General features: G+C 39.3%; 4 protein-coding genes across 8 annotated transcripts in view; 3 read left to right on the top strand and 1 right to left on the bottom strand.

The window, feature by feature from the left end:
- The window catches only part of SCR (GRAS family transcription factor), a 3,683-nt gene extending 1,441 nt beyond the window's left edge, over window positions 1-2,242 (top strand). Inside the window, exons 1-2 of the mRNA XM_089149655.1 lie at window positions 1-1,287; window positions 1,461-2,242. The exon at window positions 1-1,287 is cut by the window's left edge and continues 1,441 nt beyond it. Of these exons, the coding sequence (XP_089005781.1) occupies window positions 1-1,287; window positions 1,461-1,923 (1,750 nt within the window). The 3' untranslated portion in view covers window positions 1,924-2,242. The remainder of the gene's footprint in view (window positions 1,288-1,460) is intronic.
- Window positions 2,243-11,633: 9,391 nt separating this feature from the next.
- On the top strand, window positions 11,634-22,285 carry LOC149021419 (TRAM, LAG1 and CLN8 (TLC) lipid-sensing domain containing protein). 5 transcript variants are annotated; one of them, XM_089149653.1, is made up of 9 exons: window positions 11,634-12,003; window positions 12,124-12,309; window positions 12,390-12,478; window positions 12,576-12,705; window positions 20,159-20,233; window positions 20,519-20,640; window positions 20,724-20,799; window positions 21,311-21,370; window positions 21,730-22,285. In XM_089149653.1, the coding sequence occupies exons 2-9, from the start codon at window positions 12,193-12,195 to the stop codon at window positions 21,865-21,867; spliced, it is 807 nt and encodes a 268-aa protein (XP_089005779.1). In that variant the 5' UTR covers window positions 11,634-12,003; window positions 12,124-12,192; the 3' UTR covers window positions 21,868-22,285. The 5 variants fall into 5 exon arrangements, with proteins under 5 accessions (XP_089005779.1, XP_089005780.1, XP_089005778.1 ...); XM_089149654.1 differs by having other exon boundaries at window positions 11,634-12,007; XM_089149652.1 differs by having other exon boundaries at window positions 11,634-12,007; window positions 12,174-12,309; window positions 21,730-22,284.
- Window positions 22,286-31,558: 9,273 nt separating this feature from the next.
- Window positions 31,559-55,962, top strand: GAUT7 (galacturonosyltransferase 7). Its single transcript, XM_089149648.1, has 10 exons — window positions 31,559-31,911; window positions 32,463-32,494; window positions 32,605-32,658; window positions 32,811-32,867; window positions 37,490-37,571; window positions 37,669-37,724; window positions 37,947-38,284; window positions 53,219-53,576; window positions 53,847-54,392; window positions 55,022-55,962. The coding sequence occupies exons 1-10, from the start codon at window positions 31,779-31,781 to the stop codon at window positions 55,301-55,303; spliced, it is 1,938 nt and encodes a 645-aa protein (XP_089005774.1). The 5' UTR covers window positions 31,559-31,778; the 3' UTR covers window positions 55,304-55,962.
- Window positions 55,963-67,211: 11,249 nt separating this feature from the next.
- LOC149021417 (L-ascorbate oxidase homolog) lies at window positions 67,212-68,949 on the bottom strand. The gene is made up of 2 exons (XM_089147117.1): window positions 68,702-68,949; window positions 67,212-68,622 (listed from the first exon to the last, which is right to left on the bottom strand). Exons 1-2 carry the CDS (start codon window positions 68,947-68,949, stop codon window positions 67,212-67,214), a joined length of 1,659 nt encoding a protein of 552 aa, XP_089003243.1.
- Between the last annotated feature and the right edge of the window lie 2,520 nt (window positions 68,950-71,469).

Here is a 71,469-nt window from a genome sequence, read left to right as displayed (position 1 = left end):
AATTCAAAACGTCAGAGAGATCATCTATCCTTGCAACCCAAACCTGGCTTCTCTCCTTGAACACAGGCTTCGCTCTTTGACGGAGCCAGCAGTTTCAGACCATCAAGTCTTCGATAGGAGAAGGAAAGAGGCGGCGTTTTGGCAGCGGCAGCAGCAGCAACAACAACAAATTCAGAATCATGTGCAAGGAGGCTCTTCTGGGCTTAGACTCTACATCGAAAACGTTCCATCTTATCCCGTATCAGATTCTTCTCCACAAGCTCAGCATGCTATGGTGGCAGCAAGTCATTTCTCCAACTGGGGAGAAGACCCATCTTCATCGTCATTGCAACGAATTGATCAAGGCGTTCATCACCAATCCACCTCCACAATTATTCCTTCTGTTGCCCCTCCACTACTGACGTTGAATCAATCTTTGCCGCCGCCGCCGCAGCAGCAGCAACAACAACAACAACAAGGCTCTCAGCGTGCTTTACCGGCTGCAGCAGTTACAACCACGACGACTACAACGACAACATCAACGGCAGAAGCAACAGCACCGGTAGTCACCTGCAGCAACAGAGAGAAGAAAGAGGAGGAGATCCAACGACGACACCAGCAGAAACGAGACGAGGAAGGGCTTCACCTCCTCACCTTGCTTCTGCAATGTGCTGAAGCTGTATCTGGAGATGACTTGGATCGTGCGAACAATATGTTGCTGGAGATATCTGAGCTATCAACGCCGTTCGGAACGTCGGCGCAGCGGGTGGCGGCTTACTTCTCGGAGGCGATGTCAGCCAGGCTTGTGAGCTCTTGTCTGGGAATTTACGCACCATTGCCGTTAAGTTATGCACCGATGTTCAGCCAGAAGATAGTGTCGGCGTTCCAGGTGTTCAACGGCATCAGCCCTTTCGTTAAATTCTCACATTTCACGGCGAACCAGGTTATACAAGAAGCGTTTGAAAGGGAGGCTAGGGTTCATATCATTGACCTCGACATCATGCAAGGCCTTCAATGGCCTGGTCTCTTCCACATCTTGGCTTCCAGGCCCGGCGGTCCTCCATTTGTACGCCTCACCGGGCTCGGAACTTCCATGGAGGCTCTCAAAGCCACGGGAAAGCGACTGTCGGACTTCGCTGAAACCTTAGGTCTTCCTTTCGAGTTCTTTCCCGTGGCAGAGAAGGCTGGGAATTTGGACCCAGAAAAGCTGAACGTGAGCAAGAGGGAAGCCGTCGCCGTTCACTGGTTGCATCACTCCCTCTACGACGTCACTGGTTCAGACGCCAACACCCTGTGGCTTCTGCAGAGGTAATTAATTTGGTGTTAAAACTTAAAAGAGTGTAATTTGTGTGTTTTTTTTATTCAACTCCGTAGTTTTTTATCTTCTTAACAAATTGGAAGGAAAAAATCATTATTGGGTAGTCATTGCAATCTTATGTACTGAATTTATTCGATTCGAATGAATGATCATAATCACCCAGGTTAGCTCCCAAGGTAGTAACAATGGTGGAGCAAGATTTGAGGCACGAGGGATCATTCTTGGGGAGATTTGTAGAGGCAATACATTACTACTCAGCGCTTTTTGACTCACTTGGAGCTAGCTATGGAGAGGACAGTGAAGAAAGGCATATTGTGGAGCAGCAGCTGTTGTCAAGGGAAATTCGAAACGTATTAGCTGTTGGAGGACCAGCTAGAAGTGGGGAAGTGAAGTTTCATAACTGGAGGGATAAGATGAAGCAAACAGGTTTCAGGGAAGTATCATTAGCAGGGAATGCAGCTACCCAAGCCACACTGTTGCTTGGAATGTTTCCCTGCGATGGCTACACTCTCATTGAAGACAATGGTACTCTCAAGCTTGGGTGGAAGGATCTCTGCTTGCTTACAGCTTCTGCTTGGAGACCCATTCATCATCATCCTCACTCTCTCCTCACCCACCACCGCTAATGGCCGGGCCAGTCACTGCAACTCCTTTTTGTGTGGTTGTGAGGTTTGATTTTGCTAGTCTCCCTCCCTGTCAATGAACATGATTTTGTTGTACTTGTAACCTTTAGCAACTCAGACTTTCTATGAAGAAGTTGGGTTTGCCTTTGCAAGCATAAACTGATAAACCCAACCAGCCAAGGCAATCCAATCCATGTAATACTGTAGGAGGACGAATGGGAATAAAGAAAAAGGCTCCTTTTTTACCTAACTAATGTCTCTTCTGTGAGCTTTCCTGTTCACTTTTACTCTCTTCCTCTTCATAATCATTTAATTATATACTTGCTCTTCTGTTAATAAAACTAGCAATCTTTGAAGTTCTGAGCTGTCTATATATAGGGTGAGTTTGGTCATTTGGGCACCCTCTGTTGTCCCATCTCAAGTAAAGCTGTAATCCTTTCCAGAACGAATCCCTTTTCAGATTGTAGAAGAGAGACAAGAGACCTTCTTTTTAGCTGCCTAGATCAAATTTTGCAAAAGAGACAGTGAAAGGTCGAACTCAGTCTCTGCTCAGATCCAGAGATTATTTTTTCCTTTGGATTTGTTCTGCTTTGGTTCTTGGTTCTTGTTCCAATGTGGACTTTTCTGAGACTTTTTACCCCCTTTGCGGAACCCAAGAGAGGATTGACTTGACCTTAGTTAAATTAAATTTAAAATACTACTAACATTTGTTGTTCAGTTCACAACGGTCTACTTTGTATAGCTTTCTTTACTGGGTTATAGCAGCAGCTACGTTGTAGGCTCTGCAACCATCGAAGACAAAGTAGCTGCGGATAGATCGAAGCCAATTAGATAATTGTAAAAATGCACAAAAGGTTCTGACCGCAGGTTCAATCGAAAGTTGTCCTCTGGACATAGATCAAGTGGTTGGTTTTAAAATTACTAAAGTGAGTAAAAGAGAAATAATTTTGAAAAACCCAATTTTGACCAAACCTAATTTCGTGTGAATCGAGAGCCATCCTTTATTTCTCTAGTTTTCTTCTCCATGTCCGAGCAAATTTTCGCTAGAAGCCTTACACTTAACTAGGAAGACTTGTTTCTTCCATGCCTATACGCCTGCAAAACTAGGTTTTCACTGAAATGCTTATACAAGTCGACCCAGAAGCAAGATAGAAGATAACATTGTGATAATGCTTATCCCATTGGATAGGTTCCCGGTCAAGGAAGAATTTGGATTGACTTTATTGAGTTTAAGATGAACTCGACTAAAGGAGTCCAAGTAGGAATCTCGCTAGATAAAGTTTGAGTTCAGATAAACTCGAACACTTAAAGATTAAAGAATTCTATAAAATGACGAGCATGCAAAAGAAGGAGGTACATTCAGAAGAGATAGAACTCTTACTGTTTTCTTATTTGTTGCATTTCTGCAAACTCTCATTAGAGAACTCGTGTAACTTGATCGTCGGAGGTGCAACTTGACCACCCCATTCGAGCACATTATTGCAGGTATACTCGATTGATTGGATGAACAGGATTATGTAGCAAAAGGTATCAAGGGCAGTGGATCCATAATTTGTTTGTTGAAGTTGTGAAAGATGAGATTCTTATATAGGATATCATGGGCATCAAAGATGCCTTGTGAATTTGCCACAAATGTACTACTACTCCAAGAAGTTTGGATATTTGAATCTTCCAACTAATCATATGGAGCATCTGATACCTGCAATGAAACAAATTCAAAGGAGTTTGGATTCCAAATTACTATCATTACATATTGACTTTAAAAAATTTTTTACTTTAAGATTCGATTTGATAACAATTACGTCAACCATAGTTCTTAGAGAAAAAAGTAATCGATTGAGTTTAGGTTCTCCATGGGATTATTTCTACACTAGAATGTTGCATGATTACGTTCTAACTGGTGTTGTTTGTGTTGCTCAGCATGGGGGACAAGGTTGAATCTCAATCGTTGAAAATTGAAATGAACATGTGAAAAATAATGGTAATAAGTACAATACAATATCATATTGGATATTATCGACGGCGAAGAAGCCTTGAATCAGTATTTGAACTTCTACAAGAAGTTCAGATATTTGAAATCCTCCATCTAATCATGTGGAGCATCCGATATCTGCAATGAAGCAAAATTTCCAAGAGGAATTTGGACTCTCGGAGAGCCTTGAAGGCACTATTTGTAAAATCTCCTAAAATCATTACCTGACAACCCATCGTTTCAGGTCCATTAACCCGAAGTGCAAGTAGAAGGTAACTTTGGACCATCCAAGTTCAAACCAGAAGTTCGGGAATTGAACCTATGGACTTGGATGAATTAGAAGAAGGGCCCGACCACCCTATTTGGTTTCAAGAGGAGATAGAAATTCAGTTTGAAAGGCATAAAAATGAGATTTTGCATGCACGAAAACCAATGCTATATGACTCCAATTCCAAGGTAAAGTATACCAATGATTCATAAAAGTTTAGAGGAACTTGCCCTTCTAAACCCTATTTCTTCATATAGCTATTCGAAAATGGTTTTCGTATGTGAAAGATATAGGGTTTTCAGACATTAATTAAACCCTATTTTGTTGCTTTCTAACCTCATAAACGAATTGTTTATGTTTCATGAAGATTGAGAGCTTGGAGTTTGGAGGAATCCTAGTACGTGAGTGGTGCCGAAATGCGGATTACAGAGATAATCATGTGTTGAGGTAAGAAGACCTAGAAACCCCTATTTTCAACCATTCTTTCATAGTATTTATAGTGGTTGTTTGCAATAATGGGGAAATGATGGAAGTTGAAATGAATTGAATGCTTATTCTTGTCCCCCATTGTATTTTTCAATCTTTTTGAGTGTTGATTGGTTTCATTTCACCCATTTGAGACCGATCGACCTTCTCTGAGAGGCCCGCAAGCTACTCTTTGAGAACCAAACTGAGCCTTTTTATATGGGACTAGTTTGAATGTTTGGAAAGTGTTTTTGGAAATTACTACTATTCCATTGAAATCCCTAAAATCTTCCAAATCATTTGGTTTCTAAACAAGCTCGAAATTAAGCATTTTGGTCACAGCTAGTGGGGGGGCGGTCCACCAGGGGTGATCAACAGCCCTGGTGGGCTTGACTTGCGGCTCCTATCTGGGAGAGCAAGTTGGGTTCGATTGATGTTTAGTTTGATTCCCAACTTAAACCTAATTTAGTCTTTATATTTCTTGGGTGTTTGTAGTTTATTTACATTCTTGAATTTGCGGATTTATTGGACATTTGATTTAAATTACAATTCTTGTTATTACAAATCTCGTATATCTTTTTATGAATCGCGCGAGAGTTTGCACGAATAAAATGTAATTTAATGTCTATGTTTATATTACTATTTAATTCATTCAAATGATGATTGTGAATATGATGTAATTGGAAATTTGGTTGTAAAGTACTACCTACATACATGTATATACCAAGCTAGAGTTGTTGATTCACCTATTACTCCAAGTGCCTATGCATCCACTTAGACTCATCAGGTGCATGGTCAGTAGGATTCTAGATGTATTGGCTAGTAAACCCTGATGAGTGCAACTACCCTTTCGATAGGGGTATTGAAGCCGAGTGACCTGTGATGATAGTGGTTACTGGTTAGGTCTTGTGAGCATCACAATCATGCAGTGGTCGGATTGCATATGTTAGGGTTGGGCTCATTGGGTGTCTAAAAGACGGCTTGAGTGCCATGATAAGACATGAGAGGTATTTGCCCCTATATATGTTGATGACCATAAGGTCAAGAAATGGTAGTCCAAAAGACGGCTTGAGTGCCATGAGGAATAACATTCCTAGGTGGAGACGGAGACAGGACCAAAAGGGCACTAGGCATGAGGGAAGGTATCCGAATCACATGAAGCATGAGATGTAGTTGACCTTACATTTGGGTTTGACTTATCCTAACACGCACTAGTTCTCAGATCAAATGGTGTTGGTGAGAGATTGATAACCTAATCCCCAGCCACAATGTGATGTGACCTAAACCCATTTATGTGGGTCCCCAAAAGTCTACTTGAGTGTCGTGAGGGAGAGTGACAAGACTGCCATGAGGAGGCTGGTATTGTAACTTAATGCATGTCTACTATAGAGACTGCATTTTTTAGAGTCTAGGAACATACTTGCATATTCATTTATTATCTCATTATATATATTGCATATTAATGTGTGTGATGGATGCGCGATGTATGATTATGTTGACAGATTTTGTTGCATGTTATGAGGACCCCATATATAGAGACTTTTTCGCTGACAAAGTCATACAAGGGACCGTTGGGAGAAGACATCGAGATACATGGGGAGTCGTGTCCCTACTCGGACTGCGCTTATGGAATCCAGCCATTCTGAGGCTTTGGAAATATCATTTGAGAAAGTAGTTGCCTTAGTCACGATTAGTTACATTCTTTATTTATTTGTTAAGCAATGGTGCTACTTAAACTCTTAGACTTTGGCAGCAATGCTTAGACTTTTGTTGTAGTAATTCTTTCCTCATTTTAACCCTGATTATGATTTTGATTAACTTTGATTATTATCATGAAGATGAATGTAATAACTTTAAAATTTGTTATCTTTTATTCTATTGCTCTTGGATTATGCTATATATAATGTATTATGTGGTTATGAATTGGTGGTCATGAACCTAGATCTTGTACACAATGTATCACTCCCACGGGTATTCGGGTATGTTTGGAATCGGACTAGGTGGGGTGTGACACTATTCATTTAATGAATTGTAGCTTGGGTTAGATGGATCTCCTTCTTCACTTCTTCTTCTTCTCTCTCTCTCTCTCTCTCTCTCTCTCTCTCTCTCTCTCTCTCTCACGCAGTCTCTCTCTCTCTCTCTCTCTCTCTCTCTCTCTCTCTCTCTCTCTCTCTCTCTCTCTCTCTCTCTCTCTCTCTCTCCCCCCACCCACCGGGTGAGGGGATGGGTGCGGCGCTGTTCTTGGCCTTAGGCTTGGCTTCTTCTTGGAGTCCTTGCCTTTTCGAGACTGACGGCTTCTCTTTCCTGCGACGGGCAGCCTTCACAGCCCCGCCGCTGCAAGCGGCCGCGCGAGCCGGATCTCCCGAGGTCCGACCAGCCTTGTGTTCTGTAAGGGCTGGTTCGGTGTCCTACTCAACGGCTGTATGTTGGTTATTCTTCCTTCGAAAGAAAGTCGGTCTTCGTGGGCGGGGTTTTTGGGTTGGAGCGTGAGCGGGTCGATCTTTCGATCTAGAGACTATACTAAAAGAGTTTGGTGGATCTCGTTGCTTCTTAGCTTCGTTTTTTTTCCCCTTCTTTTTCATGAGAGTGAGTGGGTGATGGAGTTGATTGGTTTTGTGAGTTGGACATTATTAGTTGGCGGAGTTGATTGGTTTGACCAACCGAGACTCTTTTCATTTAATTGAATTCAATCTCCACATGTTTATTTAAAAGTGACACTCAATGCAATTCCAATGCTAGGCAACACAAGTAGCACTAGCTAGAACACAACATTCTAGCAGAATCTGTTCTTCGTGTCTTCTTCTTCTTCTTCTTTTTTTCTAATGCGGGGGTGTGGAGCTCTTGAGATGGTGGGTGATTAGCCTAGATATATTCTAATTATTCAAATGGACTAAAGTATGGATCTATAGTATCCAAGTGATTGATATTGATATGACAATGATGGTATCAAAAAGTGAATTTTCTTTTGGCAAGGAGGAAAGCTACATCATGAGGATGTGAGCATGTGTTTTCTTCTCTCCTTCTCTTTCATCAAGATGTCATTATCCTCATGTTTAATCCAGATCCTCTCCATTCGGGCAGGTCATCCCCCCACCCCCTAGGTTGGGCTGACACATGGGTTGCTTGTGGTACATGGACAGCCCAACCCAGAGGGTGGGGGGGGGGGGGGGGGGGAATGGCTTGCTTGGGTGCAAACGATCTAGACTCCCTCACATTTGCAGCCTTAGATTTTTGGATGTTGCTAGTTTGTGAAAGTTGTAAACAGTTCTAGCAACATAGTTTCCATCAATCTCGAATCTACTCTTCTTATTTTAAAGAAAAAAAACATTTTGGTGAAAACATAAATCTATTGAAATTTATAACCTCTAGGAATTTACAATCTAAATTATCTATTAATAAAAAGCAATATAAAAAGGAGAATCGAGGTGTGCATAAGCTAGCCAGTGTTAGACGAATAAATGCAAATTTAGTTGGGGGCCTCTTTTGTAAGTTTGGGGAATAAGAAGGGATAAATGTTAATTTTAGTTAATTATCCCCTAAAATTTACCCAAGGAATGGACACCATTCCTCATACTTTTTATCTTCCTATCATAGACCTACTTAAAGCTCAGATACTGAAACTGTGAGGTTGGACTATCAATTTGCCCATTTTTGTCTCCTAGAGAATATTGTTGTCCGAGTTGAGCCTGATTGTTGAAACGTCTTTCAGAAGCACCTGATGACTCAACTTTGTCAAACCTAGTCAAAGTGAATCCGTTATTTAAAAAAAAAAAAAAAAAGTCAGAACAATAAAATATAAAAATAATAAAAATAAAAGATAATTAAGTACATAAAACTAATTGAAAATTAAGTTTTCACAAAAATAGAAAAATAGAGAGTTTCTTAAATAAAGTTGAGTGGCAGTTGGCAGTTCATTGAAAATTAAGTGTTTTTTTTATTTCTTTCTTTAAGATTGATACCCATTATGCTATAGGCCCATAGTCCACCTTGGGATGGAGAAGTTTGTTATTTCGAAGGGATCTACTCATATAAGATATGATTTGGATTTTGAAAAAAAGAAATAGAACTTTCAAATGGGATGATAAATGGATTCTATCTAAAGATTTTGAAACCAACGGGGTTGGCCCAAGTGGTAAGCAGCTTGGTTCGCTTAAGCAAGATTCTGGTATCAAATCCTTGTGGATGCAAAAAATCCCCGTTGGGACACTCACCCACTACAGCCTTTAATTGGAGAGCTTCCAAATCAGTAATTTTCTATCAAGGCGATGTATCATTTTCTCAAAAATCCTTTTGATTCTTCTTGCAAGAGATGTGGTTATGACATGTATCATTTTCTCAAAAATCCTTTTGATTCTTCTTGCAAGAAATGTGGTTATGACATGGAACCACTGGATCAATTATTTTTTAATTGCCTTTTTCAAGGACTATTTGGTTTGGTAATTCACTAGTTTTTGTTTATTTTACAGATCCTTTAACTATTACTCAGTGGCAAAGGAAGCAGGGTCTCATATTCAAGAGGTATTCCTTTGTTTCGTTTCTGATTTGGTATATTTGGAAATCAAGAAACAATCTTGTTTTTGAAAATTTACAGAGGAATTCTGAGGTGATCAGAATGGCTAGTAAAGCTTCTGAAGAGTTTTCGGTTGTCAATATTATTAAGAAACAAAAAGCAGGCCTCCTCAGATCTTTTTCCTCCTCCACATGGTAGTTCTTTATGGTATCATCTTCCTCATAATTGGCTTAAGGTTAGTTGCGATGCTTCTTAACTTTTAGACTACGAAAAAAGAGAGAAGAGGTATTGGCATTATCATAAGGAACGAACGAACGATACTAGAGCTCTCATTACTGCATACTCGTGGGTTTCATTATAATTCAATTATTGTAGTTGAAGCTGGTGCAATACGTGCATAGGGACTCAACATGTTATTGTTGAATTTCATTAAAATGAGGTAGTTCAACACATTAATTTTTCTACTTGTCTTGAATTTGCATCTGAGCCAATTTTCTTAGACATTTTTCACCTCAATAGTGCATTTGATTCACTTGTGTGATCAATTATATTCCAAGGAACTCCAACTATTTGGCAGATTGATTGTCTAGATTTGCCCTTTCGGTCAAGCTTCTGAAGTTTGGCATTTGTCAAATCCTTGGCTTCTGAGTTATTGCAATGCAGGTGCCATTGTTTGTAATAGCTCTGTTTTTATCAAAAGAGGAAAAAAAAAAGTTGATAACTACTATGTTGACATAAGTCTTGGGCTCTTTAATATTTTTGGTTTTGTAATTAAATAGAGAACTCCAACCCACTTTTTTTCTTAATGATGATGAAAGCATGCTATAACTGAATTTGGGTTTGAATCTCAGTGCAAGTAATTGATTTGATCATTTCAATTCAAAGTGAGAGATGTGATTCATGGGTGACAGAGAAGATGAATTTAGAAAAATGTCGTTGGGTTGTTGGGCTTTTAATGATGGGTGGGCCAATAACAACATGTAGTCTCTATAGACATAAATTCTCCTTTCTATCAAAAGGAAAAAAAATATTCCTCCCCACTTATTAGTTCTTCAATCATAGACTTTAGAGTCCAGCCCAACATATAATGATCAAAATCTTGGTTACATCCCCTTTGGTAAAGTAAAAAATGTATCAAATACCAAGGATATGGTTAGGTATGTTAGCACTTTATATATCTATTTTTCTAAATTCATAATTGGAAATACTAGGGTTTGGGCTCAGTTTTCAATTGTGGGAATGGATTAGGGTTAGGATTTGTGAGCTTTAGTAGGTCTGGATTGGGTTGAGGCTTTTGGTCGAATCCATCGTTGATTTTTGCCTTGACTTTTCTTCTATTGAATTTTTTCTTGAATTTTTATTTTATTTACTAATTATAATGATATTTTTTGAATATTTAGGGCCAAATTGGGTCAATCAAAGTCAATTGGTGAAATACAGTTTGATTAGGTCTAGTAATGCGAGGTTGGGTTAGGTTGAGTCCAATCGTGTCCTAAGTTGAGGTTCTTAAACCTTAGGTCAAGGTTAGAATGGACATAAGCTAGACTAAACAAGTTTGGATCCTTAGCGTAGGAGGAGCATCATGCATGCTCTCTTCACAATTTTTAACCACACAATTAAGAGAGGCTTGATCCACTTTATCAGTGTTCAGAGGTGAATTTCCTTCTCAAATAGATGGTGAAATGGCATGAAAAGAGCATAATCAAGTTGGGTTAGAGTTCATATAAACCATACTCAACCTGTCCATTGCACATCCAACCCATGTTGCCAAACATCAAGTTCTTTAGCTCTTCTTTTATCCATCATTCTTGCTCTATCTCTTAGTATGCGTTTGGTAACGTTTCCGTTATGAGAGACCAGTTCTTACGCAAAATCATTTTTTAAAGTTTATGTACAAAAATAGCGTCCTTTGCTTGGACATGGGTGTTTGATAAACTCGTTTTGAAAATATTTATAGAACACTATTAGAATAAGTTGGTGTTTGTTAAACTCATTCTAAGGTTTCTATTAGGACCAATTTTATTACTTCATTTTCTGTTCTTTAGTAAAAACATCTTTTTGATGTTCTGCAGAAGACATTTTTCAGACAATTTTTCTGATCGGTCCGTTCTTAAATAACAGAAGAATGCCAAAAACATTTTTTAAGAACATTACGTGCCATTTTCTTCTTTTCTTTTTTTTAGCTCTCTCTCATTTTCTTAAGTTGACTAATGCTAAACTCAATTATCTAGCAAATGTGGCCTTGTCATTATGATGTGTGTGTTCTTAAGTTGACTAATACCAAAGTTGATTATCGAACAAATATGGCCTTGTGATTCTCATGTGTGATGATAAATTAGCCAAAACCAGTCCATGTTAGCGTGTAATTGGCGCTATTTTGAATGAAAGTTTTCTCAATAAAATAAAGAAAAACCATAAATTGCTAGCACATGTATTTATTTTTGTAATAAATAAATTAGCCAACGAAACCTCATGCATAACGCTTCTAACAAGCCGAGATTCATAACCGTTTCAACGTCAGTGGTAGTCGTGAGGTCTTGGGTTTTGACCTTGAGGCTTTCGTCTCAGTCTCTCTCAGCTGTAAATGAACGAAAATGGAAGGAAATCCAATTTTTTTTTTTTTTACTCCTAGATTCTCTCATTCCAGCAGTCTTGCTTGACCAATCAAACCCTTTTTCTTTTTTTCTTATTTCTTATACCCTTTTTCGTTGTATAATTGAGTTTGAGCCACTGCTTAACATCGAAGCCAACTCATAAACTAGAGAACAACCCAGCTGTGCCGGACACGGCGGTGAATTCTGGTTCTGTTCGCGCTGAAGACGAAATCCGCCATAGTTGATTTCTACCAATCAATTCAATCATTAAAGCGTGAGTGAGTGAGTTCTTTACATGTGGAATGCATCTTTCCCTTTCAATTTCAAGTTATTTTTGCCATTCAAATCTTTCAAGGAGGCAAAGAAGCTTTTCAAACTCTGAATTGTGTTGCAGACTTTGATATGGTCCTTCTTGGTTTCTCATCGGTTTGATTCTTTACACAGAGCTGTTCTTGAAGAGAGGATGTTGGGGGGTTTTCAGTTCTCTGACGTTTTAAATACTTCCCCTGGTTACGTTACTCAAAACAAATATGTTCATTGGATAGTGTCTGTTCTTGCTGGCATCGTCATGTGCAGGATTGTAAGTTGATTTTTTACTGACATCCACATTTTCATTGGAATCTGTAAAACCAATGAACTGTTCACTTTTTGTTCTTGAAGGTTTATGAAGTCATGGGACTGTTTAGTTTGTCATTCTTTAAGGGGTATACAAAACTGAGCAAACCACTGAAGATTGAATGGAAAAACCGGTAATCTTTCTCTTTATGTTTGATCCAGGTTTATGGTGACTTTACTAATTTCAACAGTTAATGTCCTGTTTAACGCTTGATCCTCTTTCTATTGCAGTGGTTTCTCCACGTTCCATGCAATTGTTGTTATGTTTGCTTCTGTCTATCTCCTTCTATCGGATGACTTTACTTCTCAAGATGTGTCTATTATATATAGGAGGTCCACCCTATCTGATACCGTTCTGGGGGTAAGTTGCTATGAACACTGAACTGTGAAGTTCCCAAATGGTGAAAAATCCAAGTCTGGTTCAATTCATTTATGTTTCATTGTGGGTTTCATGTCTATATGTCCTGATGCACCTTTTAGTGTTTTACTTGACAATAATGAATGCCCTCTTCAGATTAAATTTTGCTGTGGGTTTTTTTTGGCTGCAATTGCTACTTCTTGCTTGAGATGAATCACTCAAATTATAGATTCGTTTTGTCTAGAGGAGTCTACTCTAGTATTGATTTGCCATATGGTGGATGTATTTTACTGCTGAATTGAATGCCTCATTTGATTCTGTTTCTCACCTGTTTCATAAAATAGGGATTACATGAAGTCCGGCCTTGAGTTGGCCTAAAACCCGCCAAGACTTGCCAGAAAATGCCACATTTCGGCAAAATTTTGGTGGACATTTTGCTCTGACTGAAAGGCCAGAATGAAACGAGATTAGATTTTCAACCTTGCCAATTGCTTAGGTACGCCATATTACTAAACTTAGCCAGAGGATAAAACAGAACAGAAGAATGGTATCGGCAGTATGACTTTATGTCTCCTTGGCACTTTTAGGACTTGGACATTACTACAGTGCTTCACTAACTGGAGTTATGCTTTGCCAACATGAAGCCAGGCTTTGCTTGGCCTATTGGGAATATTCAAATTCATATTTTTGTTAACTCCATGTAATGCTTGTGTTCCATTACTGAGTGGAAGGAATGCTTCCCTTGACTGCTTGCTAATGGACAGTGCCTAGATTCGGTTTTGACTTTGTAATGGCTTAGAGAATAGAAAGTTGGAAAGCCATCCGGATAAGCACATTTTATGCTAAGGAGAGATTCTAATGGCTTGCCAACTAGAGCAGTCAAAGAAGACACCCAAAACTGGAATGACAGACAAACCCAGTAGGTGGCAACCGGGTTAGAGCGGGACTGTTAAAGCTGCATCTGAGGCTTTTCTGCTGCATAAGAAAAATGGAATTCGATCGTCCTGGATTCTCTCTACTATCTGACTTTAGGTTGCGGAAGTTGCACCATCCTGCAAACTCAAAATTTAGTAGTTGAAAACATATAATTCAAGTAAAATAACTAAAATATGCTTTAGGAATGAATAATATGAACGTAGATAAATTTCATAATCATCAAATCTCATTCATGATTCATTGTGAAGATATGGAAGTAATTTTGCAAAAAGTCACAAACTGAGATTTTTCTAAGGAAGTTTCCCTCTTTGAAGTAGAAACTAGCAAAATGATTCTTAAACTCAAAACATGGTTAAAATTTCATCAAAATTGCAATATACAATCAAGGCCTGCATTCATAAAGGGTTTGACCGGAAATATGAAGCATGGTCAAAATATGTCATAATTGCAAAAATTCAATGGAATAATTGCAATTTTTCAATATCATAGGCTGTTCCATTTTGTCAGCCTGCAAAACTGAATATTATGGTTGATCTCATGAAACTTTATTGCAACTTTGTACTATGCCTTCAATTTCAATCTGGTCTTCATCTGGCTGTTGGATCTAAAGAATCTCTTAGTTACCACTGTTTCTTTTTACTTCCTATCATTTCTGTATGTTTTCTCTTACTATCCCTCCACTTGTTAATCTTAAATTTTTAGCACTTATTCATCCCGAAACTTCATTTGCCAGTATAATCAACCCTTCTAATGGTTTATTCACTGCTATTAATTATGTTAAATTATATCCTTTTGTTCTTGTTGGTTCACTGCAAGCCTGATTTTTCTGTGGGAGAGTTAGTGTTGTTTCTCGAGGCCTAGACCCACTACCTCACTTTAGGAGAGTATCAGATAGCACAACTCAACCTGTCAGTTTCTAACATAATTCTCGTAACAAGTTTCAGGAAGTTTCAGTTCAAGTGATAGTGTTGAATATTTTCTTACCAATTTAGTAACTTTATATCCTTCTTAGTCTGATCTTTCAATATACTGAGAATCTTTCCTATAGTAATTGCACATATGAACTGATTTTACGATATAACAGACACCACTATCAACACTAACACCTGTGAACAATCCCTTCCTGCTGGAGCATAAATGACATCTATACCCAGATCAGAACTGCCTTGGAGAATCACATTGTTATAATGCTTTAGTAAACAAGTCTCCATTTTGATCTCCAGAACTGACAGATGGAGTAGAAACCAATTTCTTCATCAGTATTTCCCGAACGAAATGAAAACTCACTTCAATATGTCTGATCCTTTCATAAATGATGGATTACTAGCACTATGAATGCTATCTGGTAGTGCAACTTATTGATTGTGGGTTTGAAACTCAGAAACAGCCTCTCCTGCAAAGCAGAGAGAAGGCTGTATACATCTACCTGTCCAGACCCTGTAGTAGCTGGAGCCCCATGCACAACACTCTTTTCATTTCATATACATGCTAACCACAAACTCTTGAACCAAAGGATTTATGCCACACCAATTCAGCTCCAATATGAACCATAGTTTTGTTTGATTTTGTGTTGTAGAGGCAGTTTAAGAACTAGCATATTGACTAGTTGCCTTGTTGATGTAAGCAGCCCCCCCCCCCCCCCCCAAAAAAAAAAAAAAAGCCAACCCAACCAAAAAACTGAAAACCTGGATCCAGACCCAATTGGCACATCAAAGAGCTGGCTGAATTCTGTCCAGGGGCATTTTTGGTCATTTTACCCCTTCTTTAGAGCAGATTTGGATTGGAGTCCTTTAGAGTTAGTTATAGAGTTTTTCGATGTCAAAGTAGTTGAGTTTGTTGGGTAAGCCAATTAGAGTTTTAGTTGGTTTTCCAACTTAGCGTCCTAGTTTAATCATCCTTCAATGTAAGGCTATAAAAAAGAGCCACCTCCTTATGTAGCAATTAGACTGGATTAATATAATTTGAGCACTGGAGGAATTGGAGTCTTGGGTTCTAAGAGGGATCCCCACGGCTGAGGCTGTTCTATCTTCTTCTTCAACTTCTCCTACTTGTGACAGCCTTGTGATAGAACCTTACACCAGCTAGAGTGTACCAGTCCACTCCTCCATCAAGTAAGTTAATCCCCAGTCCCTTCCTCAACCCCATTCCCTCCCCTAACCCTTGCGCAACAATCTCCACCCCTCTCTTTCCCTTGTGGCAGTGGCAAACCCCCGCCTCCCTCTCCTTTTCTCCCACCCGCAAGCCTTCCCCAACTCAGTCCCCTCCTCTCTCCCTCTTCTTGATCTTGCGGAAGCTTAGGAAGAAATAAAAAGAAAAGAAAGAAAGATAGAAAAGAAAAGAAATAGAAGAAATAGAGAAAGAAAAGAAAGAGATCAAGAAAGACGAGAAAGATTCAAGAACCATCCAAGAAATTTAAAGACAGTCCCTATTCTTACCTCTGTCAACCCCAAAACCACTCCAAGCCTAACGGCAAGTTTGCAAGATCTTTTTCCCCCCTTGGGTTGGTTCCTTGGACACTTTCGTCATTGATAATGGCATCTTGCTGTTTAAATTTGCTTCAGCCTCCTGTAGAGTCAAAGCCATTGAAGATTCTCCTTGGTTTGTTGGGAAATCCCCAATCTTCATAAAACCCTTGGAGCCCTCCATGCCTCTCCGAAGGGACGACTATAGATCGCTTCCCCTATGGATCAATCTCCCTGGTCTTCCACTGGAGTTTTGAAATTGCGAATGTCTCAGTCGTATCGGCACTGCGTTAGGCCATCTCCCTCCGCTTTGATATGAAGACCTCCAAGCTTGAGCGTCTGTCCTATGCCCATATATGTGTGGATGTGTCTGCATCAAAGCCTCTCCCTCCTTGTATCTCTATAGCTGTTGATTTGGGTTCGCACCTCAATCAACTAATTGTGTATGATTGGGTACCTTCTAGATGCTCAAACTGCCTCACATTAGGTCACGACAGCTCCGAATGCTCTAATCTGCAAGTTCCTTCTGCCGGTCTCCGTCGTTTGCTCTACTGCCACTGATGCCTCATGTTCCTGATGCTCACCCGCAACTCTTGCAAGCTGGTCCTGCTATCCATGCTCCGACGACCACATTGCAAGCGGTGTTGTCTTCGCCTCCATTGATCGAATTAATGACTCCTGCTCCTCCAAAGATTCCTGGATCGTTGATTGACCAGCTGAACCTTATCTTTGTCGATGGTGCGTTGCCCCTTTACTGCCGCCGACCACCTCTTGCTCCACTACTGTCGAGGCCTCTGAGAGTTTGAGGTGGCTGTCGCCTCCTCCATCGTTGGATTCAAGATCACGCTAACCCTACTGCTGCTCTCGATCTTGACGATGCCACTACCGTTACTACTTCTCAGATCTCCTTCTCGTCTGCTCCAATTAGAAATTACTCTCACGTTAAGCCCTCTGATCCTCCAGCCCCTCCTCCTTTATCCTCTGCTTCCCAAATCATCGCCGGCACCTAGATTCCGATTCCTTCCTCTTCTGCTGAGGGCTCACCGCCGGTAGTTTGCACTTACCGGAGGTGTTGATCCAGGAAAACGACGAGTCAATCTGAGTTTTCCCTGTACTCTGCTCCCCTAGTTGCAGAAACCTCTAAGGCTACCTGCCGTTTTTCTACTGTTGCAATCCCTACTACCACTGTCGATGCTTGGGGACCAGCTCCTTCCACAGACTCGAGGGACCTGCTCCCTTCGTCGGGAACCTCCATGTGCCGTCGCTACTCTCCCTTACTCTGCAACTTGCTTCTTTCCTCTTCCATGAATCCCTTACCCCTGAAATCTCTGAATCTCCTCTTGCGCTTGCTGTTCCTCCTATTTCGGTGATTGATTTAGGTTCTTTATCCGACTCCCCAAATACCCCTCTGCTCTCCTCCCACGATCATTTCTCCCTCCCCATTTTACCCCCCCCTAGAATCCCCTTAATGAACCCCTTGGCCCAAGGGCCTAAGCTCTCCAAGCTCCACCCTAAATTGCCCAAGTGCTCCTTATTAGGCCCCTTGCCCCATGGGCCCATGCCCTTCAATCTAAACCCCGCCCTTGGCCCATTCCCTAACGAGCCCAATTCGGATCCTCCTCTCTCCCCCCCCCTACGCATAATCGTTCTGAGTGTAGAAGGAGTAATCGCTCTGTTAAGGGGCACAACCCATTTGGCAACAACTTCTTGGTTGACTTCAAGTCCACAAAGAAAAAGAAGAACAAGAAAAAATCCTTAAAATAGTCTCCTTGGCCACTATTCGGCCCATCTTCTTTAGGTCTTGCCCATGTTGCATTGTCAGTGCTTTTTAATCTTGCTTTATTTCTGCCATGTTGTAAGCGTATTTCTGTCTTTTAATACAATTTCTTATTCATCCAAACAAACAAAAAAACACCCTTTCCCTTATTCCATAAGCTGAATTGTTAGCTTCCCCAAATTAACCAACCCATCTAGGGTTTTGTTAACCTAAACTTTCCCCATGTCCTTCCCTAAAACCTAACTTCTGCAATCCCATCCCATCTTGGGTATTGTTTGGGTAAATAGAACCCTACCCCTCCCAAAATCTATTCCATCTTGGTGATTGTTAAAACCCTGAAGCTTCTTAATCCCATCACCATGACCTATTTTTCTCAGTTTCATTTCCTCATGAGTTATCAAAGTTTGAAAGAAACTTCCCAGGGATTGTTTATTTGATAACTGGTTCAATTTGAGAGAATCCTGAAAACTGACCCAGAACCTGGGTAAATCACTTGTATTGTAATTTCTGGTTTTTTTTCCCTCTAACCCCCCCCCCCTCTTAAGTAATGTCTACTAATAGCTACTGACTGAAATAGGTGAGTGAGCTGATTAGTCTCTCATAATCGAATCTCTCTAAACTTCTCTCTTCTTTCTTTAGCTGCATTTTCTTGTTCCTTGTCCAAATTGATTGAAGTCTTTCTTCTGACTTTCTCTATGCTCGATTCCAACACTAGACTGAGCTATTTTAGTTTTCTTTTTACTTCTTATATTGTATAACAAGAATAACTCCAACTGGTATCTAGTCTTACCCAGAAAATGAAACATGCAGTAACCTGTATTAGATGTCCAATCATCATGAACACAGCCTACTCTGCATCTGAAAAACCAACAATATTTATGTGACCATAATGGCAATAATTAGCCCTTTTCCTGGAGCAACCCTATAATGCCTGAAGATATAGCATGCTGCATCCTGATGAGCCTACTTAGGCTCCATAAATAGACTACATAGTTTAAGGACTCCTGATAGCTTGCTGAGATCTCACGAGATGTCCCGCTTTTTTTCAAATAATGATACAAGACAAGTAGACAGAGGGCAACATTACCATTTGTTTCCTAAAATTTTTCACACGACAAATGGTTGTTTTGAGATATTTTTAAAAATTAAGAGGAGCTCAACAAAAAGGAAGATAGGTGGCATCCACAGCCTGAGAATGAACTGATATATGCAAATTACATACATTGCTTATATGCTTACCATTAGGAGCCAAATGAATGAAGGTTCTGAAAACTCCATGGCTAGCTGTTCCACGGGGGTTGTTGCATTCTTAATGATTCTTGAGTTCCATAGAGAAATTGTGCAGCCTCGTGTACTTGATACACCCTTTTTATTATGAAATGATGAACTGAGAAATCTTTGTGACACCCAATCGGATCCATCCAGGAAACATGGAATTTAGTTTATACCTAAAAGACAAGTGTTATTTCAAGACATCCCTAAATAAGGTTGTGCTAGACTGCTAGCATGATCCACAGGAGGATGGAAATCTCATCCTTCTGCGATTTTAAGCAACACATGACAAGCATGAGTTGAAATAAGCCGACTAGTAGGCTTTTCAGACTATTACCTTAAGGAATCTCTCAAGGTACCCATTTAATATTTCATTCAGTTACTACTGGGTCATTGTGTAACTATCATCCCAAATGTCTCTTAAATTCTCCAGTGACATTAATGCCCCTGAAAGAGTGATTCAGCTAACAATCTTGTCACATATTGCATCCGTTAATTTTAGAGTTTTCTATAAAACATTTATGGCCCCTGCCCATCAACTTAGTAAGATGCACAAAGCCAAATGGTCCTCATTATTTATATTTAGTTTAGCCCTTCAACATGCACAGCCATGTATTAAAAAGAATCTGTGAGTTATTTTGTGATTTATTGCCAGTATGTGTTTTCAGTTAGTCATGTATGCAATGCATTGATAAACATACCTTGATGATGGCCCTATATTTTTTTCAAAAACACTTCATTAATGAAGTATTTTGTTATAAAATAAAACTTTTGATATTTTATTGATTAGTGGGTAAAGATGTCATGCATTACCAAAAAGAACTTTGATTTATTTTGGGACGTGCATCAGCTCACTTAGGCATGACATTGTATTAGCCTGTATACATAATGAACTGACTATTTATTCTTTTCATTCGTCATATTGCAAATATACTGATTATGGCTGTTTTTATTTTCTAAATCTATTCTGCTTATGCATTTGGTTGGCTGCTGTCCATTCTTTATGCAGATTTCAATTGGTTATTTTCTCTTGGACTTGGGAATGATCCTGTGGTGTTTTCCAGCTTTAGGAGGCCTGGAATATGTAAGTGTTTGAATGGTATGGAGCATTTATGAAATTCTTAATTGCTTTGGTTATGTTCTAAAACATCACTAGAAAATTGAGGTGTTGAGCTAAACCATTTTAAGTGTTGGACTGAGTTAGAAGTGGGAAGATAGTCTTATGAATTGTTTCTCATGTTAATCAGGTGGTTGTTATTTGCAGTTGAGCTGTCCATATGGAGAAACAGCTGCTTAAATATGAATCATTAGTGGCTCCTTGTTCAATTGTCTTACCCTTACTTATGGTGATGTAAAATTTCACTATCAGGTTTTCCATCATGGGCTTTCCTTGTTCCCGATATTCCTTTCACTTGTTAGTGGACAAGGGCAATTTTACATACTACTGGTTTTATTCACTGAGAGCACGACTCCTTTTGTTAACTTAAGATGGTAATAGCATCGTGAAATTTCCTTGGTTTCTTGTTCTTAGCTACCAACATTGGTTTATCCACTGAACTGAATAATATGTGCAGGTATTTGGATGTCTCAGGGCAGAAAAATTCTAACTTGTACTTCTGCAATGGCATTGTATTGTTCCTTGGATGGCTGGTGCAGTCTCAGGCTTGAGCTCTTCATGTTACCTGGTTTTGAATAACTTTTGTGTATACTGTATATGTACATGATGAATCTATGAACACTTGCACAGCCTTAAAAACATTGGTGCACCTATGTGAGCAAAAGATTTGGTCCAGTGCACATGCTTATATGTTACTTGAAGTTACTTTTTATTACTCTTTACTTCTGTGCATGCTTTTTGGTGCATCCTTCAAAATGTAGTGCTTATAACCTTTGGATAGGTTTATTTAGATGTTAGACATTTGAACCATTATGGTCTACAATATTAGGATGTTTTCACCACAATGGGTGATGTCTTCTCTGATTGTTCTAATGAGAATCTCTTAGGAAGCCAAGGTGGCAAATTTGGACTATATTTACAAATAATCCTTCCTTTCTTGGACCATCGTAAATGTTTGAAATCATGAGAATTAATTAGTTCTTGTACTTCTTGTGATGTTTTCTCTTATTATCTGACTTAGAATGGGATGTTCTATGCCTTCAGGTTGCAAGGATACTTCTTTTCATCTATTTCTTCGGTCACATGTACCTCCATTTTGACCAGGTGCATATCTTGGTTTGTAACTCCATGCTATCAATGTGGCTCATTAAGAATCAGCGAGTAACAATTTTTACAACGATTAGAATTGCATCACTGATCTATTACTTAAAGTAGTTCTTGATGATTGGCATACTTTGTCAATTACAACAAGCATCCTCCCTGTGTTTAAGGTTAGAGGGGACTCCAATTGAGTATCTATCCTCCACCCAGGGTGTTGGGGGAAGAGGGTGATAAAAGAAACAGAACCTAAGATTAACTCATCTTACTTGCTCTGGTTCTTTTTTATTTTATTTTTTATTATTATTTTTATTTCATACATTACTCATTTTCATTTTATTAACTATCCGTTGTACTCCTTTCAGGTCAAGAAAATTTTTCCGTTGGGCTTCTACACCGTGCTTTTGGTGACTCCGGCTTTGTCTGTGATGAACATCTATTGGTTTTGGAAAATTTTCAAAGGCTTGATGAAAACTCTTTCTAAAGCAAGACACAGTCACTGACCGACTTTGTAGGCAAGTTGGTTTGGTGAACAGATTGCCCCTGCAGGAATCTCTACTCCCTCTCCTCCCCTCCCTGCCCTAACTGCAGCACAATTTTTTTGGAAATTACTTGTGAATTGCAAGTTTTTACCTTTTATGTAGATTTAACTCTTGGGACTTCATTGTTTCTCGATGTCTATAGTATTATAGGTACCCAAGTTGTTCCTGACCTAAGCTTTCACCCGGATTGTTTGCTGTGATTATACCTTCAATGCTTTCATAGTTGTATCATAAAACAAATAGTCAAGCATTAATGGGTACGTCTTATATTGCATTTTCCCTCTCTTGTAGGAGGGTGAAGTAGTGATTGAATTGTTAGTGTCGGTTGTTCACTTGTTTACAATATTATCAAGGTAGTTCCTGAAGATGTAGCCGAGTATGAGAACCTCCAGATTTGGATTGACTGATCTGTTACTTAGTAGTTCATATGGTCAAAAATTGCCCAATACAGAGGGATGTGGGACCTGAGTCATGTACTTGAATGTTGTTATGAGTCTTACATCTCCCTTTTTTTCCCAACACCAAATTTGGTTAGCAAGGTCATAGACCCAATCAAGTCAATGCAATCCCAAAACAGAGGACAAAAGATGGGGCATCTTCATCACCTATAATACCTACACAGGGTGGAGCAAGGAATAATCGGAGTGATGATAGATTATTAGGATCTTGCTTAGTGTTTCTTTGAAGTAGTAGTAAACGAGTGACCACGGGGATAACCCCTCTTACCCTCACCCCCCCCCCCCCATCAATAAATTTGTGCCTCTGTCCCTTTGGGATACTTTGCAAGCTATTCCTACTGATGAGGAAATTATTGTTGCAATTAAATCTCACAAAACCAATCGTGTCCCTAGTGCAGATGGTTTTAATATTTGGTTTTACCTTGCCTGCTGGGACACTATCCTATTGGATCTTATTAATGCCATCCAAAGTTTCTTCCTTAACCCCAACCAGCTCACTCAAATTAACCAAACATTCCTTTGCCTCATCCCCAGTGCATCTTCCATGTTGTATTTTAGGCCCATCTCCCTCTGCAACCTGCTTTACAAATTCATTGCTAATCCCTTTGCCAATCATCTCAAACTCATCTTGCCCAACCTTGTCAACCCTAACCAATCTACCTTCATTGTTGGTCAAAGCATATTGGATAATATCCTCCTTTGCTCTGAGATTATCAAAAGTTTTTTATTGAAAGAATAATTCTCTCTTTGCTCTTCTTAAGATTGACTTTTATAAAGCTTTCGACTCTCTTCGTTGGGGCTTTCTTTGAGACCTTCTATGACTCATGCATTTTCCCCAATCTTCATTTATCGAATCATGTCCTATATCTCTTCCCCATCCTTCTCTGTCCTCATCAATGGCTCCCCTACTGGCTTCTTCTTTGCTAAGGCTAGCATTCGGGTTGTCCTTTGTCCCGTTATCTCTTTTCCCTTGCTTTGGAGATCCTATCTCGTAGTATCCAATCTAAAGCTGATCTCCCCTTGGTGTAAGTCCTCTAATATCACCCACCTCGCCTTTGTTGATAATCTCATAATCTTTTGTAAAGTGACCTTCTCATCCATCTCCTCAATTATGTCCTCCCTTCAACTTTTTGAAGCTCTCTTTGGCCTCCGAATTAATCTCCTCAAATCTAAGGTCTTTCTCTTTGGTTCCTCTGATTCACTTTCCTCTTCTCTCCTCTAAATCTATGGATTCTCTTTTGGTTCCCTCCTTGTCAAATACCCTGGTCTTCTCCTTATCTCCGGTGGGATTTGTGCCCAGCATTTTACCCCCATGCTTGACCTCATCCTGAAAAAGTTGCAACTTTGGGAAAGCAAATTCTTTCTTACACAGGCAGGCTTGAACTGACCAAATCAGCCCTTCAAGCCTCATAGTCCTCCCTAAATCTACTATCCATTCCATTGAAGCCCTCTTCAGTAGCTTTCTTTGGAAAGGTCAGGAACCTCATCTGTCACGACCCCAGTTGTCACAGGCTTGGTGGGCCCCTCATTATGGACATTTAACTAGGGCACGTGACAGTTCATTCCTTAAAATAAACCTGTTTTTAACTACTAAAACCAGACTAAACATTCTTTAGAACAAACAAACAACCTGTCTGATAATTTGACTCATACACATATGTACACAGTCTAAAGTCCTGTTATACTTACATTTGACCTTACAACAGTGTTTAGTAAAGTACATACAATCTCAAAGAAATATATACATTCACAGTTCATTCAAACTAACATTAGTTGCAACAAAAAGAAAATGTTCCCATCTTCAACTTTAAAGGTACTGTCAAGTAGCAGCACCCTTGCCCTTATCGCGTGTCTGAGGACCTGTCAACATTTTCAATAATGAGCTTTGCGGCCCAGTAAGCAATATAGACAACCATGTAAGTAAGTCAGGCAGTTCATCATGCATCAATAATCATATAACATCATACATTCCAATTTTTTTCCTTTCGTTTTCCTTTTCCATTATCCTTTTCCTGCTCATTTTTCCTTTTCTTTTCTTTTTCCTTTTTCCTTTTTCTTTTACTTGCATTTCAGTTATCTGACATTATAGTCTTATGCCTAGGCAAATCCAGAGGATGCACATATCTCTTCACCACCGAAGTGGCTTCAGTCTCTTCACCACCGAAGTGGCTTCAGTCTCTTCACCACCGAAGTGGCTTCGTCTCTTCACCACCGAAGTGGCTTCTGTCTCTTCACCACCGAAGTGGCTTCTGTCTCTTCACCACCGAAGTGGCTTCTGTCTCTTCACCACCGAAGTGGCTTCTAGGCACAAGGCCTTGTACACCTCGTGGATTGCCATCAGCATAGACTCAATCTTTTCACTTTTCAGTCTTGCTTCATGCCTTCCCATTTGGGTACATAAGCACCAGGATTTCTGAGAGCCATTACATTTTATTCCTTTTTCTTTTACTCTTTTCATCTGCAATTCCAGTATTGCATTACCATACTCGCCAATTTCAATATGCATTTTTCATTTCAATCATCATTCAGTCTCATATGAGTAAAGCTGGACACAATTCCATACAATTCAATTATTTAAACATGAGAGCATGATAATTTACATTTAACATGCATAATCATTCTTTCAAATGCATAATTAACAGTTCAAGAATGCTATCAACATTCCATTTCAAGCGAGTTCAATCAAGTCATTGAGTCGTCATCCAATCCATGCATTTTCGCACAATACACATAAACATATATCATGCACTTTCCATAAATTGCATCAATGAATACATAAAATAGCTTTTATGTTATCATGTGCATGCTACATATCTATTAAAGGAAACACCCACTTATCATACATAGGTTGGTCAATATTACTTACAGTCCTGGTTCCATGTGTGTGTGATTTGACCCCGATTCCGATAAAACCGCTTTCCCTCCCGGTATTCCGAACACATTACGGCTATTTCGAAAGCGTAGGAACCAACGGTAGATTTTCCCCTTTTATTTTATTTTATTTTCTCTCTCCTACTTTCTCTCTCCTCCCCACGGTTTTCCTCTCTTCTTTCTTGTCTTCCTCTTCTCTCCCCACTCCTTCTCTCTCCTCTAGGCTTTCTCCTCTTTCCTTTTCTCTCCCTCTCTCTCTCTCCCACGTTCTCCCCTGTTCCTCAACTTCACCTCACACACAACTCACCTCTCCCAACTCTCTCTCCTCTCTTTAATTGCTTCTTCTCTCTCTCTTAATATTTCTTCTTCTTCTATTTGTCTTCTCTCCCCACGTTCCACTTCTTCTCTCACCTGCTACACTCTTCTCTTCTTAACCTTGCTCACACTCGATTTCTCAAATTCCCAACCCTCCTCTTTTCTTCTGCAACTTCTCTTTCTCTTTCTATTCTACGGTCTTCCTCTTCTCTCTCTTCTCCTCTCCACTTCTCCCCACTCCTTCTCTCTCCTCTTCTATTCTCTTGCTTTTCTACTTCTTCTCTTCTGTGTTTTTTTTTTTCCATTACGCAGCAATAATCCCTCTTCCCAATTTCTTAAGTCGGTCCTCTTCATGAGTCGGTCCTCTTGAGTCGGTTGGGTAAATAATATAATATATATAATAAATATAATATATATATAATACATATATAAATATTAAATGGCTAATGGGCTTTATTATGGGCTTGTGGGCCCGCTGTAATATCTTATGCAGGGCCCACTTTCGGTGCTAATATTCATACCTCTAGGTCCGGAAATTTACGCCGATCATTTCCTCGCTTTCGGTTCGGTCTAATTCCACTTGTTGTGGGACCCACAAACGATGTCTGACCTCGACCCAATATCAATTGGATCTAGCCTCATTTAAACTATCATTTAACTATACTCAAATCATTTAATTAAACCGTCAAATCAATTATCGAATCCGTTAATAATCTTAAAGACTGACACATTCACACACAATAATAACATAATAATATAAAAAGACACGGGGCATCACATCATCGATTCCTCCATCACATCAATTGGTCCAAAGTGTGTAGACCTAAATCGGAAGGTGGCCTTGGCATCCGCAGAATCAATGACTTCAATTTAGCTAGCCTCCTCAAACTCATTTGGAGAATCTCCTCGAAAGAAAACTCCATTTGGGCAATTGGGTCTATTCTTATCTCATCAAGAATAACTCCTTCTGGACTGCCCCTCTCCCCTCTAATCCCTCCTGGACTTGGCTTAAACTCGTCTACCTTAGAGCTCTTGCCCTCTTTGCCATCTAGTTCAAAATTGCGGATGGCTCAAACATTTCCTTCTGGCTTGACCCTTAGCATCCCCTAGGAATCCTTTTCCATAATGTTGGGGCTAGGGTTGTTTACTGTTCAGGAATCCACAGCTCTGCCCCCTCTCCTACTTTCTTGATCCCAATGGTTGGCTCCCTCCATCCTCCTTTTCCCTTGAACTTGCCCATTTTTTGTCCCTGCTCCCCCCCCCTAACTCCATCTTCCCTTGTCCGAGACATTTTCTGGCTTTCCTTAAATAAATCTCCCTTCTTCATCGCCTTTGCTTGGAATTTCCTTCCTAGCCCCTCTTCCCCGATCCCCTGGTCCAAAATAGTTTGGTTCCCTAGCCATATCCCTTGCCATACCTTTACTATTTGGAGAGCTCTCTCCTCTCGCCTCCCAACTCAAGACTTCCTCTATTTCTCCAATCTATACCTGCCCCCCGCCCCCTTGTATCTTTGGTCGTACGAAAGAAACCATACCCCACCTATTCTTTGCTTGCCCCTTTACTGCCTTATTTGGCTTCTACCCTCTCTTCTATCTGGCTTAGATCTAGACGCCCTCAATGTGAAATCTCCTAAGATCCTAACCCGAAAATCCATATCGTAGGTCCAAGAACCCAGAGTGCGGGTAGAAGGCAACTGTGGGCCATCCAGGTAGAGACCATTGGATTGAAATTCGAACCAATGGAAGTGAATGGAGATGATGCTGAGTTGGGAGTTCTGTCAAAGTTTGGAAGGAGATCTAGCTTGGACGTCGACTGATTTGGTAGATGGATCAAGTATCCATTGATGACAGGTGAGGAAGGTCCCAAAAATCAAGTAAGACCTTTTTGGAGTGTAAAATATGAGCTAGAGCAGAGCTATGGGTTTTTTGGGCCTTGATTTTGCTTTATTTGTTCTATTAAGTTTATACTCTTTATGCTTAAGTCATGAAGGATTAATGTTATCTTTTGAGATATTTGAAGATATTTGAAACCCCTCATTTTAAGGGGGGAAAACCTTAAAATGTAGTGTAGCACCTAACCCTGAACAAGAGATTAGTGTAAAATGACTGTGATATCCTCATTAAAGGCACTTTTATAATTGTTTCCATTATTATTACTATCAAAATTGGGAGATTTTTATAAAGGGGACAACTATTTTATATGTATCGAGCTTTGCCCTTGGGCCTAACCCAAGAATATTCGACCATAAAGCATTGGTCTCTATCAACTGTACCACTTGGGATTACTAGCCGTGCCATCTTTCAACGTATCCCTCATAAGGATGCAATGGTACATTTCTAAATCATATACCTTCCAACTCTAAATGTACCCATGGAAAAGTTTTGATATTTCATCCTTCCAAGCTAACAAGGGCATTCGCTAATCTCACTCTGCCCCTTTTTTTTTTTTTGGGCTAAATCATAATAGCATGAATATATATATATATATATATATATATATATATATATATATATATATATATATATATATATATATATATATATATATATATATATACATACTACTATAATAAAAGCATGTACTCTATTTTTTTCGCAAAACTTTTTCTGTCATGTTCTGTCCTTAGAATTTTTCTAAATACCAATAATGTTGTACTATTTGTTATTGCTTTAGTTATTTTTATAAGGATAATTTGGACATTGTGTTATGAATTATTATGAATTTATCGTTAATGTATTCCCGATTTCTCTCTTGACTTCTTTGAATCTCTCTCAAACTCTATCGCTTTATCCCTCTCCTTCTCGAACTCTTTCTGAATCTCTCTTTAAATCACCAGATCTCTTTTAACACCTCTCACAATCTCATTGTCTCTCGCTCTCTATATCCTCTCCCTCTCGAACTCGCTCGGAATCCTCTCGTTCGCTATCTCTCTGAACTCGCTCGGAAACAGAACTCTCTCTGAATCTCTCACTAAATCAGCAGTCGCTCGATCTCTCTGAATCTCTCGCTTGATCTCTCTCGAACCTCTCAATCCCCTCAATCTCTCTCAAAGTCTCTCGGTCTCTCTATCTCTCTATCTCTCGATCTCTCGATCTCTCGCTCCGTCAAGGCTGGTTTGTAGTTTCCTGTTGGAAGAATCGGTCGTTACTTGAAGAAAGGTCGTTACTCTCAGCGTGTTGGAACCGGTGCGCCAGTGTATTTGGCGGTTGTGCTCGAATATCTCGCAGCTGAGGTACTTTTTTTTTGGCATTAACAATGCTGCTTCCCTCACAAAACCAATAAATCAAGAACCCTATTGTGTTCTGCGTGAGGTTTGAAAGTTGCATTATTAGCTAGAGATTTAACTACCAAGGCTTGGTTCAGCTTTGGTTCAACTTCTCTTCTTCTCTTTTCTTTCCCAAGAGTTAACTTCTATTGTTCAACTTGCTATTCAAGAATATTTTCAACAATGGTAAGTGAATTATTTCCAATCCCAATTCTTCTTCTAATAATGATCTAACTATTCTTCTAATTCCCTTTCCTAAAACCCCACCATAGCAGCCCAATTCCAGGTCTGCATTAGGCAGCATTGTAGACTGGTACCAAAACATGTTTCACAGGGAAAAATTGAATATTGAGTTGCTATGAAATCACTACGCTCAATCTTGTATTATTAATCTACAGTTCACAATAAAAACTGATCTTTCATGATGTTTGAGAACCATATAATTCTGTGCAAGTCCAGCCATTTGTTAGTAGTAATATTGACCTATAACCAAAAATTTTTTTTAAAAAAAAAAGGGAAGAAGAAAAGTGTACTTCCATTACAACAAATTCACTTTTTAAGAATCAATACTTCAATAAGTAGATGCAATATAAATTTGCCATACAAGTGTCACATTGCGAACTTGGTCTCGAAAAAGAAACGAGTAGTTTCATAAAACAAAACAATTGTAAGATAGGGGGCAACAAATCGTTCAATATCGAGATAAAAGCGAGAAAAGGTTAGTGGATTTAAGGATACCTTGTGGGATCTCCATGGGCAACTAACCAAGGCTCCACCACAATTGCACCAAAGGTGTCAACGATATGTCGATGAATATCGAAATCTGGACATCGAAATCGCCACCACGTTTACTCAAAAGAAACTTACCACATTCCGCTAGATTGACCACAGTTGTAGCGACGATGGAGACTATTTTGGCCATTGATGGAAGAATGTGGATAATCAAGACCAGAGGACCTCGCAAAAGCCTTGATCTTAGCCCTAGATTCGAGTTTGGAATCGGAATTGGACGCAAGACAAGGCATATCTCGGGGGAGTAAGATACGGACGGAAAGGGAAGTGAAAGGATCAATGTGAATGTCTTTGGTGGCAACACCGTTGTTGTTGTTTATCTTCAGGCAATGGTCACTTTATATATCTATAATTTGTTCTGCATGTGATCTGGACTTTGTTGTTTCTACCCAAGAAAAGAAAAAACTCTGCAATTTTCTTTTAAACTGAAGCTTTGTCTTTATAATCTTTCCTTTACAGTAGTTACACCATGCCTGTACTTGAAAGCAACTTTTGTTTTTTTTGTTTGTGAGTTCTCTGATTAACAGACATCCCCTGACAATCTTAAGGGTTTATCTCCCCGTGTTTTTTTGTATGTGATTATTCAATTGTAACTTCTCTATGGGAGATTTATTTTTTGTTCTACTTCTGCTGCTTGGCAGAAGGGTAGAAGTAGCATTTTCAGAATTTAGGCAACGCATCCCTAGGGTTTGGTTGGTCCCGATAGGGCTGAAATTGGAATGGAAGGTCGATGAGGTGATGTGATGCGGGAATATTGGGCCGGTCTTCAAGATTTTAGGTTAGTTTTCAAGCGACCTAGGACTCCTAGAATTCTACACCTAGGGTTTTGGTTGAAATTTAACAAGACAACAGCTATCATATCATACTACTATGATAAAAGCATTTACTATTCTGTTTTCGCAAATCTTTTTCTGACCTTTCCTTCCTTTTCTTGTTTTCAAATACCAATAATTTGGTACTATCTTTTTTTGTTTATTTACTTACTTTTACAAGGATAATTTTGACATTTTAGTCATGAATCATTATCAATTTATCATTAATTTTAATCCCGCTTGATCTCTCACAATCTCCTCTCACGACATATCTCAATTTCTCTCTCAACCTCTCTCAATCTGTCTCTCTCTCAATCTCCCTCGATCTGTCTCTCATGGTTGTGAGTATAATCCTCTGTTGTGGAAGGCCTTCACGCACATCTGTGAAACCCTAATTTGGAGCAGAAAAAAAGTTAAAGATTTGGGATTTTTGCTGATTCGAAAATGCTAGTTGAAGAGTGGACAAGCAATGGTGGTTCTATGGGCTGCTCTGTGTTGGTTCCTTGTGGGAATGGTGCTACCCTTAATGGACATACATTGGGGGTCTGAAAGGAATAATACTGATGGCAGCATCGGGGAGTACTTGGAGTGTTCGACAGATGGCTTACGTACTTACAAGCGGCGCAAACACTTAAGGCCGACTGGAGGTACTGAACCATTGAATAATGGAAGAGTTTCTGTTGATGCAGGAAGTCAAACGAACCAGGTTTGTTCCTGTCCATGATGTGCCTTAAGTGTTTGGCTTTATATTTCCTTTAACTATGATGCATACCATTCTCCCTAGAAAATTATTACTTCTTCTCTTGTGTTTGTCTTTATTTTATATTGCATATCGAGATATCTCATAAAATAATTTCAAAGATCTCACTCTCTCCTTCATATATGGTCACGTGCATTTGCACGTGTGTAAATTTGCTAGTATATATATATATATATATATATATATATATATATTTTTTTGGGTAAGATAGCATGAATATATTAAAGAAAGGAGTTTAGGTGAGGCACTGAGGTCACCCTGCCCCTGATCAACTGGCAAAAGTCCAAACGGTCGGATTGAATTATTAGGTTGTTAGGATTACCACCTCAGCACACGAAAAAAGAAAGAAAAAAAAAAAAAAAAAAAAAAAAAAAAAAATGAAAAATGGAAAAAAGAGAAGAAAGGGAAAAAGGCCGATACAGAAACAAAAAGCGCCTGGAGCGTATACATCCTGAATTGCTAAAGAGATCCGGGGAGAGAAGGTGGTTATCGTTTTCGTCGTGATGCTCTCTGATCGAGATGGTTGATTAGGTAAATTAAGTATTCTGTTTTTCCAGGGGGAGGAGAGAAAGGAAGAGCAGAACACAAAGGAAGTGGAAATGAAGGGTGGTTCACTTCCTGCGAAGAGGGCTTGGAGAGGTCTTGGAGTGGCAGTGCTTGGCCTCGTTATCCTTTCTATGCTCGTTCCTCTCGTCTTCCTGCTCGGCCTCCACAACAGCTTTAACTCCACTGGTATTTCTTTCTCTTTCTCTCAAGCTTACACTCACGCTTAGATCTGCTTTCTTCTGCATCTGATTCCTGCTTTTTTCTCTTACTGTATTCTCTCTCGTTTTCTCCAAGTAGGGCTTTTCATCCTTTGATTCCTCACTTTCCGTTAGCAATGCGATCTTCTCTGGATGGAGAAATGCAGATCTGTGATTTGCCTGATCGCTGGAGAACATAGTCTTCTTGAGTTTCTGTTTATAGCATTTGAATTCTCGTTCCTTTTGTAGTCTTCTGCCTTTAAAGCACTTGTCCTGCTACTCCCTGAAACATACGTGTTTTACACTTGAGGCAGTGTCTGTCCCATAGTGTCTTAGCGATTTAACGTTCTTCACTCTTTCCCATTGTCCCCAAGTACCCTTACCCTGGTGATTTCTTTCCGTTATTCCTGGAATCTAGAGATATATAGAATTAATGCGCTTGTCACCTGTAGGGCACTGCATATATATTTAGCTGTTTCTCTCTTCTATTGTTTTCAAGTGTGTCAACGAGATCTGTGACATTGTTTTCAACTTCTGCAGGATATGTTAACGAAGATAGACGACCGGTATCAGTGAGTGTCACATGTCATGTTATTTGATGAGCTTATTAATTTGCTAGAAGTTTACGCATTTCGATTATCATGTTCATTCATTTATCTTTCTTCTTTTGTCTATCTGGAAGGCCTTTGGAAGACATAATCAGTTGGACCCCAGTTACACTGAGAATCAATCTGAGGTAGCAAGTCTCACTTTGAATAGTGGAGAGTTTTTATAACGTATGTTTTTGGTTAATTTACTTGGACCACGAGATAGTTCTTCCACAGGAGAGTCTCACAATGTGTGTTATATTTTGAACCGTCAAGAGTTATACGTTTTTTCTCACTGCAGGCAAATCAATCAGAACATATGAATGATATCATAAGAAGATTGGAGCCCCTTACAAAGGTTCCTTCATACTCTTTTTATGATTCCTTTGCAATTATATATTCTTTTTTTGTGAAAAACTGTTTTACTTCAATGACACTTATAATTTGATGTCTAGGTAATGCTCCTTCATTTATTTTTCTTTCAATTTCTCAAAATGTTTAGGACAGCATGAGTTTCATCTTGTTTGCTTTATATGTAGTGCCAATGAACATTGAGCCCCCAGTCTCTCTCTAAATAAACATTCAAGACTTCATGATGCATTATTACTAAGTACCAACTAGAAGAATAAATAAGGTTCTTCGGTTTAGAAGCCTACCTTTTTATTGCATTGTGTAGTTGCTCAGAAATGCACTTATAAAAATGCAAGTTGTGTACTTTTGAGTGAGTAAAATAAGTGGGTTTTGGTTCTCGTGGAGGTGTGCATGTGTGGAAATGTTGAAAAATTTGGAAATGAAGAAGTAACTATAGAAGTGACAGAATTTAAGAACGGAGCTTCAGAAATCAATATAACTACAAAAACAGCCTCACTTTTTCTGCTACTTAGATAGTACATTGCTTTCATAATAAGTACCAAAAACTGATGCAGTTTGGCTGCCTTGAAACAGCCTCAGATCTACCAGCACCATTAGGGGTAGCTTAGGTGTTGGGATCCTCTCTACGCCAGCTCCTTAAAATGGTGGGCGTATGTTAGGTAAAAGTTGGTTTTGGTTCTTGTGGAGGTGCGCATATGTGGGGATGTTGAAAATTCTGGAAATGAGGAAGTAAATATAGAAATGACAGACTTTAAGAATGATTTTAGAAACCAATATAATAAGTACCAAAAACAGCTTCAGGGTTACTTTTTCTGCAACTTAGTGCATCACTTTTCATAATTACCAAAGACTGATGCAGTTTGGCTGCCCAAAAACAGCCTCAGATCTCTAAGCCTGCACCGCTAGGTGTAGCTTAGGTGTGGGGAACCTCTCTGCAGCAGCTTCATAAAATGGTGGGCATACGGTTGGTTTATTTTTAATTAGCATATTATTATTATTATTATTATTTGTTTTATATAATTATTTGAAGTTCTAATTCCAATAGGAACGCTGAAGGTACCGTTCATCATAGCATCTGTGACCAGTAATCTAGTCTTAATTGAGTTATATTAATTCCCGATCTCTCCTTGTTTTAATATCTTCAAGTTCTTCTAAGCTGCTAAGTTGATCTCTATTGAAGAAGCCTCAATTTTACTGAAAATCTTCAAGTTGAATGGTCAATCAGTGCATTCCATTGACTATTCTTCAACAACAGTAAGTTCTGATCTGAATTTCTGCATTTCTTCTTCTAACCTTCTAAATTCCCTAAACCATGATTTCCCCTGTTTTATTTTCGTTTTCCCTATGTCCTTGCCACTGAAACATATCTTTTGTCCAAATTAACTGTTAGAGTCCATTGGAAATCCATCCTATAGCATATACATATCATTAGCTTAATTCAATCAAGAGTCAAAATCAACTTACTATTGGAGGTGTAAGGTGTTACCCACTGTTTTTTGAATTTCCAGACTCCCTGAGAAACCCAAAATTGAAACTTAGTTTTACACCAATTTAACCATCAGGATTGTCTCAAACTCTGGTCATCATCCCCATATACCATTACCTAAGCTCCCTGAAATTACTGATGTAGTCTTAAGTGAGTGAGAGCCAGTTAACCAAGATCTTTAAGTGAACCAACTCAAATGGGTCCACAGAAGAGTTTCTTGATATTTTGGATAGGGTGTCTCTGGGGTAAAATTGGGAAATCTTAAAAGGGTCCCTGGGATAATGGCTATGGGATTTGGATGATGTGATAATGAAGGCCTAAAGAGGTTGTGTGTCAAGTTAGGGATCAGATGGATCTTTGTAGAAAAATTTGTCGCAAAGATGTGGGTAGTAGTTTTAGATCGGGAGATCCCATGGCTAAATATGATAGAACTTCTTTTTGTGAGGGGGGATGTGATGATAGGGTGATGATACCTTAATTTAGTGATGTTTTAATGGGTAAATTGGGCTAGATCTAAGTTCTTCTTTTCAGCGTTTTAAGGAGTACAAAAATTCAAGAACCTGGCTGCTTCTAGGGTTAGGGATGTTAGAATATGCTGAAACTTGGAGGGAATGTAGGTAATGATATAGGGATGTGATCCGCCATGATTGGTTTGGTCTGGACAGCTCTATTGGAAGGTATTGGGTATCTTGTTCTTAGTGTTCTAGGATGTCTGGAAATCCAAGAAATGAAAAAATGGTAAAAAAGAATAAGAAAAAAGAAGGGTATTGTGAGATGTTTTGGCTGTGTACGATTGTAGGCTGAAGGTATTGTTCTGCTATCCTAGCGGTAGCTGCTTTCTCTTCCTATTTTGCTGTTTCCTTTTCTTTTATAAATCATATTGAACCATTCCTATTTTGACCACTATTTTGTAGTTGAGCCTTCAAAATTCTTAAACTCTGCTGCTTCAGTTGTAATAGAGCAGTGCAGGTCTTATGCTTTTGAACAAAACATGGTTCTTATATCCTTTGTATACGTACTCGAGAGTCAAATAAGAGAAATACTTTATATGTTGAATGTGGAAGTAGGGAAAATATCATATTGCAACCCTAATTAATTCAGCATCACATATTGGTTGAAGCTTGATAACTAAAACTGTGGCCATCGTTAACAATTACCAACATTATACGATGTATAGCTGGATGATGTAAATTAAGTCCTCGACCACTGAATGACGGCCCAAGGGGTCTAGCTCCCTACTGCCCTACGAGCAACCCTAGGAAATTTGTCCACATATAGGGATATTCTGGTAATTTTGCCCATTTTCGTTGTGACTAGGTCTGGGTCCCATTGAGTCCATTTTGTTGTCTGGACCCTAGGTCTATTTTTATTTTCTTATTTGGATCATTATTTTATGTTCCCAAAGTCCTTGTCTAATTGTAATCCCTAGTTGTGTTGGGAATTGGGATCCCCTAATTTGAGTTCACTTTGATTCTCCTTTTTATTAGGACTCCATATCTACTTTTAGAATTTAGGTTGTAGTCCTCTTGAGTAAGTTATGGAGGTTTCTTGTGCAAGCTAAGGTCTTAATCAATTAGTAATTAAAGTTAGAATTGGTTAGCCAATTAGAGTTCTGATTGGTTTTCCAACCTAAAAGTCCTTTTTATATTTTCTTATTCGAGGCTATGAATAAAGCCTCTTTTCTCTGTAATCGTTATTGAATTGAATAAAATTTCTGAATTTGGAGGAATCAAAGTCATTGCTTCCTTAGGAGTGCCGCGAGGAATTAATAGTTCATCTTCTTCAAATTCAGCATTCTTTTTCAAGTGCAGCAGCCGTTAACCATCTCTTAGTAGATGAACATCATCCCCAATCTCATCTGTAGCCTTCCCTTTTCTTCCCCCATCCATCGCACCTTGCTTTTTTATTTTCTTGAATTTTTGGACTTTTCTAGAGACCCAAATTTTAAGGTGGTCAGATCTAAACCAATCTAATCGTTGGATCTTTCCCAAACATTGGGAACCTCACCCCCCAGCCTAGTGATCTCAGCTTCCAATTTGACCCTATTCTGACCTTCCGATTTCAAGATACAATTATTTTCTTAAATTTTCTTACCTCCCAAGACCCTAAAAACAAGAAACTTAAGATCTTTCAATTTTGCCATCCAAACCCCACCAAACTTGGGGAATCATATCCCTATATTATTACTTACATTCCTTCCAAGTTTCAACCCATTTTGACATATATAGACCCAAGCTTCTGCCTCAATGAATTTATCCATACCTCCCATGGGATAGGTTTTGTATATTTGAGATCCATAAAAACATTAATTTAACCTTTCCCCTAGGAAATATTTACGTCACATCCCATATCACAAAAGAATTGCATATCCCCTGAATTCCCAAAACCCTAGATACCCTAATTCCTCACAAACCCTAAAAACCATTAGGGATAAAATTTAACCATGGCCAACCCATTCCCTTCAACTGTAGGGTTTTAATTGACTGCTGATTCTACTGAAGAGGATCTTGTAGTGAGCCTAAATCTAGGGCAACCTCCCTACGCATTAAACCCTAGAATTTGGTTCACATCAGCAGACTTGTCTTTCAGCAACACCAACATAAATGAAACCCATTTTTGATGCTGCTGTTAGTGTGATTGCTGTACAATTAATTTCCTGTCCCCCCAATGCCCTTTTGTCTCTGAAGTTTGCTTTTCCTGGTGGGAGCATGACTATTTGCTAATCATAGCTGATGTAGGCTTCTGGCTCTTTAACTAGTTATGATTTGTTGCATTCCTCTGTTGTTTTGGTTGGCTGCTGTCTGATGATGTGAATAGGGCCCACCGCTTTGTGTGACGATAAAAAGTTCATGATGCCAGCTTGAAGGCTTGTTTGAGTCTTTAAGAGCATCTACTTTGTGAAAAAACCGCCAAAGTTAGGACGGTTTCCAATCCATCCCTCCTAGGACCCTCCGACATTTGGACCTTTTCTGAGTTTATGACCCTTTGTTTTTGGGGGTGGGGGGGGGGGTGTGTGGGTGGGTGTGTGAAGTGGGATATGTGAATCTATGCATCTTGGTGGAACTAGAATGTTCAATTTGTTTTCTCCCTCTTTTTCGGTGATTTAGTTTTTCCTATATCAGGACATTGAAAAGCGCATCAAGGAAACTAAGGATGACATGAATAGCAGGGGTTCTGCACAAGTCACTGCACTTCGAAAGAATGGTGGGCTTGCAAATATTTTCTTAAAACATTTCCTGATAATTTTATTATCTTTTAGCTTGCTAAAAAATCCCATCTTTTACTGTTACATTTATATCAGACACAGGTTTGCCTGCGTCTCCAGAGATTGTGCTGAAACAACGTCCTGCTGCAAAAGTAAGCGTACTCTGAATGCTTTGGCTTTTCAAAACAACAAAGAATCTCCCCTCCCCCCAAAAAAAAAAGAAAAAAAAAAAAAGAAAAAGAAAAGAAAAGAAAGAAAAGAAAGAAAAAGAGCACTTTGCCAAAGGACATTATTTTGCAGAATAAATTGAGTCCTTGTGTGGTGCCTCTATGGTGGTTAACTTACAGAACTACTCCTCTAAAACAATTTGACAGAATGGGAAGGTTGATGGTTCAGCTGTAGTCCGTGAGTATGTGAAAGGGGTTATAGCTGCTGAAAGCGAGCGTGCAAAAGGGGTTATAACGGCTGAAACCGATAAATCATGTCAGCGTGAATTTGGAAGCTACTGCATTTGGTGTGAGGAGCATAAGCAAGAAATGAACGATTCTGTTGTGAAGAAAATGAAGGACCTGCTTTTTGTTGCAAGAGCTTACTTTCCTAGTGTTGCAAAACTTCCAGCTCATGACAAGCTATCACGTCAGCTGAAGGAAAACATTCAAGAGTTTGAGCATATTCTTAGTGAGTCCACTACAGATGCAGATCTTCCGCCGCAGTAAGTGACAAATGATTTACATGATTGCCTTATTTTGCCTTGAAGAAGCCCTCTCCCCCCCCCCCCCTTCTGTTTTTGCATAATTAGTTATTATGTGCTTACTGCTTATAATCCTCTTTTGAATGGTCATGTAGATGCATAAACATGCTGTGTGCACACACTAACGAATCAAATTGATTTGATACTGTATTATCTTTGTAATTTGTATAACTTGATTGGAATCTTTCTTCAATATCTCATTTAGCTGGCCTTTGTTTTGCAAGGATACATATATGGTTCTGTTGATGTATAACTTTCTTGAAACCAAGGAAGAAAACTTGACCGAAACAGGAATTTCAACCTTGCAAAAAGCCGAAATTTCGATGTTTCGGTCAAAACTAGACACTTTTTTTTTTTTTGTTTTTCTGGAAATTGGAACTTCAATTTTGGGCCTCATATGGACTCAAAATGATTTGGATTCTTGCATACTACCTATTTCAAGCATAATAAACACAATGGAACTAGTATTTTGCAAAAAAAAAAAAAAAAAAGATCAAGTGATGTTGTCTCACATATATTAAGTTGAAGCTTATATATCATATATACATAAAATAAAAATACATAATTTTAAAAAATAATTATTAAAACCAGAAAATGAAAAAATGGTAGCAAATAATATTAGTGTGGATTTTGTACTTGGGCTATCCTTAGCAAAAGAGCGATACGACTCCATCATGGTTGTAGTTGATTGATTCTCAAAGATTGCTCACTTTATACCAATGTCGCAAGACCTTTGATGCATCTCACATTGCAAAGATGTTCTTCAAGGAGCTTGTACTACTACATGGACTACTAAGTAGCATTTTCTCACATCGTGACGTCAAGTTCATGAGCTACTTTTGGAAGACATTGTGGCTGAATACTAACACAAAGTTACAATTTTCAACCGCATTCCATCCAAAAATTGACGGGCTAACGAAGGTGGTGATTGAAGCTTGGAAAATTTATTGAGGTGTTTGGTTTGTGATTATGAGAAGACATGGCCTTCCATACTTGACATAGCTTAGTTTGCTTACAACCAACTTAATTTATCATACAATAGGTCATACTCCATTTGAGATTCTACTTGGAGTTCGAACCTGACGGCTTATAGACCTTGTCCCACTGCCACCATAAGCACGTGCAAGGCTTCAACATGTTGATGACAGAGGTACATGTTGATGTTCGTCGAAGAATAGCTTTCAACAATGATGTCTACAAGGCTACAACCAAGGTTGTCAAAGCGTCTGTCAAGGTGGCTGCCTTGCTTGGTGTCGCCTTGATTTTCGTTGCCCTCTATCACCTAGCACTTCCTTGTCGCCTTGACAACCATGGCTATAGCTGATCATCATCGACGATATGTAGAGTTTCAACCGGGAGACATGGTGATGGTTTGTGTTAATCCAAAAAGGTTCTAACATGGAGTCAACAACAAACTCTATGCAAAGAAGATGGGTCCATACAAGGTGCTGAAACATACTGGACCAAATGCTTATGTGCTCGAGTTACCGAAAGAAGCGAACATAAGCAACGTCTTAAACGTGGCTGACTTGCATCTTGATGCAGGACATCCCTTTGATGATGATGATGACATCGAACAAATGTTGAGGCTGCCTCAAGTTAAGCCACCAATCGATGACGTTATTGAGGAGGTTTTGGATGACTCTTACTAAACCACTCATCATGGCACCGGATACCATGCTTTCCTTGTCAAATGGAAGAATCGTCTATATGACATGATAGTACTTGGATTCATGCTGACGATTTCTAAAAACTCGACTCTGATTTGTATGAGCGTTACATGTCATTCATCCATTTATCGGAGATGAATGATTCATGCCGAGGAGAGTTGTTGCAGAATTGAAGACCCAATGGTTCAAGCCCATCAAAGGCCTAAGGATATGATCCGAATTGGCCCATGGCTTTCATGGGCTAGGAATATTTTAGTGGATTAAAGTCATCCCACATGTTATAACCTTCATAGAGCCCAAATCTAATCCTTGAGATTCTCATCGGAGTCAATAAAAGGGGCTATAGTTTGAAAATAAGGAACTTTTGTCAAAAAAGGTTTTCCTTTGTTAAGAGTTAAGTTAGGGTTGGGTCATTATTAGGTAGGTGTTAGCTAGTGGCATAGTTTTAAGGTATCGCCTAGGCTTTTGGGCTCCGTCAAAGGTCGTAAAGCAACCATCGCCTTATTGTTAGGTCATAAGGCGCTCACCTTGGTATTTGAGGTGTCACCTCGTACCCCAAGGCACTGACTTTTGAAAATTTTTCAAAAACCAAATCAATGATGCCAAATCAAAGGCAAAGAATCAATTGGCAATTAAATTCCAATTGGAAATTAATTATTGGTTGGAAGTAATATGCATATTTGTAGTGGTGTTACATGGGATCATTACATTAACCCCCCCCCCCCCCCCCCCCCCCCCAAAAAAAAAAAAAAAGCACAACCAAAAGTTAAAAATGATCGACTCTAAACTCGAGTCATAAAACTCAAGCCCTAAAACTCAAAGGAGAAGGCTAGAGTTGGAGGCTTGTAGCGATCTATCGACGACTACTGAGAGGGCGAGAGTTGCAGCGACCTATTGACAACAACTTCTTTCTTCTTCTTTTCCTATAAAAAATCTGAATTGCAAAGTTACAAAGCTCTGTAACTCAAGTTGCAGCAGCAGTAGTGAACTAACTCGGGTAGTTGCAGCGGCACTTAGGCGGTTCTTTGAATCTCTATTTGTCTCAGGTGAAGCCGGGAAGGTTACTAATGTTGTTCTCTACTTTTTTTCCTCTCTTTTATTTTTTCCCTTGTTTAATCAATTTGCAGTAAACTCCAGCAATCTTTTGGGTGTTTGTTCACCGTCTTCTCAAGTGACGATATGTCCTCGATATACTCTTTTTTTCTTCAACTTTGTTCCTTTTTAACTGAACTTTGTTACTGTTAATTTAGTGTTATAATCGACTAAAGAGACCAGTTTATTAGCTTTTACTAATTATTGTTGCTTGGAAGTAATATGTAAGCTTGTATTTCTCTCTGATTAGGGATCGCTTTCCCTTGTTGCAATGTTTTGTTGCTTCGTTTTTGTTAGTTGCGGCACAGTAGTTATCTTGTGTTATGTTTTGACCCGAATTCTTGTACCCGATTTGGAAGATGGATCTGCACCGACATATTTTGGTGGGCAAACCAAATGCCCCATTTGTGGAAATCTGTGGAGGGGGTGCTGGGGCAGAGCCCCCGTGGTATGGTACGATCGGACTCGATGGGTCAACCCGTTTACCCGATTGTAGTCTATATATATGTATCTTATGTTTGCCTACCACATATGATTGAGAGATTTGTGATTTTCGATTAGGGTTTTGGGTGAGAGTTCTTGTAACACCATTTTTGGCTATTGGTTGTGAGATCTCCTTCTGTTCTTCTATATAGTGGAAAACTCTTTTTCTTTGGCCCGTGGACGTAGTATACCATATCGGTGTGTGAATCTCGTTAAATCTTTGTGTGTTTTCGTTTTTGTTTATTTTTCTATTCGTTATTTCGTGGTGTTTGTTATTACATCTTGGTTTCGCTATTATTGAATAATGTACAGGGAGTCAGGGGTTCTATAATTAGTAACCTATTCCAATTTAAAAAATAGCATGTTGAAGCCTAATGATCTCTACCTAAGACCTTGTTTGCTGAAAAACCAATTTTCTTCATTATTGTTTATTCTTTTTCAGAATAGAAGCTTTATTATCATCAAGACAGATGAATGCATCAATATATGACATATAGGATGACTAGAATGTGATCTTTTTCTTTTCCATAATACATGTTCATTTACAATTACAGCCAAAATTTCACTTAGAACACCTCGATTGCCTCAAAAGTGCCTTGGAGGGCGCCTCGTCGACTCATCGCCTCAACTAGCCTAAGCCGCCTCACATCGCCTCGTCACCGTGGCAACGATAGCTAGTGGTTGGATAGTGCATTTAATGTTTGTATATTTAGAATTGCTATATAAAGGGACTTATGTAAGAGGGTGGATCACTCATCAAGTCGCTTTGTCAACTATTCTTCTCTATGGAGAAACCTTTTGTTTGATCAAGGTAGGTTGGTGTCTAATCCAATCGATCCACCTTGCAGCGTGAAGCCCGGGTGTTGCTTTGCTGTCCTTGTTGTTCTCTCATTTCTGCTATATCATTCCCTCACTTCTCCATCTAGTACTAAGCCCATCTGGTTCTTAGTCTTCTATTTCGGTTACTACCCTTACCTTGAAGTACAAATCTGTCCCTGTTGTCCTGATGTTATCCTAGAGTTATCATTGTGATAGCACTTTAGATTTCAGCTTTGCTTCACATCTGAATTCTGTCTCATTCTTAAAACTGTCAAATCTGAATTTCCCTCATGTGAAAAGATCCTAGTTGGCTACTGTTTTGATCAATTAAATACACTGCATTATTTTTATCTTGGCATTTTAATGTAGATTAACTGCTTTGGACCTACCGAAACCCAATTGGGTTTTGAGACCAATATGAACTGGGTCTAGTTTGCGTTATGGGTATTAGAACTTTAGGAATTTATGTTAGTTTGGAAATAATGTTGTTATTTTACTTTATTCAATTTATTTTAGAAATCAGCTGCGTAGGATACTTGGTTCTTAATCCTTTAGTTTCTTTATTTTAGTTAGTGTCCAGTTGCTGTTTTGGGAGTCAGATATATTGATGTAAAATAATTAGTGCAAAAGCCAACCTCGAATATGATAAACTGATGGGAGATCGATTCCAGCCATGATCAACACAATAATGAAGGAAAAAAAAAAAATATTAGTTCCTTTTTTTTTCCCCCACGTAAGAAAGATTGGCACATAAGGATAAGAAGAAGGATATATATAGAAGAATGAGAAGAATTAAAAGTCTTTTCTTTTTGGCTTGGGGGCAGGGGGTATTGCAATTAAAGAGCCTGAAGAATAAAAGAGGGGGGGGGGGGGGGGGGGGTGTAGGGGGATGGGCTATTGAACATGGATTTTACTCTATAACTGAGGCTCCTTGGCGACAAATCAATTTCTTTAGAAGTTCCTTTTTTTTTTTTGGGGGGGGGGAGAGGGTATTGCAATTAAAGAGCCTATTTGTAGCTCAGCCACTGCTTTATAAGAAATAGAAACTTAGTAGACTAAAAATAGAAATTAGTAACCAAGTATTACTAGTGATAATAGAATCTTATGGAAAATAGAAACTAATTAATTCTAGAAACTAGCAGGCTTTATATTTCAGCCATATTCCTAAATAACCAAAATATAAACCGAACTAAACTTCTAAATCTCCTCTGATCAAAGTCTTCATGTAAATGACCTTGGACCTTGCAAATCATTCAAGATTATTTCCACTTTAAGTCAAATATGAGGCTGTGCCCTGTTTACATGAACAGTGTGTGGCCTCTTTTGGCCCTTCTAGAAGACCAACTGGACTGAATGATTTGGCTTGAGCTGGCCTGGCCCATTGGTCTGGTTCTATGGTATTCTTCTGTCCAACCTTTGATTCTATATCAGTCCCCTAAGAAAATTCAACATCAAATTTGAAAATTGAAGGAGTGATCTTCATGCTCTGAATATCCGTCTTCAGGCCATACCAAAATTCAGGTAGCACTTTGTATCTAGAAATGAAATCATATAGACATGCGGGCGATCTCCAAGGTGCTTTGGAGGAACAAAGTCCGCATGCTCTACATCTTCAAGTGTGTCTTTTGGTTCATAAGTGATAAATGTCATCTTCAGTTCAGACTTGGGGTCTACCAATAAAGAGGCTTCCTTGGCTTCATCATTGGCTTGCAAGGACTCTATGTAAGTCAACTAGTAAGGATTTCATAACCTGTTTCCTTTATCTGTAAGTTGTTGAGGACCGTTACTCACTTCCTTTGCCGATAGCTCCTCAAGTATGGGCTTCGGGAGTTGTTGGCGCTTCACTTGGCTGCTTTTAGCTTTTACCTCCCACTAAGAAATTGTTGTCGTAGATCTGCCGCTTTCCTAACAACAAGTTGGTCAAAATCATGGGTATCACATCACACCATACAACTTCGTAGTCAGAAAGGTGTAGTGGGACAGAGCACCTTTGGTTGACCTCTAAAGTGCTGTCATTAATTAGAAACACATTTTAAGGCTGTGGAGGTGGTTCAAGCTTGAGCTATCCATCAATGACATACACTAGAAAGGCCATGTTCAAATCACTCCCATTGTCTACTATCACTTGAGCTTTGGACTTCCTACTGTTCATTAGTGTATTGAAGATGGTGTCTCTTCCAATCCTCTTTGTGGATTCAGCAAGAAGAATCCTGGAGACAATGTATACTTTGTATGCAAGGTCATTATAATCATGGTATGAGATCTTGCGAGAAATCTCGCTCTTTTAAGAAAGCGGGGCGAGATGAAGGGCGAGATGAGATCAAGGGCGAGATTCCCACATCTCGCTCAAGATCTCGCCATATCTTGCCCGAGATCTCGCCATGTCTCGTCCATATCTCACTAGATCTTGTTGGAACTCTGAAATTTTGCCCCATTTTTTATGGATTCTAGTTGGATTTTCACTTGCAACTACTTTTAGCACATCTACAATACCAAAAGAAGATCAATCATTCTATGCTTGTCCTATGAACTTATGAGTTGACTTATATAGAACTTTTAATGGTTGTACAATTTTTTTATTCTATTTTTGAGAGTCGAGATTGGGATACTCACATGGATGGAATTTTGATGACATTTAATTTATTTTATGTATTTGATATACTTGCTTTTCATTTATATGCCTTAAATGTTCTATATTACATGTTGTATAACCTTGCATTCGCCAATCCTATAATATTTCGATTTCACATTTAGGGTAGACTTAGAATTCATACTTAGGGTTGTTTTCTCACAAATCCAAGGCCACCAATGTGTTCAGAAGGCCTAAATTAGGCTAACTACCATGTTTAAGCCCAATTTGGACCCTAAAACCCACTGAGAGGGGCCATTGAGTTGGCTCCAAAAAAAGACCATATCTCACCGAGATCTCGGTTTTTGGAAGGGGCGAACCATAATCATAATCATCATCCAAAGAATAATCCAAGTCTTCACTTATCGAGGGCGGCACTGGGAGTCCATTCACTGTCTGCCTAGAATGTAACCAAATTCAGCAAGCATAGGGTCCCTCTAAAATTTATACCTAAAAGAAGGCCTTAGTGGCACACCAAGGGTTGGCCAAAACTTCAAAAGGGCAATTTGGTCATTTGTCCCTTTGGGGGAACCAAAAGGGTCCAGTTAAACCCAGAGTAATTTTAGGATAATAGATCTACATCATTTTTCAGTTGGACTAGTGGTTAGAGTCCTTATTAGACTAGGAGTGCCAGTTGGAATCCAATTTTCAAGGAGCATTCCTTTTGGTAGTTGGTTGTTTTATTTTGCAAGTTATCTTTGTTTAGGATTTTCTTTAGAAGACTCCTTTTCTAGTTGTTTCGAGAGTCCTTTTTGAGTTGTAAAAGAAAAACCTCATCCATGGTTGTCAAAGCGTCTTCCTAGACGGCAAGGCGGTTTTTCAACCGCTTTGTTTTGAATTGCTTAATTGATGTGCAGTTTTTTACTGCTTTGTCGCCTTGTGTCCTTGTTGCCGCCTAAACGCTAAAGCGGCCGCATTTTTGACATTTGTACATAAAATTTTTTTTTCTTGATTTTATTTTTAAATCAAAATTTATTCTACAAAGCTGTATATAAATTTATTAATTAGTCATTTGGAATTGAGAATCGATGAATCATTAAATGCTTGATTTTATTATTGAATGCTTGCTTTTTTTGGATGAATGTGATTATTTAATGCTTGTATAGCTTATTATAGAAAGTAGTTGTATTGAAAAGTAGTTTAAAATTAGTTGCATTGAAAAAATTTGACCCAACCGCTTTGGTCGCCTTATTGCCGCCTAGGTGCTGCTTTGTAGCCTAATTGCCTAGGCAGAGCCCCAACCGCTTTGGTCATCTTGCCGCCTTGAGAACCATGTCCTCATCCAAATAGGATCCCCTAGTTGAGTCTTAGTTGGTTTCCCTCAGTCGTAAGGCTTTAAATATCCCCCACATCATTGTAGCAAATCAGGTTTGAGTATTAAATAAAAACAGCAGACTTGGAGTTGCCGGTAGCAAGCCCACGACTTGGGTTTTGAGGGATGAGTTGTCTTAAAATTCTGTAACTTCTTCAAGCCTGCGGCAGCCCTAGAAGCCTCATCAAACCAGCAGCCACTCAGCAGTTCACTTCCTAAGCAAGTGTAATCCCAGCTCCCTCCACTATCCCATTCCACCCTCCAACCCCTGCACACAGCCTTCCCCCTTCTCCCTATACCTTGCGGCACCCTCCCTCATCCCTAAACCCTAGTTCCAACTATCCCCAGGCCCTATCCCCATCACACCCCTTTTCCTCCTCCCTTAGGACCCCACAGTTGAGTCCCTTCCCTTCCCCAACCACCTCCCTCTTATTCCCTTCACTCCTCAGCCCCTCTTCTCTCATTCTCTTCTTTTTCCTTTGCGGCAGAATCTGGAAATTCCAGAATTCTGCCAATTCTGTTGAACCCCAAACTCTAGAAGGTAAATCCATCCATAAACTCCTTTCTTCTTTTACATATTGCCTTAAGGTTATTATTCACATTGCTTACCCTACCTTTGACCCCAAACCTAACCCTAGAATCTAAAAGATTCTAAAAATTACCAACCCTAACTTGGGAAATTTTCTGTATTTACAGTTTGTTGAAAAACACAATATTTTCTCTTACTTTTAAACCTAATTCTACCCTAAATATAGCACTAAACCACTCCTCTCAGTACCCAAGGATTGGAAGTCAAACTCATTTCTAGTCGCAGGATTCTCAGAGAACTTCGAGTCTCATTTAGCTGCTGTTCATTGAGATTCAGACCTGGGCAGCAAGGAGCTAAGCCCTAATGATGCAATCAGGATGGCAACCATAGGGCGCCTCAGATTTTGAGCCCCAAAACAGGTCGAATGGCCCAATCCCTATGGTCATTTCCCCATCTACTTTGGGCTCCAAAGTGCTCGGTCTTTTTCATTCGGTCAATTGGTTGGAGTCCTTGTCTGAGTAGGAGTCTAAGTTGGAATCCAATTTAAAGTAGGATCCTTTTTAAAGTTGATTTGCAAGATGCACTTGTTTAGGAACTCCTAGGAGTCCTCTAGCTTAGTAAGCTAAGTCTAGTTGTACTAGGGTATCCTAATCCACATAGGATTCTCTTAGTTGAGTCCCAAATAGGTTTCCCAAGTTGAGTTCCAAGTGGGTTTTCTTTGTTGAGTTCTAGTTATTTTCCTTTAATGTAATAAGGCTATAAATAGCCCCTCAGATCATGTAAAAGAACTGACTTGAATTATTGAATAAAGCTGAAAATTGAAGGAAGAACAGATGAGTCGTGGGCTCCCTTGGATGGTAGCCTGCAGCTGGTTTGTGAGACTAAGTTTACTGAAGATCTTTTGCTTCCCTCCTCTCTTCAAGTAAGTACATCATCCCCAATCCCAATCCTACCCTCTCCCTCCCTACTTAACTTTGTGCAGCCCCTCTTCTTCTTCCCCTTTCCTTTCTCTTCACCTTATGGCAATCTGAAGACCCTCCCCTATAGCTTTTGGCAGCAACAGCCCATCCCATCCCAAAATCCTTAGGATTCCCTATCCCATCCCCTTCCCCCTCCACTAGGATCTCATCTTTCCCCTAGTCTTATTCCTACTTCCATCTCCATTAATAGACCTGCATTATATAGTTTAGCATTTTCTGAAATTCATCTTCTACCTGTAGAAACCAACCCTAGTTTCACTAAAACACTGATAACTCCCTAACCTCTCAACCAAACCTTAAACCCTTTTAGGATTACTCTCTCCTACACCTTCTCTACCTCTCCTCCAAACCCTAACCCTAGCCAACTTCTCAAGAATCCTAATCAAACTAAGGGACCTATTTTCTAAACCCTAACCTATTGGGATTAATTCTCAAATCAAATTAAAAAAAATATAAAAACATAATTAATTCTAGCCTAACCTAACCTAACCCTTCAATTATCCCATATTTAACCTTAGAAGTTCTAAAACATACAACCCCTAACTAGTGAAATTTCTGCATCTCTCTTGGAACAGAATACTTTTCATTAACTCCAGACCTAGACCTAATCTGGCTGAACCCTAAAACCTGTCCCAATTAGCCCTAGACTACCCTAGTCCTAATCCTAAGACTTGGGCTTCAAATTAGCCTTATCTGCAGGGTGTTTGGAGCATTGTTTGCTGCTGTCCTCTGAGATTTTGACCTAAAACAGCAAGGTTTACACCCTCTTCATTGCTTGTTCTATCAGTGAGGATCCTGAAGACTGGCCCAGACATGGGGTTCACATAGTTGACCTAGTGTGAGTATATATAAATAGACCAGTGCCTGTCCTTGAATTCCAGACTTAAACAGCAGGATTACAAGCCCTAAATTGCTGCTGTCCTTCAAGAGTTTGACCCACACTGCAAGGTTTTGAGCCCTAAACTACCTGCTGCTTTCTCAGAAAAGATCCTCCTACTGGCCCTGTATTCCAGGGTTACATCAGCTTGTGGCTCAACAGTAAGAACTTCTGGGTTGGATCCAATAGTTGCAATGATGTAGTTGGATTTGCCATGTCAGCAAGCACCATTGGACAATGGAGTGGAGCTTGGTTCAGCCATAGATCTGATTCCAAATAATGCGAAAGCCGACCTCGAATTGGATAAACCAAAAGGAGATTGATGGCAACCAGGATGAATATAATAATGAAGACAATATAATAATTAGAACTTTTTTTGAGATAACAAAGAATGACATTACAGGATAAGAAGGATGTATAGAGAGAGTAGGGGGGGGGGGGATAAGGGAAGGGCTATCTCAGCCTTGGGTCTCTCACTCGCAGCTATTGAACATGTATTTTATCCATACCTGTGGCTATTAGGCCGCAAGACATTTTCTCCATAAGTTCTTTTCTTATTGCAATTAAAGGGCCTGCTTATTGCTTGGCTAAAGCTTACAAGAAATAGAAACTTAGTAGACTAAAATAGAAACTAGTAATCTAGTAACTAGTGATAATAGAATCTTATGAAAAATAGATACTAATCAAAATTAGAAACTACCAGGCTCTATATTTCAACCGCATGCATAAATGACTAGAATAGAAACCAAATTGACCTCTAAATCTCCTAAAAACAAAATCTTCATGTACTATGATTTTTGGCCCCAGAAATCTTTTAATAATATTTTGACCTTAGTCAAATACATGGCTATGCCCTGTTCATGTGTCTAGAAGACCAGCTGGACTGAATGGGTTGGCTTGAGCTGGCCTAGTCCATTGGTCTTAATTCTATGGTATACAAACATTAGCAGTCTGCCATTGTTAGATAATATTGAATAGAATAAGTTGAGTTTATGGGTTGAGAGCTTGTGTGGTTGTTAGTGTCCAAGTTAGTATTTTGGGAGTCTTAATTTTCTTTATGTATGATGTAATCCCCCATTGTTAGACACATTGAATAGAATGAGTTGAGACTCAGCCTGTGTGGTTGAGTCTGTGGTGACTGCAGTCAGACATACCTGGTCCACCCTTGCCTTGGGGTTATCCTTCCTTTGTCTCCCCTGCAACTGCACCCCCCCCCCCAAAAAAAAAAAAAAAAAAAAAAAAAAAAAAAAAAAAGAAGAGGAAAAAGGAGAGGGGTCATGTTCTGGCAGCAACCAGGGAAAAAAAGAAGAAGAGCAATCCGACATACCTGGTCCACCCTCGCCTTGGGGTTATCCTCGTATACGACCTAATCTCTACCAACAATATTTTCTTTTTGTAAAATCCATCATCCCAATTATACTCCTCACCAAGTATCATCTCTTTATGGCTTGTTTCCATTATTTTCAATCCTAACCCTTCATCCTAGTCTTATTTACTTTGTATTCTGTTCTTTTCTATTTTTCCTTTCCAAAGTTGCTGCTCCCTTCTGTTTTATTCCTTATCTTAATCTTTTCGACTTGTAACCAAGTTTACCCCACCCCATGCGTACTGCTAATCTCTCAAATCCTAATATTGCTGTTTTTGCCATCCCTTTTAAGTTCATTATATTTACACTTCTGTCATTTTTATCATAACCAACCACATCATGGAGATTGATCGATATAATTTATACTCCTTTTGATTGGTGATGGGTTCCATGAAATTGGAACAACACCAACAACAACAATAAGCGTTGTCCCAACTAAATGGGGTAGGCTACATGAATTCTTGCCCTCCAATCAATTCAGTTCGAGGTCATGCTATAGATACAAGTCCTAAGTTATACATATCCTTTCTCACCACTTCTCCTAAGGTTATCTTAGGTCTACCCCTAGCTCTTCTAGTTCCTTCAATATGGATTATATCACTTCTCCGTACAGGGGCATTTATAGCTCTTCGTTGAACGTGACCGTGCAACCTCAAACGACTTTCTTGAAGCTTATCACTTATGGGAGCAACTCCCTGACCAACTCTAATATGATAATTTCTTATCTTATCCATCTTAGTTTTGCCACTCATCCATCTTAGCATCCTCATTTTTGCTACACTGAGTTTATCTATATGATTCTTTTTAACAGCCCACACTCTGCACCGTACATCATAGTTGGTCGAACAACGGTCCTATAAAATTTTCCTTTAAGCTTTAATGGAATACGCCAATCACATAAGATCCCAGATGCACCTCTCCATTTCATCCACCCTATTTTAATTCTTTGGGAAACCTCATCTCTAAATCACCTCTTTTACTTATGATTGAACCTAGGTACCTAAAACAATCACTCTGAGGAATCTCTTTATCGTCAAGTATCACCACCTCATCATCCGCCCGATCATGACTAAAGTTACAAACTAGATATTTTGTCTTCGATCTACTAAGTTTAAAGCCTTTTGATTCCAAAGCTACTCTCCATGATTATAATTTGGTATTAATTCCCACTTGGGTCTCATCAATCAACACAATATCATTCGCAAAAAGCATACACCAGGGGACCTCATCTTGAATGTCTTTGGTTAATTCATCCATTATCAGTGCAAATAGATATAGACTTAAAGTTGACCCTTGATGTAGCCCAATTGTTATCGGGAATTCATTACTTTGTCCCCCCACTGTTCTAACACTAGTCACCGAACCATCATACATTATCCTTAACTATATCTGCATATTTACTTACAACACTTATTTTCTCTAGTACTTGCCAAATTAACGCTCTAGGGACTCTATCATAAGCTTTTTCTAGGTCAATAAATACCATATGAAGGTCTTTCCTACATTCTCTATACCTTTCCATAAGTCTCCTAATTAGGTAAATAGCCTCCGTTGTAACCCGGCATAAACCCAAATTGGTTCTCCGTAATTTGACAATAGGCCTTTAGGATCTTGCTAACATTGGTTATGACTTCTATGATACAATTGTGCTCTAGGGATTTTAGTTTTCCACCTTGCATAAATATTCAATCCTGAGCTATATAATTGACATTGGGATTCCTCTCACAAGAAATGGATACGGCGTTGCATTTAGATTTCACATCATTCATTGTAGCTGCTACAGGCTGGTCTTTAGTTCTGGATATATTTCTGTAAATGCAAAAACTCCTGTTCATTGACAAGTGCTGGACTGTTGCACAAAGAGCCCACTTAGCCACAATTCCATTTTTCTCCATGTCGTCAAGTAGTTAAGTTGCGCAAAGAGCTGCTTCCAGCACCCAACCCTTTGTCTTCCTCTCACTTGTTGGGGTGTAAACGGATCGGATAGTGGCAATATCATGTTCGCATCCTATCATATTTGGATGGATTCAGATAATATCCTATTGATTTTTGAACGGATTCTGTCATGTTAGGATAGTTACTCTTTTACATAAATTCTTCTAAACAGATATAAATACACATTGAATATAAGTTTCCAACTACCCATTTAGTCAGATTGGCCCCTAATTGATCTTGCTTAATCTAATAAGGGTGCATCACCTGGTTTCTATGTTAAGTGCTTATCTGTTGGAATCAATGGATCATTGGGTTATCGATCTCCGGTGAAAATTTCAGTCTAATCAGAGGCAATACATGTAAGATTTTCCCTTCAATTAAACCAGCTTGCTGCTAGTTCTGTTCTTAAAAGGAAGAAGGTAATTCTTCTAAGTTGCAATTAAGGCTAGATTTTCTTATTGTTCAAAAAGCATGCTGTATTCAAACTGTCCCCAGTGTAGATTGCAGAGTCCTACCCACAACAGAGTCATAGGGCTCACAAGGAGGTAAGCACCACAAATAATTAACAATCTCGGGTTCAGATTAACCCAAAACTTAAAGTCAGATATTATTCATAGTATTTTGATCCCTCAGTATAGTATTGAAGATCCAATGGTTGGATTCCAATTAATTGACGAGGAATGAAAATAGATTCTAAACTCTGAACTAGAAACTACAGTTTAGCTTCACATCGTCAAGTCAGAACAGAACCATAACATGGGGAGATTCATCACACCATGAGTTATATCACATGGGAAATTGTGATTTGTAGAATAATCTTGCCAAGTATGAAGAAATTGAGACCAAAGGGGAACTGCCCTTTTTTATGGGTTTTTTTTTTTTTTTTTTGGAAGGGGGGGGGGAGTGTTGGGGGATTCAGTTGGCAGTGGCTGGGGAGGCAGGCCTTTGATCTACGTGCTGTTGTTTTGCTGCTATAATATTAGGATGGCTTCATCATTGCTGTACCTGGCATTGCATGAGTAACAATCTGTAAGTGGTTGTAAAAAAGGAAAGGTTGATGTGAAAGTAAATATGTACATGACCATATTATATGGTGGGCTCTTAGATTCTTTTGTGAGCAATACATCTGACTTAATAACCTTCATCTATGATTTTCTTTGAAGTCTGTATGGAAATTAAACCTTGTTTTTCTTGTTGTGACAGCATGAGAAAGAGGTTACAGAAGATGGAAAGTACAATTGCGAAGGCAAAAGCAGTTGTTTTGGATTGCAATAATGTGGAAAAAAAATTGAGACAGATACTTGATCTGGCTGAGGACGAAGCGCACTTCCACATGAAGCAGAGTGCTTTTCTCTATCAACTTGCTGCCCAGACTATGCCCAAGAGTCACCACTGCTTGTCAATGGGATTGACTGTAGAATATTTTAGATCTCCCTCACATGATGAGGATTTCTCTATGGCTGAGAAATATGTAAATCCAGCATTGCATCATTACGTGATTTTATCCAAGAACATCCTTGCTTCATCTGTTGTTATCAACTCAACCGTGATGCAGGCAAATGTAATAGTCCTAAACTCTATTGATGTTTTTTTTCCCTTTGGTCATTAAAATCATAAGGGAGAAAGAATGCTTCCAAGCTGTGTAATGTATATTGGGAACTCCCAGTGTCTATCTCCCAATCAAAATGAGATGTCATATCGGTCCTTTACTGTGGGAAGAGAGATAAAAACAGTATACTATGCAGCTGAATAGCAATCTTTCTCCCGAATTTTAAAATGGTAACTCATCTTTCTGTGACATGATTTGGTTCTCCTGGAATTGATGTTACAGGAAAGCAAGGATAAGGTTTTTCATGTTCTGACAGATGAGCAAAATTACTATGCCATGAAGTTTTGGTTTTCCAGAAATTTCTATAAGGAAGCTAGCGTTCGTGTTCTGAACATTGAGGATCTTAACCTGGACAGTCACATTACTCATACACCACTTCATCTGTCTTTGCCAGAGGAATTCCGTATTTCCTTCCAGGGCGCTAGTAAATCTCTGAAAAGTCAGCAGAGAACTGCATATATCTCAGTTTTTGGCCATTCACATTTTCTTCTTCCTGAAATATTCAAGAATCTGAAGAAGGTGGTAGTTTTGGATGATGATGTTGTTGTCCAGCAAGATTTGTCCCCATTGTGGGGCCTTGATATGCAAGGGAAGGTAAATGGTGCTGTCCAGTTTTGTGATGTAAGATTGGGTCAGCTGAAAGAGATTTTGGGTGAGGAAAGTTTTGATAGAGATTCTTGCATATGGTTTTCTGGGCTGAATATAATTGATCTGGAGAGATGGAGGGAGCTAAAACTTACTGAAATTTACCGAAGGCTACTCCAAGATGTAAGTACCATTCTTTGTTATTTGATGTCATGTCAATCATGCATGGCAGTGAACATTTATGCAAAACATTTATTCTATCCTTCACATTTTTATTTAGCATCACTGCTTAAAATGGTGAACCAAGACTATGTGAATTATGCAGTGTTTACCATCCACACACAAGCCTTTCTTGAATGAAATTCTTTTCCCTTTACTTATTTTTTAATTCTCTTTTCCCCCTTTTTTTGGGATGGGGGGGGGGGGGGGGGGTTACTGTAAACATATTTTTGCTCCATGAAATGAGAAGGTTTTAGTTCTCTATGACAAATTAACTGTTGATTTAGTCGCTCCGCCCCCCCCCTTCTTTTCCATCCGTTGTATATTTCCTTGTTTCTCTTGTTTAATTTAGTTATTATTCACCCATAAAAACTGTTGATTTGGTGAAGAAGCGCTCTACATCCTGATACCAAGGGTGTCATACTTTTTAGTATGTGAACCTTTAATGGGATTGGAAATCAGTCTGTCTTTCCAGTTTCAATTGCTACAATATTATTTCCCCACTAAGTAACCAATGACACGTGAACTTTTTGAATGTTTTTCTTATTATTATTTTTTTCTAAACCTTTTGCTTTGATCTTACAAATGAACAGCAGCACAGCATCACGGAGGAATCACTGAGAGCTGGATTGTTGCCTGTGAGCTTGCTTACGTTCCACAACCTGGTTTATCCTCTGGATAGCTCATGGGCTTTGGCAGGACTGGGTCATGATTACAACATTGACCCTGAAGCCATTAGGAATGCTGCAGTGTTGCATTACAATGGGAACATGAAACCATGGCTGGACCTGGGGATTTCAAAATATAAACGATACTGGAAGAAGTTTCTAATACGAGGAGATCAGTTCATGGGTGATTGCAATGTGAACCCATAGGAAAAAGTTCATCTGAGTATTTGCCGTCACCCAGAATTGGGGGGAAAAAGGTTCTGGTTCAGTGAGAAGACAGGTGAACCTCTTGTTCATTATTTCATGGAAAAGAAAAATATCAATCCTGGGTTAGGCGTAAGGCAGGATGACACTATTTTGGATTGTGAGGGGGGGGTTGCAGGAAAGTCATGATTTCAGTCTTGAATTTGACTGAGGACACCTAATTGCTTGGTAATAAAGGAACCAGGATTTTTTTTCATCTGCACCCAAGGTGAAAGCAGAAGAGAGTTCTAAGCACTATTGCTAGGCCAAAAGCATCCAAGACCGGGTTTTGATGCTGGATTGATTTTTAACTTGAAGGAGGAAGATCTGGCCTGTATACTGCTTAGTCTGCACATTAGTGTACAATGTATGGGAGTAGAATCAGTAGCCTGTAAAGGGGGAGTATTTTTGGTCGACGATGGTTCACTGCAGATTCATTTCCCATTTGTTCATGTGATAGAAGTGATTGTTGGGCCAGTGTCTCGGAACGGGTTGCTGGATTGTCTTATTTGATTTGACATTTTTCTCATTTGATGGTAGTAGTTCACGTTGTTGTTACTTTCTGTGGAATGATTTTAAATGGCAGTGCCAACTAATGCTGGCATTCTTTTGCAAGAAAAGAAGTGTTCCTATTTCTTCAAGCACGAGCAGAGGTTGGCCATTGGAATATACTTTTGGAAATTTGTAATCTGCTTTTATGATTCTCAGAAAATCATACATATGAAATAAGGAAGACCTGTTCATAACCCCAGGTTAATTAGATTTTGTTTCAACAATTACCACCATTACACTAGGAATTAAAGCTGGGCACCTTGGGTTTTCTTTCTTCCAAATAGGTTAAAGTTATATATTCCATGTCTCCACATGACTGGCTAACATTCTGACTTTTGTAACATTTTATTTAGATAACACTACCTACAGGTTTTTCTTGCATGGTTTTCAGAAGGTGACATGTGAAATTTTTGAGATTCAATGGCTATAATTACAAGGATGGAAAGATTACAACCATTGGATCTCCTAAATTTCACGTTTAGGAGTCAAAGCAACAAACAAAAACTATAATGTAAGAGACTCCCATTGCCCCGTCTAGCAACTAATTTCTTCTTGAAAATTGCACAAACTCTTTATATTCTATTGATTTAGAGTCTTAAGGAGTAAAAACCATGGAAAGATCACAACCATTCGATCTCGAAAATGTCACATTCCAAAAGTCACGGCAACAAACAAAAACTATCATGCAGAAAACTCCAATTGCCCCATCTAGTAATTAAATTCTTCTCGAAAACAACACAAACTCCTTATAATCTGTTGATTTAGAGTCTAAGGAGTAAAAACGATGATTACCTAGGTATAGCAACCTTTTTGTTTTTTTTTGGGAGAAAGGTGCATTTATTTAAAAGAAAATCCTTCATTTTCTATGGGTTGTTTAGGATTGAAGAGTGCTGAAGCACGGATTGTGGAGTTTATTGTGTGAAAAGGTAAGGAAACCATCTCTCTTCATTTTCTATGAGTTGTTTAGGTTGGTGGTTAGCATTTATGTAGGAGAATGTTGGTAGGAGAGTAAATGCTTGCTATTGAGTGTTGGTTGAAACTTCCTTTTATGCCTCTTAGTCTTTTGAGTGTTGGTTGGTCTCATTTAACCCATTTGAGATCGATTGAACCTCTTTGGGATGCCTGCGGGTGAATCTTAGATAACCAAATTAGGGCTTTTTGGATTAGGACTAATTGGGATGATTGAAAGGTGTTTTGGGAGAATACTACTGTTCCAATTGAAGTCCCAAAAATCCCAATTGATTTGATTTTGAAATGATCTCAAACTAGGGTTTTGGTCGCAGCCCTGGGGGGAGGGGGGGGGGCAATGGGGGGTGGGGAGACCAAGCGTGGTCAATTTGCCCTGGTAGGCTTGACTTGCCGCCCTTGTTCAGATGTACAGGTTTTGATATGTTTAATGCTTGGTTGATTTCTGACTAATACCTAGTTTAGTTTTTATGTTTTCTAGGGTTATTGTGGTTTGTTATACTCTTGATTTGTGGGTTTCTTGGGCGTTTGGAGATCATTATTGTCATAGGTGAGGAATACACTATCATATATTGTATATTTAGTTTGATTCTAGTTCTTACGATTGCAAATGTTATTTTTATATTCTTATGAATTGTTGTGGGACTTTGCATGGAAATAAGGTAAATTGATGTTTTATACTTATGCTATTATTTAACTCACTCAAACTATGTTGAAATTGTGATATGTGATGGAGTTGGATGGTATATATATATATATATATACCAACCCAAGGTTGTTGGTTCACCCATTACCCCTGGTGTTTATGCACCCACATAGACTCACTAGGTGCATGGTCAGTAAGTGTTTAGACGCATTTGATTAGTAAACCCGATTGAGTGCTACTACCCTTTTGGCAGGGGTATTGAAGCCGACCGTGATAGCAGTGGTTGGGGTCTGTGAGCATTATATAGGCCCATTGTTATCATGTAGTAGTTAAGTTGCATATGTTAGGGTTGGGCTTATAGGGCGTCCAAAAGATGGCTTGAGTGCCGTGATGAGACATAGATGCATCCGCCCCAACATATGTGGATGACCATAGGGTTAAGGAATGGTAGTTCAAAAGATGGCTTGATTGTCATGAGGAGTAGCATTCTTAGGTGGAGAAGGATAAGCGGGCCAAAAGGGCACTAGGCATAAGGGATGATATCCGAATCACATGAAACATAGTTGATCTTGCATTTGGGCTAGACTTATCCCTAACACTCCAATTCTCGGACCAAATGGTGTTGGTGAGAGAGTCGTGACCTGATCCCTAGCCACGATATGATGTGACCAAACCCCTTTTGCTGTGGAGAACCCAAAAGACGGCTTGAGTGTCATGAAGGAGAGTGATGAGACTACCTAGAGGAGGCTGGTGTTGTAATTTAATGTCTATCTACCATGGAGAATATATTTGTTAGAGTCTAGGATCATGCTTGCATATTCATTTATTATCTCATTATAATTAAATTGCATATGAATGTGTGATGTATGATTATGTTGACCTCATTGAGTTCTTTAGAATTCACTCTCATCTATATATTCTTTTAGATTTTGTTACAAGTTATGAGGACACCATTTACTTGGAGAGTTCACCGTTGGTGAAATCCTACAAGGGACCCATGAGTGAGGGCACTAAGTTACACGGAGAGTCATGTCCTTACTCAGATTGTGCCTATGAAGTCCAACTCTTTTGAAGCCATGGAGATACCTTATGAGAAGGTAGTTGCCTTAGTTGCGATAACTTATGTTCTTTATTTATTTGTTAGGAGGGGCACTACTTATACTCTTGATTCTCTTCGAGAACAATTAGACTTCCGCTATTAAATAATTTTCCTTCTTTAAACTCTGATTATAATCTTGATTCTTGAGTAACTTTGAGTAATGATGAGGATAACTAATAACATTTGATACTTTATTTCCCTTTTAAACTCTTGGATTATGCTATATTGAATTATATGGTTATGGATTGGTAGTGAACCTAATCCTGCAATGTTATCACCCCCACGGGTATTCAGGTATGTCCAAAACTGGTGGGTGGGGGTGTGAAGAACCATTCTCAAATTGACCAAGAGCTAGAAAACTCAAGTTGGAGGCCACCACTTAGAATAAATATGTTAGTCTCATAGGAAAAACCATAATTAATAGGAACAATTCCCTCTCTATGGGATGTAATCTTGTTACAATGTTGTGGAATAGTCTGATCTAGGAATTCTTGTACACTTGTCTAGTTATTATTGGGATTCAACTCTCTTCTAATTTATATATGCACCTGCTTGGACATTGATGTTGGCACACTCATTAGAATGTGTTCCTATCTAAGGGGGGGGGGGCAAATTTGATTGAGGCTCGTAGGAGAGGAGGAGGGGTGGACCAAGAGTTTTCAGAGAAGAAATCTGAAAGGAAAGTGAGCTTAGGTATACATGAAGAGTAGACTTGACAAGGATCCCAAGGGGTTGTAGAGGATGCCCGAAGGGTGCCAGGGATCAAGCAAAAAGAAGGTGAAGGCCCCATCAGCAATATGGGTAGAAATGCAAGGGAGGGCTAGGGGCCTAAGGAGGAGGAGTTTCTTCCAAACCCTTGAGGGATTGGAGGGAGGGAGATAGTCTAGATGGAGTCAGCTTGCATCAAGTGGGAATAAACCCAATTGACCCATAATGAGTCATGCTTGATGGATATTTTCCAAAAGAGTCTCAGAAGGCAAGCACGATTGACCCTTTGTAGCTAAATTACTAACTAATACAATCAAGGTCTCCCAAGAATTTGGTAAGGAAGTCAATAGCAACAAAGCTTAAAACTCATCTTCAAGCTTCAACTTTATTGTGTTCAACTGATTCACTATGTTTTGATATTCATTCAAGTGCTTAGTAATTGAAGTATTTTCTTTTAGATTCATATTTACGAGATTCTTCATCAAACAAGCTTTATTCCCTGTTGTTTCCTCTTATAAAGACTCTCTAATTTCTTCCAAAAGTCTTCCGGCCACGATTTGATTTGCAATATGATGGAAAACACTAACGTCCAACCACTTTTGAATCGTGCCAACAAGTTTCCAATTTAATTTTGTCCACTCAGTCCTCAAACATATTAGGTGGTCGATTAATATCAACCTCAATAGGTTCATATTAGTTTCTATAAAATAAGAGATCTTCCATCATAGGCTTCCAAATCAACTAGCTTGACCCATTAAGCTAATCATTGTACTAGAGGTACCGTCCATTTTAATTTACATAATACCGACAACTATAAACAAGGCCTTGACCACTTTTTTTGGGGGCCAAATAGAATACCATTGTAAATTAAAGCAACAAAAGTTGCAATAGATCAAACCAAATACACAATAATTTTTTTATGTTAAAAAACCTGTAAGGGAAAAAACCACGGGGTTGTTTTCAGAGTTCACCCAAACTTCTGCTATCACAAAAACAATAATGGGTACACAAAGCAATATATTTTCTAGATAACACTAGAGAAACAAAAAGTCACAAACACATTATAACAAATGGAAATCAAGATAGCATGGAGGAAAACTTAATGAAATGGCTTTCTGTGAACTGTGGTAGAATAAAAGTATGACCATTGTGATATGAAGAGCTAGGTCTCACGACCATTCCTTTCAAATTTCACCTCACATTGATGACATCTCACCATCGGATTCAACGAAGAAGTCCAAGAAAACCTCTCTTTTTCTCTCTCTCTTTCTTCTTTTTTCATTTGTGCGGCAAGCTATCTCTCATTTCAAAAATTGAATGGTGAAAACCCTATTGTTTCTTTTTTACTTTTTAAAAAAGCATATAGGCCCCACATGGTCACATGGGCCACCAAACCCAATAAAGACTTTAACTTGAAAGAGGAAAAGTTGGCATGTATACTGCTTAGTTTGCACATTAGTGTACAATGAATGAAGTCTAGACCCTCTCCATCTAGCCTACCTCTCAACTTACATGAGTGTGGGACTCACATTGTGCCTGACGCGGGTAGACCGGTCACTGTGGGTCCCACTACCTCATGTGTGTGTGGGTAGATGGGTGGAGGGGTAGACTGGGTGGAGAGGGTCTCCACTAACAATGAATGGGAATAGAATCCATAGCCTCTAATTGGGAGTACTTTTGGTTGAGGATGGTTCACTATAGATTCATTTGCCATTGGTTCATGTGATAGAAGTGATTGTTGGGCTAGTGTCTCGAAACGGGTTGTTGGGTTGTCTAATTTGATTTGGATTTTTTTATTTGCCAAACATCATAGAAATAGAGCTAGAGTCTCTAACACCAATAACATCCAATCCCCTATTCACAATACACAAAAGTTGGGGAACAATGTCAACTGACCACGGTATAAGGGGATTGGTAAAACTAAAGGCAACATAAAAGAGCTAGATACTATTGTAATGCTGGCCTTGCGCTCAAAAACTCCATGATGAATAGCCATAGAACGGCCTTTTATGACTACATGCAACACTCTCGATACATAGGTAGTTCCTAACTGGTGTAGGCTACAACTACCATGCTCCACATGACAAAAAGCCCATAAACGTTGGTTCTATTGATTATCACATACCCCTGTGTTATATACATTGTGGTTTAAACCATTAAATTGGTATGAATCATTCATTTGAGAACATTTGGCTATACTCGGTTTGAAGGGTTCTTTTAGTACTTCTCGGCATGCCACTTCTCGGAATAATGCTGGCTTTGAAGAACATCTTTCAGTGAATGCCACGTGGTTTTGGGACTTCTCGGATAATACCTTACCAGGCACCCGGGATGCTACTTCTCTGCAAAAGTAACATTGTAAGGGGATTCGGCTCATCTTTATCCAAATGTCAATCAAGGCATTAAATTCAATATTAAATGATTTGAGATGTATTAAATGCTTAGAACTCATCAGGAAGCCTCTCATTTGTTCAAGCTTTTTTGAGTGTTTTTCCTTAATGTTTTGTCTGTTGGATTAAAGGATAGCTACCACATCTAAGCCCACGTGACTCTGAGCTCCTGATCAGTTTGGGATAAGGTGCAGCTGGCTTGAAGCTTCTCTAGAAAGATTGAGCTCTTAACTTGGTGATTAAGTAATCCATCATGCGTAATCTCAACCCTTCATCCTGATGTGGAAGATTGGACGGTTACATTGCATCCTTACAAAATCAGAGGTATGAAATTGATATATAAGCGATACACTTAGCACAAATGAGTGTAAACCCAGTTACAATAAATCTAACATTTATTCTCTTGCAAATTCCAAAGAAGACATTCCTCCTTGGAGCATTTACTCAATACGAGGATTTGTGTTTTCTTAAATCTGACTTAATCACTAGAGGTGGCTTCCCATCCACAAAGGTGACCCACTCTCACTTTCCTTGATCTCCAGGAACTTGGCCTTGACTAGGAGGGAACCAAATTGCGAACAGGCAGATTTTGGAACAACACCTTGGAATCCACAAAGTTTTCTTATTAGTGTTATCACATGTAATATCACTGAAGGAACTATCCACCTGCTGGGGTGAAAGACTATTTTCCAAGATATTTGGTTGGTGATCAAAATTCAAGTTAATAAACAAAAATTAATGGTGGACATTAGGGATTGAGGAGAGCACTCTCTAGAGGCAAAGACCTTGTTTCTATACTCCCATATATCATAACAAGATACAATAATAAAAGAGGAAAAACCAAGTGTTGAGTCTGGGATCAGATTTAAAGTGATTAAAGAGGGATAGACGAAATTCTAGGATTGATGAGGAGTAAATCTTAAAAGAGTCTCCCAAGGGACAACAACACCAGATGTGATTAGACTAGTTGCAGGAGAGGAACATGTTTAGATTTGACACACGAAGAGCAGAGAGGACATAAATTAGATGAATGAGACCAAGAGGCCATGAAGGGGTTAACATAAAGACCTGAATTTAGTAGAGACAACGCCTGAAGAGGAGGTCTTGAAGATCCATTTGGGTTCAGAATTAGAAATAGTAATTTGTGCAACAACTTCTAAGAAATGAAGAGGTAAAGAAGCAAGAGAAGGGTTGCTTAGATTCCAATGTCCATCCATAACAAGATCAACAACATATTAATTGGTGAAATGAATACCTGGATTTAGAGATCAAAGGTAGGGGTGTCAATTTGCAACTCAAACCGAAGCCCGTTATAGCCCAAATTGGTCCAAAATCTTAATGGGCTATGTTTGGGCTGAGGGGCACAACCAAAATGATTTCAGACTGGTTCGGGCCTACCCGTATGCGGCCCATTAGACAAAACATAATGGCCCAAACAAGCCCGAAACCAAACCATATTGGATTTCAACCCGTTAGAAGTGTTTTCTATAACATGTTTTTAGACTAAATGTTTTTATGATGACACATGCATTGACATATATTTTAAAAGAGACTAAAGATTTAATTTTGAAAACTATGCATGTTTTCTTTTTGGGATGTAGCATGATTGTTTTATAATATTCACTAAGCTATTGTAGCTCATACGCCATTACCATGTACTGACAGACAATCGAAGGACCAGGGTAAAGGCATAGCAATCCAAGAGCAAGATTGAGGCACAAGTGTCTTTTTGGTTATACTAGCTATTTTAGTTCATAATGGACAATTATATTAAATATTTTAAGGGTTAGTATATGACAGTAAATATTCAGTTTAGTAGCTGATTTAGATTTGGATGTTGGATGATTGTACTTATTAGCAAACATAATTAGAGTATGTAGTTGCGATTTGATGATCTATTTTGTATATTTTTCCTCTCTTGATAAATTAACGTCTGTTGTCATACCATAATATTTTAAATTTGTTATTAAGAAAGAATTGTTAAAGAGAAATAACTATCATGCCCCCCCGGGGGGGTTTGTTTTCGTCGCCAATATCTTGTAGGGAAGGATTGTTGGTATTTTAGTGTAATTCAGAGCGGATCGTTTCACGGTTGGGTCATAGGATAGGGTTTCCATGGTATCGTGCTTAACCTTGGTCACGGGTCCCACCTGAACTTGGTAAGTGGGGGCATGACATGAAATTTGAAACCATTGAAATTAATTGGTTGGCAGATTAAAATATCTTGAAAGGGGCTCACCATGTCACCATTGCTCCTATTGCATTCAAAATTGGCCTTCTAAGGATTATGTTATATACAGACAAGCTTTTGACCACAAGAAAGGTTGACATCATAGTCATGGTTTGTGGTACCATTCCCATGGTCAAAGTTAATTCTATTGTTCCTTCAATGGAGCATGATTCTCCCAAAAACCTGAACAATCTTGTTCCACAGGGCTTAAGCTTCATGGAATCAATTTTTAACTTTTGAAATGCTTCATATGACAAAATATCATCTAATAAGCCTTGTCATCTCCTTCGTTCTTTTTGGTCGTTTAACAAATTACTAAGATTACATTAAATTTACAAACTGGGCGTGTGCTCTGGATCTAGATATGGAGTTCCTTTTGACAATTCCAAGTATAGTTAAAATTGGAGTTTCCCTACGTGGTTCTGCTTGGTTCGTTTGACCATTTGTTTGCCCCTCTATTTTTTTCCTCCTCCTCTTTCTTGCCTCTATTGATGCCTTCTTGGTGTTGGATCTCTATTCTATCATTGATCTCCAATCCTCCATTGAACGTATTGATTTAAATGTCCTTGGTCAATCAGACGTTCAATTTCATTCTTCAGTACCCTACATTCGTCTGTGTCATGGCCATGATCGTGATGAAAATGGAAATACTTGTTAGGATCTTTGTCTTTTGCCCTTACGACCATCGGATCTGTCTGCCTAAGAAATCCTTGGTTCTGAATTTACATCAGTATGTCTAACCTCCTGGTGTTTAACAATGTATAGTGGTCTTGATCATGTGTTGTTCACGCCAACCTGTTCTTCCTTCTTATCTGTCTCTGTGCTTGTCATCCCCCTATCTCTCTTGTCAAATTGTGTGACTACATTGTCTCTTTTCTTGTCCAATCCTCCTTCAACTTCTTTTCAGGCCTGGAGTATTTCCCTCATGTTGGCGCATTGATGACAGCGATCAGTCAATTCTGCCATGTCCTTCGGTCTATCTAGAATCAAAGACTCCAGGAGACACTCATTTGTGATACCTCCTTACATAACATTGGATGCCACTGCCTCATGTAGATCCTTGATTACAATAGATTCTTGATTGAACCTTTTTATATAGCTTCGAACCGATTCTCCTTGTCTTTGCTGAATTGCCACCAGGTTGTCTGCAGTCTTCCTACTTTTATGATACTCTGGAATCTTGCTGAGACAAATGCTTTAGCTAATTCTTGGAAGCTCCAAATTGAGTTTGATTTCAGACCAAAGAACCAAGTTGTCACTGGACCTTTAAAGGAAGCAAGAAACAACCTACACTTTAGGGCATTTGACTCTCTTGCTAACATCATTGCTGAAATGAAGTGCCCTAGATGTTCCAATGGGTCCGAGTTTTCCTCATACATGGAGAACGTTGGAAGTTTGAAACCTTGAGGGAAGGGTGTTTCCATTATCTCTTTTGAGAAGGGATGTTGGTCTACTGACATACGTCATCACCTCTTTCTTGATCAACCTCTCAATTCTATCACCCAAGATTTTGAACCTCCTCTTTGTGGCGAACACTGGTTGACTGGCCAGTGAGATTGCTCTTCTTTACTTTCGATCACTCCTGCTGCCTGGAGTTATGGATTCAGTGCCTCTGTTCTCGGTCGTCTTCCTAGTCCTTTGAGTCGAGACTCGATCTCCAACACCTTGCTTGGGGGGGGACATCGCCATTTGTTGGGGACCATGATTCTATCTTTGACCTTCTTGATTTGAATTTACCCCTAGGACCCATCTTTTTGTTTCATGCATCTGAGGAAGCCTGCTTTGAGCCACTTCTACTCGAGAAGGATAATCTTGATTATTAATCCCCTCAATCGCAGATGTAACCCCAATTTGACGAATATAGGACCTAAACAAGTCTTGAGCTTGCAAAATTTGGTGTTGCGTGCTTGGGAGTTTTGCAAGGACCAACTGTGGATCAAGAACTTGTGGGTGAACTTTAGTTGTTGCTTCTTGGAGATGATCTTTGGGATGGGGATGAGTTTCTTGAACTCCCTTTGATGAAACATTCTCCTGTGCTTTATGTTTCTGCCGAGATGTCACCAGTGGTACTTGAGGGGAAAACATTACGTCTTTCTTGCTTTTCTTGATATTTCTGGTGTGTAATTCCCTCAGGCTTGCCTCTAGAGCTTTGGTTGGCAGTGGATTTTCTTGATCCTCGCTTGATAAGCCATGACCTATTTACGATTCCCATAGATGACATAAAAAATGTTGGTGTGAAACCTTCCACCAAGTGATTTGGTCTATACTCAAGTTTCTGAATTCACTGAACCAGAGTGGCCTCAAGATCTGCCTTTGAATTGTGATACTCCTGCAATCACTCAACATAAACGTTAAATGTTGGCCGATCAATGTGATTGACGATCAAGTCAGTGGGCAAGCAATGGAGGTTCAACAAAGGTTATAGAAATATCTAGCAAAAGACCATGGAGAGATTTGGAAGACTATGCTTAGACCAAGGATATCGATACTCGGTGTTTATGAGCGTCTTACCTCTGTTTCACTGCTTATTCTATTCATATTGTTCTGCGCATGCACTTGTTGTGTTCGCACCATCGAATTCCCTTTATGGTATTTGCGGCTTAAATTAATTGTTCATTTGATCATCAAGTCATTGTTATCCTGTAGTTGAATCGTTGGTCGAGCCGGTCTGAATCGGCGGTTGAATGGTTTTTCCATTACACTACCAAAATTTAAAATTTCCCTGCAGCATCATTGTATCCTTAACTTACGTTTCCATGTAGACCTCTTTCTTATGAAGCTATATTAGCATCAAATTGATTTTCGTAATACATTGCACATCTGAGGGATACACTCGGAGTCCACCAACCATGAGCTGGATTTCCTCTCATTAAGTTCAATTCATGAAGGCTACAAGTTTTTAACACCCCTTCTATTTTCTTCTCAAGTGAAACCAGGAAAATTTTTCTTTTAGTTTGCGTTCGATCTTTTGAATGTTGCAGGCGAATTAATTTCTGCTTTTGGGAAAAAATTATCAATAGTAATTTCACTCAATAATTAACAAATCAACAAAAGAAATTTTTTTAATACTTAAATAAATATTTTATTAGAAAAAAAATGAAAGAACATGACTACTCATCTCTGGTATTATCATGGAGAGTACAACAAATACTTGATAATTATAGTTGTAAAATTTAAACTCTCCAAGCATCCCCTTCCTTATTCTTACTAGCTATGCTTTCCAAATGGAAGAACTAAATAAATAAAGAAAAGAAAAGAAAAAAAAGAAAAAGAAAAAAATCTTAGGCACCAATGGAGTATGGAGGTGGCTTGGGCAAGTCCTTGACAACACCGCAAAGCAGTGCTTCGTCTGGAAGGTTGTATTCATCCCTAAGGGAACGTCCAGGAGACAGGGTGCTGAAGTAGAGCTGTTGTCCAAGGTAGTTCCTCTCGGTCATGGTTGATCTCAGGTTCCACATACCAGCATTGTCCATGGTAAGCATGATTGCTGCCCAACCGTTAGGGAAGATGGGAACGGTGTTGCGGCTCACAGCATCGAGCAAGTTGTAGTTCTTCCTCTTTGATGGATCCCATTTACCATTTTCGATTGCTACAGCGAAGAATGAGTAACCGTCCAAGTGATATGTCTGGATACCCTTCTCGTGGTTTTCGAGGATGATTTCGACGTAGTTACGGAAAGTGGTGTTGACGACGCTGGGTGCCATCTTGATCTTGGTGGCGATGTCTGCACCTGGCTCATCCTTCACTAGATCGTATTCGAACACCTTGTCGGCGACACCATAGTACTCAGCGAGCTTCATTGGGGTTTCTGGGTCGACGTGAGAGATGCCGTTGATGGCGTGGCGGAGCTTGGCATCGTCGAAGACAGCGGTGTTGGCTAGCTTGATTGTGCGAGTGATGTTGATTTTACCGTAGTGGTATGAGCCTTGTGGGTTGGGACGGGCAGCACTGGCGGTGAGATTCCATCGGAAGGTGCGGAACTGATTGAGAGACCAAGCCCAGCCAACGGGTGCTTTTGGCAGCTCGGAGGCGGCGGGTTTGTTGCTGCCCTCGTAGCGGATGAGTCCGGTGGCGGTGTGATTGTACTGGGTGAAGCGGGTTGAAGCCACCATCACGTAGTCTCTGGGTTCTTTGTCTGCTGTTATCAAGACGGCGTAACACTGTCCAACGTGCACGTCAAGGGACTCGTACACATTCTGAACTACGTGGGAACCCTCAACCTCAACCAATTTCAGGTCGTGACCTTGGATTCTGAAGTTAAGAGAGTTTTTGATGCCAACATTGCAGACTCTGTACCTGTAGGTTTTGTCGGGCTTCATGGTGAAGAGAGGAGCTTTCTCATCGGCGTTGTTCTTGCCGTTAATGACAACACCGGCGGGTTTGCCGACGGTTCGTCCACCGTCAAGAATTTCCTTGAGGTCTTTGTGGCTCTTGGTGTACCAGTCGCCAATCAAGACGGTGAACTCATCTTCTGGGGTGGCGTAAGGAACAGGGATGAGATCACGGCTGTGGACATGGAGGCCTCCATAGCCACCGGCAGCCCTTTGCATTCCCAAGCTTGGATAGTAGAAGTAGCTGCCGATCTGATCCTTAACCTGAAATTTGAATGTGTAGTTGGTTCCTGGTTGGATTGGGCAGTTAGTTCCAGGCAATCCTTCCTGCCATGAGTTCTTCCTTTGCTGGATACCGTACCTGTGTATCAAAAAACAGAGATCGATTAAGCCCCTCTGATCACTTAATTCAGCTCGAAACTAGAAATTAAGTTACGTACCAGTGGAAGAGGAGTGGCTCGTCGAGGTTATTGAAGACATTAACGACGAGATTGTTGTTGGAAGTGGAGTTGATGGCGGGACCAGGGAACTCGTCATTGATCGCAATAACCTTCTGCTCCACGCCCAGAGGGGACATGGTTTTGTAGCTCACCTTCCATGTGAAGAAGAGGTAGGGATCCTCAGCGCAGACCATTGCAACTGCCGAAAGGCAGCACAACAACGCTAACACAGATCTTCCCACCGCCATTTTTGTCTTTGTTCGATCTTCCGTTGGGATAGGAACACACGCCAAAGGACAAACTAACAAGCCTTTTGTAACCAGCTCCTTGCTTTGTTTGCTCTCAGATTGAAAGAAAGGGAAACGCTGAAGAAATTTAACGAGAAGCCATGTTAGGAAGTAAACTATTGAGGAGGAGAGAGATGTATATATATATATATCCTCGTATGAAACTGATGCTCTTGTTGTCTTCTCTCGCTCACTGAGTTGGAATGTCTCCCAAACTTCTCCTTTTATACCAGTTGGGCATTGTCTGAAGACGAAGGACATCCACTGGTTTGATACCGAAAACTTCTCCAATCTCCACTAACACTCCTTCGCTCGTTTCCCTTGCTTTGCGCTCTTTCTTACATTTGCGGAACAACACCAAAACCTTCGTTCTTGGTCGTCCCCTGTTTTCCCATCTTAAGACAATTCTGTTTCTCATCCTATTTTTAGCAGAGGTATCCTGTCATCTTCCATTTCTGAAGCATGGTGCCGTTCAACAGTTCAACAGTCTCTCCGTCTTTCGATTCTGAACATGAAAAGAAAAAACGATTAAAAGGTCATGGATTGTCGTGACCGAGTAATTCTTGGTGTTTTTTGCCGCTGGATTACTTTCTTTTAAAAAACTACTTGCCACGTGTCAAATGAGAAGCATTTCAATCCGATTTGTCTCTGTGAATGTACTGTTAGAAAACGCGCTCTGACTTGTATGCCGCGCATTTAATGTGCAACATGTGCAGCGCACGGCCGAGATTGAAATCTTGACCGTCCGCCTCGACACTGAGACGGATAGTCAAGATTTCAATCTCGGCCGTGCGCTGCACATGCTGCGCATTAAATGCGTAGCACTGAAGCACAAGAAAATGGTACTTCAAAATGTACCCTATTCAAAAAAATTTACCGAGAGAATGGAAAGGCTATCGTTCAGCACGTGGCTTAAATGATGGACAGAAGAAAAGCATATAGCAAAAACATATAAAGTTGTTAATGCAGACTTGGTTGAGGGGCAAATTTAAAATGGAAAGGCCGTGGATTCCAGTATTAAAAAAATATTAGTACCAAAAAAAAAAAAACATATAGAGTTTTTTTTTTTTTTTTTTTTTTTTTTTCATTTTGCTCATTTAAGTTTGGTTCAAATTCTTGTGCTTACTTTAGTGGTAAATATTTAAGTTGGTTTGCCCAATGGACAGGTAATGAAATAGTTAAAAATTTCACTTTTCAGTGCAAAAGTTGTGGTTCAATCCTTGACAGCGGTATACGTAATATCATCATATCCCCAATTTTTCTATATATAAAGAGCGCCTTTGTACTAAAAAATAAATTTTCAATTGGCCTAATTTTGTGTAAAGGGGAGAAACGGAAATATAATTTTTTTCAACTTACAATACTTCATTTAATTTTTTTCAACTTACAATACTTCATTTAATTTTTTTCAAATTTATAGAAGAATTCCCTATTCAATCGATTCACCTGAATAAGAAGAGCATAACCACATAAATCACATTTCGTGTTGGACTAACATCTCATAACTCTATGGTTATCCACATATGCATAGGTAGATGCCCTTGTGGCTTCCATATGAAAATTACACATCATACTGAAAGCACCACGAGCCCAATTTTTTCATTTTGTTCATTTAAGTTTGGCTCAAATTTTGGTTTACTCACTTAAGTGACAAATGTTTTAGTTGGTTTGCTAATGAAGAGTTAGTGGAATAGTTGAAAATATCATTATCCAGTGGAAAAGTTGTGGGTTCAACTCTTGACAGCAGTATATATAATATCATCATCCCCAAAATGATTTTCCTATAATATAATAGTTTGAATATGTAATGTCCACTTTGTCCTTCATTAAAATTAAGAAATCAAAAGCGATACTACTTTATTTTTAAAAAATGCATGTTCACCCCTAAAAATATTTCACTTGGCCTAATTTTGTGTGAAGGGGGAGAAAGTAGTTTCCAAATTTGAGTTGAATTCTATCTTCCCTCCTTTTTTTTTTAGAGTAAAGCGATTATTTTCTCAATTAATTAGGGTATCGAAGGGGGGGGGAGAGGGGGGGTGGGGTTTTTGGTTTTTTTTTGATGGGGGCTCCCACGGACCGGGGAGGGGGGGGCTTGTAATTGCAAGTAGGTGGACGATTTGCAAAATCGGGGATCAGTAATAAACAAGAGGGGCAGAATATCCCTATATAATATCATCATCCTCAATTTTCCTAAATATAAAAAGCGCCTTCGTACCAAAAAAATATAAAAATATTTCACTTGGCCTAATTTTTGGGGGGGGGGGGGGGGGGGGATATAATTTCTTTTCAATTTATAACAATTCATTTATTTTTTTTTTTCAAATTTATAGAAGAATTCCTATTCAATCGATTCACCTGAATAATAAGAGCATCACCACCTCCCAGTTCTGACTTCCACCGCCAACCAAAAATCAAAGAAGACGACCACCAACTCCCTTCACCTCTCATCTCTCCCTCTAGCTAGGGAGTTTATCCAAGATG

The sequence above is a fragment of the Hakea prostrata genome, chromosome 3 (genome assembly GCF_041222555.1).
Source record: "Hakea prostrata isolate BN-2017 chromosome 3, UWA_Hpros_2, whole genome shotgun sequence".
Lineage (NCBI taxonomy): Eukaryota > Viridiplantae > Streptophyta > Magnoliopsida > Proteales > Proteaceae > Hakea > Hakea prostrata.
The sequence above is the reverse complement of the archived record's forward strand: the minus strand, read 5'-3'. Positions and strand labels throughout refer to the sequence as shown.

Excerpts from the sequence above, each read along its gene's own strand:
- LOC149021419 (XM_089149653.1), top strand. The coding sequence starts at position 12,193 with ATGTTGGGGGGTTTTCAGTTCTCTGACGTTTTAAATACTTCCCCTGGT. Across the intron at positions 12,310-12,389 it reads GCATCGTCATGTGCAGGATT|GTTTATGAAGTCATGGGACT; the intron begins GTAAGTTGATTT and ends TTGTTCTTGAAG. Across the intron at positions 20,800-21,310 it reads TATTGTTCCTTGGATGGCTG|GTTGCAAGGATACTTCTTTT; the intron begins GTGCAGTCTCAG and ends CTATGCCTTCAG.
- GAUT7 (XM_089149648.1), top strand. The coding sequence starts at position 31,779 with ATGAAGGGTGGTTCACTTCCTGCGAAGAGGGCTTGGAGAGGTCTTGGA. Across the intron at positions 37,725-37,946 it reads AACAACGTCCTGCTGCAAAA|AATGGGAAGGTTGATGGTTC; the intron begins GTAAGCGTACTC and ends ACAATTTGACAG. Across the intron at positions 54,393-55,021 it reads ACCGAAGGCTACTCCAAGAT|CAGCACAGCATCACGGAGGA; the intron begins GTAAGTACCATT and ends ACAAATGAACAG.
- LOC149021417 (XM_089147117.1), bottom strand. The coding sequence starts at position 68,949 with ATGGCGGTGGGAAGATCTGTGTTAGCGTTGTTGTGCTGCCTTTCGGCA. Across the intron at positions 68,623-68,701 it reads GAGCCACTCCTCTTCCACTG|GTACGGTATCCAGCAAAGGA; the intron begins GTACGTAACTTA and ends TTTGATACACAG.